Source organism: Pollicipes pollicipes, unplaced genomic scaffold (genome assembly GCF_011947565.3).
Source record: "Pollicipes pollicipes isolate AB1234 unplaced genomic scaffold, Ppol_2.1 Scaffold_4881;HRSCAF=5763_pilon_pilon_pilon, whole genome shotgun sequence".
Lineage (NCBI taxonomy): Eukaryota > Metazoa > Arthropoda > Thecostraca > Pollicipedomorpha > Pollicipedidae > Pollicipes > Pollicipes pollicipes.
In genome coordinates, this window is record NW_023596576.1 from 8,542,855 (window position 1) to 8,603,802 (window position 60,948).

The 60,948-nt window shown below is 55.6% G+C and overlaps 1 protein-coding gene and 2 long non-coding RNA genes across 3 annotated transcripts in view; all 3 read right to left on the minus strand.

Moving 5' to 3' along the window:
- Positions 1–3,856, minus strand: part of LOC119099879 (uncharacterized) — a 5,567-nt gene extending 1,711 nt beyond the window's left edge. Inside the window, exons 1-2 of the long non-coding RNA XR_005094429.1 lie at positions 3,623–3,856; positions 2,651–2,786 (exon numbers count right to left, since the gene is read on the minus strand). This is a non-coding gene — a long non-coding RNA (uncharacterized LOC119099879). The remainder of the gene's footprint in view (positions 1–2,650; positions 2,787–3,622) is intronic.
- Positions 3,857–27,796: 23,940 nt separating this feature from the next.
- Positions 27,797–36,437, minus strand: LOC119099743 (uncharacterized). Its single transcript, XM_037222805.1, has 5 exons — positions 35,077–36,437; positions 34,327–34,952; positions 33,913–34,048; positions 28,434–28,540; positions 27,797–28,108 (listed from the first exon to the last, which is right to left on the minus strand). The coding sequence occupies exons 1-4, from the start codon at positions 36,435–36,437 to the stop codon at positions 28,492–28,494; spliced, it is 2,172 nt and encodes a 723-aa protein (XP_037078700.1). The 3' UTR covers positions 27,797–28,108; positions 28,434–28,491.
- A 326-nt stretch (positions 36,438–36,763) lies between these two features.
- On the minus strand, positions 36,764–53,927 carry LOC119100992 (uncharacterized). Its single transcript, XR_005094490.1, has 3 exons — positions 53,826–53,927; positions 41,521–41,688; positions 36,764–36,868 (listed from the first exon to the last, which is right to left on the minus strand). It is a non-coding gene; the product is annotated as an uncharacterized LOC119100992 (long non-coding RNA).
- Positions 53,928–60,948: the final 7,021 nt, after the last annotated feature.

The window sequence follows — 60,948 nt, forward strand, 5'->3', positions numbered from 1 at the left end:
TCCTGTTACGGGGAAACAAGACGACACAAAGGTGTATGATGTTTTTTATGAACAAATTCACAATTCTTTGCTTATGCTTCCAGATACCTACCGCTATCGTTTTTTGCTTCTATGGGATCGCAATTGCCTTATGAGATGCACTGCAAGCTCCTCACATCTTGGTGATCAACGGGAGGGCCAAAATTGGCGACGTGCTTGAACATCTTGCACGTGGTTGGATAACAGCCGTTTGCGTATTGTCACAACTTATGCTGGGGCTTAGCGATGTGCCTGAACATCTTGTATGTAGTTCGTATAGCTGCCGTTTGCGTGTTCTCACGATTTGTGTTGAAGCTCGTTGTGGATTTACATAAATGGTTACTGCCTGAATGAACACATTTTTTCATTCTATAGAAACACTTGAAGCTTCTGTTTTTGCCATATTTTGGGCTGAGATATGCATAAGAATAAAGAGCATATCAAGCTTCAAATGATTTGACAACCAGCACTAGCGTGCGTGACAACATCCCCTGGTGGAGGGCACATTTTCATACAAAACGTGGCACTCCGTGTGCAATAATGCTCAAGCAATTCGAAAGTTGTTGGCAAGACTGAATTCTCACTCAGTTACACGGGTATCGACTCAAAAAAGCAAATAGAATGACTCAGATTATAAAAAGTCATTAGAAGTGGCCGAGTAAAAAGTGAGAAGGCCGGCCTCAGCATCCGCTCATCTGGAAGGGAGCATATTAGAAGGTATTTACTATAACAGATGTGACAGAGCAAAGTAGGAGAGAAATTTAGCAAAGGGAGGAGAGCAGGAAAGTTGATGTTGTTATCGTAGCTATTTGCCTACCGCAGGGCTTCCTTCGCTACAACAGACGGGAAGCACTGGCGCTCTAAAGAGTGAGCTGCACTTCAACAGTGCTGCCGCCTCGTGTGACGCTTAATCAAAGCCCAGTACACGACCAAGTAATAGATGGCGCTGCGGTCGGAACCGCGTGCCTGGCGTTCTTCCGCCTGATACACATCGGTTCGACGGCCAGCAGCAGCGGTTTGCGGGAGACTTGCGCCACTGAGGGCTCGGCTGAACTGGCAAACACAAGCAGGTGGGTGACGCGTAGTTTACACTGTCAGACTGTATCTAAATTAACGGCGGCACAGCTGGTCCATTACGAAGTGACCTTGACGCGGTAAGTGAGCGATAATAACGCCGAGGCATTCGCATCCAGCGGCAGTGAACCGTTAGCCGAGGGTTGCTTGAACTGAATACCACTCAGGGAACATAGGAGGCGGTATGGATGATAAGTACATACATGTTTTAAAGTACAAGAACCAGCCTAGTGGACGCGACTCCGCCGACGCGCTGATTGACTGATTAGACTGATTGACTGATTGACTGATTAGACTGACTGACACAATAACAAGCACGGCGAGAAGTGGCGCCCTTCGAGGTCGGTTGCATCTCTGAACGAGCTCCCGAAACGAAGCAAAGTTCATTGTTCTGGCCCTGGTCGCACATTCGTTCAAATCTCTCTCGAGAATGTCATAAGAGTCGTCACAAAAACTGACACGGGTAACATTGAAGACGTGTGAGCCATCATTAAAGCCGTGATACTTTTGGCTGTGGCAAGCGTTGCCCACGACCTGTGGGAAGCACCAAAACTGTGCATGAGATTATCAGGTTTAGTTTTTGTAATAGACGTTATCTGCCACCTCCCACCGCGTGAAAGCTTGCACTGGCGACCATGGAATTCACACACCTCGCGCGATGTTCTGAAGCAATGTATGTTTCATTAACCTCCGGTTTGAGTGATTAGCAGAGGCCTCACCGCAAGCTGAGACAAGCGATCGTTAGCGTCTGGCGTTAAGTCACAACCAGCCGCCACAATACGGGTGTCATCCGTCACAAACGTCCAGACTGGGTGAGGTCAGCAGCGCTTGAAGTGTTACCAGGCGTTGATGCACTCCAGACACCGTGACTGGGAAATTCTGCCGCCACAAATACTGTTGGGAGCTGATTGTGTCAGACGCTGATATGCTGCCCATCACCCTGCGTCATGGGGTGGTACGTCCCATATTTTGAGATGTGCGTCCCTAGAACTCTGTGGTCGGCTTGCATGTGCTTGACATGATCACGAGAATGGTAGAATGCCCGGATGACTGGCAGATTCTCCAATTTGGGGACTCAGCGTCCACATCCGTCCTCGCGGGTGTCAGCATTGCTATGTTGTAACTGAAGAACTCAAAGAGTGCTGTATCTCGTACAGCATGATAACTTTTTCAGAACTGTTACAAAGTTTTTTTTAAACATTTCAAGTAGCCTTATTTGTTTTGCAACAGTATGGGTCCCATGTTGAGGTCCAAGGACAGTTGCTCTGGTTTTCAAGTTCCCCTGGCTATAACAAAGTGTGTTCAATGACACACGCAAGTAATTGATAAATCAAAAACTAGTAACCCATAGCCGGCTGGTATAAACAAGGATCCGAATTTGCTCGTGAACCAGCGATGCACACAGCGCTTGCAAAGTTTTGCTCGTGAGGCAGAGGTGACGGGAGCAAGTGTCTTTCCGCCTTTGGCCGGCGGGCGCGGATGACAGTGGGGAGGCCAGATAACCTGCATAACGCTCACATGTTGTGTTCGCGCCATCGTCATTGTCGGTGCGACCTACCTGGAACTTGCCGTGCCTTCTCTGCGAGCCACCTCGAGCGTGACCTGACCCGACCGGACCGACTTGAACAGGGTCACAGCCTCGCTGTGAAGGAGTCCCTGCATGCTCTCTCCGTTGAGAGTCAGCACTTCATCGCCTGCAGAGCACACAGAGTCAGCACTTCATCACCTGCAGAGCACACAGAGTCAGCACCTCATCACCTGCAGAGCACACAGAGTCAGCACTTCATCACCTGCAGAGCACACAGAGTCAGCACTTCATCACCTGCAGAGCACACAGAGCCAGCACCTCATCACCTGCAGAGCACACAGAGTCAGCACTTCATCACCTGCAGAGCACACGAGATGGTAAGGTGCTCGGGTTACAAGAAAGGGAGAAACGCATGTTTGACAGAGAAGACTCAGGTAAGATCTTGTTTCAAGAAGCGCGGTAACGGTGCGCCTCGCCCAGACGTTTACAAATGCTCCATGCCCACATTGTTTCCACATACAAGCGCTGTAAAGCAGCCACGCTGAAATGTGTTGTAAGCATTGCATTACGAAGTTACTTTAACATAATGACTCTGCTGAACCGATCCATCACCAGAGATAAACAGAAGTTAACAAAGGGAGCATAAGCTTAACGACGTGAGGTACCCCAGGAATGATAATACCGACGCCAAGGAGCGCCCTTTATGAGGAGCTAGTTATTTGTTCCCAGGTATCTGTGGCCTTTCAGAGGAGTGATATGATGCCAAGAGGAAATCGAGGTAATACGACGGTAACCGATTGAGAAGTAATCGGAAAACTTGTCGGATTAGTGCTTGCTCTGGTATAAGCCGGCTCTCAAAGTGTAACAATCTTTTTCAAGAGCTAATGTATGCAGGAGAGTAGACATGAAACTCACCGGATGCCACCGGCAAGCCCAATATCCCTACGAACCACTCATTGAACCGAAACACCACAACAAACCAATACAGCAAGCTAGACTCACCTTCTATGAGTTTACCAGCTGCTTGACCATTCTGAAACACCGTCTTGACAAATATTCCTATGCTGCCTTTTGGAGAATCTCGTCCGCCCACGATGCTGAAGCCAAGGCTCTTCTTTCCAGCTCCTTTTTCAAAAGTCAGCGTCAGCAGGGAAGTGGCCAGCGACTTGGGCCGGCGCAGGGTTCCTAACCCGGATGACTTGGTGCCCGACTTCGGATCATGGCGCCTGCGCAGTAGCCCTCTCACCGGGGAGGACGGCTGAGCACTGGAGACACCGGAGAGCACCGACTCTGGCCGCTGGTGCTCCTCTGTTTCGGAGGCGTCACACAACTCGGAGCCAATTGCCGGGTAGTCGAGCGAGTCGTCCGGGTCATCGGCGTCGTCTCGTGCCGTCGCCGCTCCGCTGCTGTCCGGCACAGAGATGACCACCACGTGCTGGCCGGCCTGCTGCTGGCTCAGCCGGTCCGGGTTGAAGTCCCGGGCTATGACGATGTCCAGCTCGGGCGAAGGGTCGCGCAGGATGTCCAGCACCGTCTCGAGGGCACAGCCGCGCAGCCGGCGGCCGTTCACGTTCACTATCTCGTCGCCCACCTTGAAGCGCCCGTCCCTGAGAACAAATATAAAAAATGCATCGGGTGATACTCGGAAATAAAGCGCATGAATATATCGTTCCTTAAAAAGCGAACATAAGATCAAGTAGCCCAATGCACACGTAACGTAATACTGTGGTTTTAGGAGCTTGTTCAACTCAGTGTGAGCTATATATTTGATGACCAAACGGATCGAGATCATGCAACAAACGTATGCTGAGATCTGCTGCTGCAAACAAGCGAGTAACCGAACGCATGTCTTTCTTTTTGTGTACGAACACCGCTCCTTGAAGCCGATCTCCCTCAAGCTTGTCAATCAACTTCCGTTGAGTACCTGTGCAACGCTCCACGGTTCTCCATCTCGGCGATGAAATAATCTCGGTCGGCGTTGATTGCAATGGAGATGCCAAGGGAGTCTGCTCTTGTCTTTCTAATCCTAAGCAGCTTGAACTGTTTGTTGCTGATATCAGACTGCGCTGGCGACAGTTTGGGCTGCCGGCTGCTATCAATCAACCTCTTGGTCGACAGCTTGTTCTGTTTGCCAGCAACTCCGTGAGGTTGAGGTGAAAGCCTGCTGTGCTTGCTTCCGAGGTCATGTTGCGCAGACAACAGTCTTCCCTCTCCGACGTCATCGCCAGGCTGCATGGACGACGCCTTACTCTGTTTGCCAGCGTCATGCGGCAGAGAAAGCCGGCTCCCCTGTCTGCTGCCGACGCCGTGTGGCAGCGACGACAGCTTGCTGCGACGGATGCCGAAGTCGTGCTTCAATGTGGTCAGCTTGTCTTGCCTGTGGCCAACGTCGGGCTGTGGCGATGCCACCTTGCCCCGCCTGGCTCCGGTCTCCTGCAGCCGAGACGGCGGCTTGTCCCGCCTGCGGTGGCCGTCGCTCGCTGACGTGGGGGTGGGCGAGCGACTGCTGCCGCTCCGCTCCTCGGCGCAGGCAGAGCGCGGTCCGCTGAGCGCCTGGCGCGGCTCCTCTCGCTCCCACGCTCTCCTCGGGGCCCGGGACACCGCCTGCCTCAGCGCGCCAACCGCAGCCCCGGCCGGGGGATCCGGAGTGGAACCTGAAGAGGAGTCGCTGACTGTCGCTCCCGCTCGGCGGCCGGTGTGCTGGCCGGCGTTGGCGTCCTTGTGAGGCGGACCGCGAACCTTGGTGTTATCCTGATTGTATGGACTGTGTCCTCGGCCGGCTTCAGCATACTGGGGGCTGCATCCTCTGTTGGAATCTTGGTTGTAGGGACTGTGGCCTCGCAGGTTGTCCGAATGAAAAGGATTGTGACTTCTGGCTGCATCGGATAAATGAGGAATGCGTCCCCGGCCTGCGTCTTGATGATGCACACTGTGTCTTCTCGTGGTTTCTGAGAAGTACGGACTGTGGCCCCTGTTGGTGTCTGTGTGATGAGGACTGCGGCCCCTGTTGGTGTCTGTGTGATGAGGACTGCGGCCCTTGGTGTCGTCCCTGTAGTGAGGACTGCGACCTCGGGGCAGTCCCATGGTGGTATGGGCTGTGACCCCTGCGTAGTATGCCACCTTTCCGACCCTCCCATGGTTTTACCAGCATTCGGCTCCAGACTCAGACATTCTCTGTCTGGAGAAGCTTCGTCAAACACGTTGGCATCCCACGGCAGAGAAGTCTGTGTCGACATTTCGTTCCCTTCCTTTGGAATGAGGGACGTTCGTTGTGGCTTCGTCGGCTGCTGTCGGTGCAGATCTTGCCTGCTTCTGGTGGCCTTCTGGTGATCTGTTTTGGTTGGATGTGCGAGATCACGTGCAGCCATTTCCTTCGTCGCCTTGGGCTGCCGGAGAATAGTATCATTGTTTTGAGAGGCAAAGGGTAGCTCAGAGGCGTCTGATTCGTCGCCTTCCGACCCATGGGTTACGCCGCCTCTTCCCAATCGAGGGAAGATGGCAGGTGGGCGGTAAGGATCACCAACAGAAGCTGGATCACGTCGTTTAGCAGAGGCGGTGCCGACGAGTGGGCGGAGGCCGTTCCCAGAAGAGGAGCTTGTAGAACGCGGCTTCCATGCGCCAGCTGAACTGCCTCCGGCCGGGGAATCCTCCATAGGCCTCGCTCCATCACTGTCGTAGCCACTCTCGTTTGAGCAGCCGTGGCTTAGCGGGGGTTTCCAGGTACATTGAGATGGATCGTCGTCCTCGTGTGCGAGGGTCGCTGCAGTGGGACGATAGTTTTTCGTCTCAAGAGGCGTTTGGCGGGTCGTTTTAGCACTGGACCTGCTGTCATTATCTAACGAGTTCTTGTTTGTTTTGATCTTGTGGGCCTGAGGAAGACGGCTTAGAGTTTTCGAATCTTTCAGAACAGCCTCGTTGTTTTTTGGCCGTGGCTCCCTAACTGGCACCTTGCGCTTCCTTCTCACGTCGCCTTCACTTTCCTCAGGCAATGAAGGCAAACGCTGCTTGGTTGCTCTGGTCTCCTCGCGAACAACTTTGCTCCCGGTTGTGTTTCTGACTTCTGAGCAGCTCCCTGCACTGTCAAGTTGAGTTGCGGGACTCCAAACACTGAATTCTCCGAATGAGGCCGGTGACGAGCTCTCCAAGGAGTCCAACTGTGGCACGTGCAGCTGACTGGCCGAAGCGCTCCTGTACAGACTGACACTGCGCTTGACGGCACTGGCGGGCCTCGCGCCGGTGTGGGTCGCTCCCCTGGCTGTGCACAGGCCGGCCGTGGCACAGGTTGGTCGGTCTTCCGTGCGTCGCGGCGGGGCGCGCCCGGCGCCACCGCGCTCGACGGTGGCGCCTCTGTCGGCGGGCGTGGACAGCTCGTCGGAGTCTTCGGAGAGCACCCAGCGGCGGCGGCCGGCAGGGGGCGCGCTGATCTGCTCCGTGCTGAGCGAGCGTGTCAGCCGGGAGAGACGGTGACCCACGCGGCGACTCCATGTCGGCGGGTCTGAAAACGGGGAGGGGGGGTGTCAGCCGGGAGAGACGGTGACCCACGCGGCGAGTCTATGTCGGCGGGTCTAGAAACGGGGTGTGTGTCAGAGTGGGTGTCAGTTGGAACGAGTTCTTTGGCGGCAAATTCGCCGATCAAATTATGCTCTAACAGAAATTAATGTCTTTTCAAAAGTGTTCGTGCATATAAGGGTATCAGAAGGCACATATGCTGTATTATCGATATTCGTAATGCGATTTTCCTCGCACCTGGTATGTCCAGTGTCAGCCGGGTGACAAGACTGAGCATATCGGACATGAACATTTCTATAATAAGCTAGCTCTTCTCCAATGTGCCAATGAACACACCTTCATGCATACCTTTTCATTAAGCTTTACCTGAACCGTACATGACTGGTCACCGGGCATGCACAACACTGCCATCTGACAAGCCCTTTGACATAATTATTCATCTAGCACGGTTGTCATGCTCGGTACACGTTCATCGATTGTGGTCCATCAAACTATAAGCGGTCGGGTCCAAAGAAACCCACCTAAGCAAGCGAGGCGTGGGAAATCGAAACCATCTCGAAAAAATTATAATGGTGTGAGGAAAAGCCATCGAATGAGTGCAGTTCTCCTCATATGTAAGGAAGGTATGGAAAGTGGGAATTTGTTCTGTTAGGCGAGATGCGTAACTTAATGATTGGTGTGTGTGTGACATTTTTTTCCTTCATATCTTTGGTTTAGATATTGGTGGCCCATGGAATACAATCACGCATAGAATCATGAGTAAAACAGCTGTGCCATGGAAGTACAAGTGTACGTCAATATCAATACAAATGACTTTGGCACATATATTTTCATGAGTTGCCAGCAAGTCGTTTGTTCTGTACAATTTGCTCACAATTGCCTTCAAAAATGTTATGTTAACAGTCATCACCTCACCCCGCAATTACAACCGCAACAGCTGTAGCCTCACGCCTGCATCCAATCATGATCTGTTGTCAAGGTCGGTTCGATAACGAATGCGATCACGCTACGTGGGATGGCTTTGGTTTAATTAATTCACTCATGTCTGTAAATTAGACCTTCACTTCCTACTCACTTTGGAATCGCATCCATGGCACCTACGACGCTATAGGAATGAGGTTACTTGGTCAACAGAGCAAACGCATTGGCAGTGCGTCATGTGACGATCGGCACAGAAAACGGCGACTGCAACTTCCGGATAGGGAGCAGCTCACCACCGCAGACTGCAGCGGGGAACAAGAAGACATGCGAAGCCCCAGTTTGTATCCACCGTGCTCCATATGAATTAATGTTGTGCACTCCGACACGTACAATTCTCCAACAATATATTATTATGTTGCTTAAATTACTTGCAGGTGCATTCTTATAAAATACAAAGCAGTCTAATCAAGCAAAAGGGAAGTGACAGTATAGTTCGCTTTCCACTACTGTTCTTTGCTGAGAAGAGAAGGCCATTAATTCGCGAGCCCCTGGCGTCATTAGGACTGACATTTCAACGCACAGAGCTTCTGGCGTCTTGGAGCTCCAGTCATCCGCCTCAACTATGCGAATGGATGATGTTCCCAATAAGTCTGGCTATCAATGTGTTTAATTGGCCGCCCAAAATCGCGATATTCATATGTTAAAATTTCTACAATTTATGACGCTGCAGAGAGACAAGCCATCTTCTAGGGTGCTCAACGGGCGGTTTCGTGTTCAAGCGGAGCACACTGGTGAGGAGAACGACTCGCATCCGAGCACATTTTGTTCACGGGCTTGCTCGTGTTTTACGAGCGGCTCGGCTGGCTGTGCAAGCAGACCGGTTTCAGATGTCATGTCCAAGGCCAACAAAGCACTAGAGCGAAAAATTGAGTGAACAAGTAACTCACATCCATTTGGTGTTGAGACAAACAAACTAGTTTTAGAGATCACCTTTTCATTTCACCTGTTTATCAACTCTCAATATCGCCTGACATTCCTTTGTCCAATTGTGGCATCAGCAGCCGTATCAGACCGGTAGCCCTTCCCTCCCATCACCAGCGGTTCTCGGAAAGCATGCACTCCGGCTAAAGGCGGATCCAGCGTCAAATCTCGGAGGAACCAAGGTCAACAGTCAGCAGCAATTTCACAGAAGCCGAGCCCTAACACAAAAAGGAGTGTTCTTTAACCGTGTTGGGGATACAGCACGCGCAACTGTTTTCGCTGGATCCGCCCCTGTGACGGATTCTTGCCCCGCCGGTGGGAGGCGGAATTTGCCGAGCGTCGGTCGACGGTTCGTCATGAGCTTTGATGGAATTGAGACCAATTTCACATTGAGGCACGTAGCTAAAGCCTAGGCTTACTGTCACTCAACAGGAAAAATGTGCAACATGTTGGCTAAAAGACATATCGGTAACGCTACGCATGTCTCACGAAAAAATGATCTTCCTTAACGAACCGCGATCCTCGTAAGGCTTGGTTTTCACGTAATCGCTGCACATGCGTAAGTTTCAAGGTTGAAGGAAAGGAGCGCAGTTTCCTTTTTCAAAACATCGAGATGCTGTTGATATGTTTTTTATGCGATTTAGTTACATCGCTACATGCGTCTGGATTTGTAGGACCAGGCTGTTGCTCACGACATGCAAACAGCACCACTGAGCCGTAAGGTTCACAAGCCTAAAATACTGCGCTGCTGAAGCCTGGACTAGTGTGAATGATTCCTTTTCACTTGTTGCACCTGTGACTGCTAACTTTTACCCAAAACATCAAATGATTAGTCAATTAAAATTGGAATTTTTGTGCACTGTTATCCCTGGCGTGCGAATAAGTATGAAAATGAGTTAAGGCGCTGGTTATGCGAACAATAGGCATTCACTCACATATCACAGACATCAAGGACATTTCATAAATTTTGTGTTGATGTAGCTTCCTTGGAGCGCGTATAAAACATCAAGGAATTTACTTGAACACGTCAGCAAATCGTTAGACATATTCACATCTTACACATTTTAAGAAATGCCTGTCTTCTACCGTGATTTAATACATAGGTTGACTTTTAATAGATTGACGGCACGCACAGAACGCCTCCTCTCTCCTTATATCCAACTACATACTCATGGTTGATTCGGAGACCAGCCGGCAATAAACGTATGGACGAAAATCTACACCCGGTTGCCGTCTTCGGATGCCCAATTAGCACCACCTGAGCCACATTTCCTCCGAGTTTGCACGTTAGCTGACAGGTCCAGGTGGCAATAAAAGGATTCTCTACTCGGGGGTACATGCTGGATTTACCCGTGCTGATTTTGCCCGTCGCGCGGCAGCCTACGTGATCGGCACGAACCTTTGCGCCGTTGGTCGCCCGCTGGAAGGCGGGCGGCGGTCGCCTTGGCGAAGGTGGGCGGGGCGGTAGCGTTGGCGAGCACACCCCCGTCCCGCTCGAGCGGCGCCAGGCTGACCAGCTGGGGAGCCGAGTCTGGGCCCCCGCCGGCCGAACAGGCGCATCGCCGTCCCTGCAGGCAGCCAGCGCAGCGTCACCGGTGGACGATGGTCGAATGGCATAGCAGACGTTTGTGCCAGGAGAATGCGAGAGGAAGCCTTTAGACACGCATAGACGGCTGTGGAGCCTCATAGAATCATAGAATAGAATCCTCATATAATTTTGATCTTTTGTGCGGCAATGAACTGATTTCGAAAACAAAGACTTCTGTTTTCAGTGATGAAGAACTTCGGGCCTTATATGGGGCTTCAAAAGGGAGGGGCGTGAAGGTGCAGAATGCCATACAAGTAGAAAACCAGCGACGCCGGTGATGCTGGCCGCAGAGATGATGACACTTGCGAAAGATGAGTGGTCCACCTAAGAGAGGAATTAAGGGGCCTGGGAAGGTGATGCAAGCTCACGGGCAAACAAAAATCATGAAATAGCGCTCCATAATTGGCCTGATTCTTGGTTCAGATTTGCATGTTGCAGACAACTTTTCTTGTTCTGCCAACTTGCTCTTGCTAATAAGATGTTTTAATTTTCCAAGTGCTGGTAAAATTACCGTGTAAGACTTTTTAAGGTGATTGCAGTAATAAAAAAGAAATGAGCAAACGGTTCTGGGCTAACGGACGAGAAAAAAACAGTCGTTTACTTTTCGGGGTTGAGCATATTTGGCCGCCCGCAAGCTTGCTGCTAATATCGCGTATTCAACTGTCTGTCAAGTGCAGTGTTGAAAACTGCAAGAGGGGTCACGAAAACGTGACATCATGGCTTGCTAGTGATTGCATACGCCCGTTATAAAAGGTCAGCTGTCTGTCCGGTGCTTGCCCGCATCGGACCCGCAAATTGGAGACACTCGGGCACCGACTCAGTCACGTGTGATCTTATCAACCAAGAGCAAACCAGGCCATTGCATCATTAGTATTGTGGTTGGTTTTTACCTCTACTGAAGTGCAGTTGTACAGCACATCAGGCACTGACAGATAGAACAACCTCATCCACAGGAAAGCCCTTCAGCGCTTAACTCACCTCACCTTGATTCTGCCGGTCATATACCAAATCACCCCTGTCAGCTGTGGAGTCTTGCAAGTTTAATCACGTCAAAGGATGCTATTTTTGTCATTGTTCACATTCCTCGCCCCCCCCCCCCAAACTGTCACAGAAAAAGTAACATGGCGTGCCCTGTCACCACGCCATTCCGCACAACCCCTCTCCTAAGCCGCCAAATGCCAGTAGAGAACTGTCGACATTAACATGTAATGACATAGCGGCATTGCCACTAAGAACGTTTTATAAGTTTCATGCATCTTTTCCGTGGCCCTTCATCTTCAGATATGCATTTCACATGACGGACCTTGAGACATTAACTGTCTTCACAGGAATGTCGCTGTGCCGTTGGGCTGGTGTCTTGTCTAACGCACTGCGGTGGGTACCAGCTAATTCAAAAATATGCTGAGCTCCTGGTGTCCCTGGGTTTATCGCCGCGAGTGTCCTCTTGTGAAATCAAGACCTATGTTACCATGTTCGTATTTTGAAACAGGCCTATTTGGCTTTATTCTCTCCAATATGATTTAAAACAATCTGAACGACAGTGGCAAAGAAAACGCCACCTCCTATCGCGACCATACATCTGCGTTATGGCATCATCGCACACTAAGAGCGGCCCCTCGCGGTTCTGTCGTGTCCGATCGGCCTTCTGTCGGTTCCTCCACCTGTCGGTGGCGGAAGGGGAACACGGGGAGTGCGGCCGGTCGGCCGGGCAGCGGGGGCGGCGGCTGTCAGAGGCCACGGCTCCCTGACCCCAGCGCATCCGTCAGCAAGGTCGCGCGACTAATACGGACGGTGGGCGGAGGTGATGGGGCGTAAGCGGCAGCTAGCGCAGCTTTAAATGCCAAGCGACAGCCTTTCCTGGCGACCGCGAAGGATGAGATTCTATGAGCAATGGGCTCCAATCGAGAGCGCATCTTCTCTGAGGAACAAAGCCGAGGCGTCCCTGATTTTAACTGGTGCGGGGAGAAAACGCATGGCGTTAGGACCAAGGACGTTCGTCACTTTAGACGCCGATTACTATGCTGATCTCTGCGATTTACGTTCACCGGAGGTGAGCCCTCTGCCTGCCCGCTTTGGACGCAGCCGCGTGCTCCAGATGCGCCGCGTGGACCTCGTTCGCGTTTCAGGAGAAGCTCAATCAGTGCAGCGATCAGGCCGTCCGCCCGACCACCACAGACCGGCCGTCCCTGCTCAGCACGACACCCTGCGTCGGGCAAACGATGTGCTGACGCTCCGGCCGGCGGGAGTCGGCGGCGCGGGGGCGGACCGCCGCCTGATGTCCCGCGGGGTTCGCGGCACCTCCCGGCGCGGCAATGCCGCACCGGGCGCCCCCTGCCGACAGGTGCGGCTCCCGGCGCGACCCATCGGCGGCCAGGGCCGGCCGATCTTTCCGGGACGGCACGGCGCGCGACTTTCCCCGGCTGTGTTTGGCGTGATGTGATCACGGCGGCGGGAGGTGGGAGCGCACGGAGCGGACCCCATGCCGGCAGCCGGCGCGCTGGACCCAGCGCATCGGCAGCAGGAAATCGCCGTGGTTTGGTCGCACGAGGTCGAACATTGTGGTGTACAGCATACTGCGAATCCACAGTGCTGATCGGCATGCAGACTGATGCTCTGCTCTAATCCCACCCGACTGGCGCTTGTGGGCTAGAGCGAGCACGTTTGCATGACGTGACCGGTTGGCGCCGGTTCGTGAACAGCTGATCAGCTCATCGGGAGCGGGACCGTGGGCTCGGGCGGCACCTCTTTTCGGTTTTGTTGCCATCCGCTGGGCCGGCATGCGTACTTTTAGGAGCAGTGTACAGGCAAATGGATTTGGGATTACTGGTGGGATGGATGTCCGCGATAAGCATAATGGAAGATTTAAGTAGAGGTATCATTATGTAGCCTTTGCTCATGACACGTGTGCTCAAAAGAAAGCGACAAATATCTGAACAGCAATCTAAACCATTACATGTACTTTTTTATTTTTGGTATCATGAGCAAAAATATTAAACCAGACCTTTAATTGATTTTAAATCACATTAAAACCTTGGTCGATGTTAGCGTCTCCTGCTACATGACGGTCACTGAGCGACATTACACCAAAAGGACTGAACAACACCTCTGGCCGCATTCATCTCAGGTGGCACTGCCAAAGAGTGTCATAAGCTGATAATGTCGTCGGTTGCCGCGACAATGTACACACGCCGTTGCCTGTGTACCGCCGGCCTTGGTCATGCGGTGCGTTCTGCTCCGCGTGTCGGACCGACTTCCGGCAGCATGCCGGGCATCACCTAGCAGTTCGGGCACCTAGCGGAACACTGAACAAAGGAAAGGACCACACTCAAGAAGGTCATGTGCCTCGCAACAAGTGACGGGGCCAATATATTTTACTACCCGTTTCTGCTGGCGGACAAATTAGCTAGAACATCTGGCCCGGGCTATGCTTACCACACTGGTTCCTGCAATGTGACGTGCGTTTGCAATCTAAGATCACTCCCCCTCGTATCCTGCTCTGTTGTTCTCTCTCTCTGTCTTTCCCGCTCATACGTCGTGACTTTGTTTTTCGCAATGCATCGACACCTATCGGTTATACCACGGCTTTTCATGCACTAAATCAATGTCCTAATGTCGACTCTGGACAGGAGCGTGACGTCGGTTGCGTCCCCTGGCGGCGTGGTGCGGCGATCTGGCGGGCGTGGTCACCTCACGATCCCCCCCCCCCCCCCCCCCCAGCCGGCCCTGCCGCCGGCGGTCACGAGGGAGCCGACTGGTGCAAGGCCGGCGCTGGGGCCGACCCGCCGGGCCACAGCGCTCGCGTCATCATACACTCGCGGAAAACACCGGCCGGGACGGCATAAAACGCTGCAGCCAGCAGCAGCCAACAGCACTTCGATGAACTGGTCGTGACATCGGCAAAATGATTTCCATGTCATCCAATCCCCTTAGCATAAGCCCTTCATCTCCATGTAATAACACACAATGCATCTCCTAGCTCATGCTTCTCATTTGTCGATAGAAAAGTGCAAAGCTGTTCGAGCAGCCAGTGTATTCCGCTTTGATGCATAGAACGACACCTCAACAAAAGAGTTCATTGAAATAACAGCCATCAGTTATCAGTCCCTTTCAACGTATGTGTGCATAGTCTGTATATCGTCATCCGGCAAGTCAGCCAAGAACACACGACGCTATGTTGTACGTTGACAGCATGCATAAGTGACTCATGCAATGACTAATGGGAAAACCATCAACACGGTGGTAATACGAGTACCGTCACAGCTGGTCAGGAAATCGAACTGACGCTGGCGGCCCAATAATACGTAGAGCAGCTGCAGTAACCGTGTTCGTGAATACCTGCCGGTGCCTTGATTTTGTGCATGCGGCAGGCCCGCTGACAGGTTTGGAACCCCCCAGTCTGTGGTTTATTCCAGATTCATGGACGACACGCTCCCAGGAAGTCAGCCATTCTCACCCTCTCCATGTTGAACATCTAACTCCGTTCATCTAGATAAGTGTGCACGTCTTACTGCGGCTAAGATTCATGCGCACATGGAAACCATGTGTTGTTAGGGGCAGTGCCACACGCCCAAGCCGCTGCACGCGAAGACAAAGAGTGTATGCGGTATTTTTCGCATTGTTTCGCGCCTTGTGCCGCACTCGGTGTCGTCTTTATGCCCGCGTTATTTTGTTGCCACGCGTCGCACTCACGGGGTCGCTGTTCACACCGAGTCCCAACCTGGGCTGACACGTCTGTGGCTGGGTAAGATAAAGCCCAATACAATAGGACTAAGTCTCATCGCACAGTTCTAAGATGAAGCGGTCTTAGCACTCAATAACCGGTTTCTGTAAGATCGCAGTCGGTTCTATGTACATCTAGCGATGTTAAATGAGATTCGTTGTTGAAAGCGCGAGCATCTAAAAACCACAAACCGATAGCACACCTGGTCTGGGTAACTTTCACTTTTATCGGTTTTTCATTTAAGATGCAATCTTCTTGACATAAAACAGACAAGATCTCCAAATCTGCAGACATTGGTGTGTTAATGACCAAGCAACGTTGCAGGACTGTGAAAAAGTGACAAGACATTTCGAACACAGAGGCTGTAGTCGTCGATGAAGCTGGCATCGGCTTAGGCTGAACTTCCTTGCCCCGAGCTTCTTGAAAAGGACGTCTATTTGTCCTCGACTGCATGTAAACGTGACAAAGTGGGGAAACAGGGAATGACGCAGTCGGAAAGTAAGAGTCAATTTCACCACCGTCTTCCCGCGTATACAAAGCAGGACCGTTTCACAGCAGGGCACCACTCGCACAGTGAATCACCTGGCGCCCCGCCGCCGGTCCCGCGCGCCGGCCGGCAACCGTCATGTTCCCCTCGGCCGACTCTAGTCCGCCAGGAAGGTCAACAAACTGCGCCGCCGCCGCCCGGCGGGCCCGGCTTCATCCGCCGCTACGCGGGGCGTGCGGCGCAGGTCGGGCCGCGTCGGGCGGTCTCTTGGCTCGCCGGGCCGTCCATCGCGTCAGGTCGGCGCCGCCCGCCCGGCCCCGCCCAAGGTTAATCCCCTGCCGAGCGGCACGAAACGCTGTCAGCACGGCGCTGGACCGTCCGCTGAGCCGCGTCCTGATCCCGCGCCGGCCAAGTTCACGCGCACGCCGTCTGCGCCGATCGTGCCGCGATCCTCTCCGTGCAGACAGATGGGTGGTTCGTCAGGCTGGCCTGACGGGTCGAGTGCAGATGGGTGGCGCCCCAGCATCGCGTCCCGGCACCGTTATAACACCGCCTCGGGTCTTGGCCTGGCAGGGAGCCAGCCCGCATTTTGTCGTGTTCGCTTCCGCGGGCCCGGCAGCAAGGCTGCGGGTGGCCGCCACGTGTGGGTCGACCCGTCACGTGCCTTTGTCCCGCCGCATCCCGCGTCACGCCCAAGCGTCCACCAACGACCCGGACAACAACACGGGCTGCGACCCGACACTGGCGCATGGCACGCGCTCTTTTACCCGCACAAGGACACCGGACGGCGCCACAATGGAGTGAAAGTGTTTCAGTTCTCAACAGAGATGAGCGATGACTGCCTACGAGAATGGAGCCAATTTTACGTTGGGTCGTCGGGTCGCAGGCTTTGCAAGCGCATTTGGCTCGCACAAATCCGGCGGCCTGCGCGAAATTAGTTGACATAATTTCCTAGGCGTGATGAAATTGTTAATGTGCTGTATATGGGTCGTGTAAGGCACCCGCTTGGTACAGCATAACGGAAGTTCATCCGCTTAACAAGGCCAAAGCTTCATAAAATGTGCCGAAAATAGGCAAATGACATGCTTTTAAAGATAGTGTATTTGTATGTGCTGTCAATCTCTTGCACAATTTTTGTTTGCTTTGGCTCCGCATCGCAGGACCCAAATCTAGAACTGAGAGGAGCAGCGGGGCGGGGCCCTCCGAAGAGACAAAGATGCACCAGAAAACACTGGAGCGTGCAGTGTTACTTTCTGCTCACTTTTCAAACCTCCACTGACATTTCTGACCAAGTGATGGCCAACATTCAGCAACCGCAGTGCTGGCTGTGGTAGCCGGTCGATCTGCCAGTTGCAATGACAGCGTGCCAGCTTTTTCGGCGTCAGCTGTCACCGTGTGTGATAGTAACCGCCAGCTTCAGCCACAACCCTACTTGCTCACTCACTGAAAGTTAAACCGCCCAACACGGTCGATCACATTGCCCAATTAAAGTCACGTCCCACACGCGCATTTTCAGACTCTCTGATTGGCTGCCTGCGTGACGTCAGCTGTCCAGTTCATCGGCTGATTGGGCGCAGTTGACGCCGGCGTTTCGCTGCCGTCAGATGTCGATCACGTCCGTGGGATGAATATACATGAACCCGCTCAGAGCTTCGGTGAGGTCACATCCTGTGCCGCGGCTGAGGGCTCAAGGGCACAGCCTCATCCGGCTCCTCCCTGTCCTCGGCTCCGTGTTGTTGGGAGCAGGAGGGCGCGTGAGCGCTGCGCCCCCGCCAATCAACACTCGGGTCACCGAACACCACTGGGAATCGCTGGGAACGACTGATAATGGCAGGCGGACGGGGACAGTGCGGTTCAGAGATACTGCAATAGACTTGGCGCTGCTGAAGATCCTTTACATTGTCACGGTCGTAACACGGGAATATTATACGGTTGTTTGGGGTCAGATTACCAGGCACAACGCGTGAGCAGTCGCCAGTCGTGGCAAGTAGCTCTTCTGCACATGGTACGCCCCCTGATTGAGATGTATGGGCGTTTGAGCGCATTCCAACCTTATAAACAATAATTGCAAGCACGGTTTACAAGGAAATGATGGCGACGTGGTTGAGCAATTTCGTTGGGAGCCCCTCTTCAGTGAAGCATCTAATGCACAGAACGGAGCCAACAGGATGTCAAAACCAGTGTAATTTGTCTGAAGTGCCACATCATCAAGCCGACTTAGGCAACAAAGAGAAAAGCTCTAGATCATAAAGACGGCCTAATTTCGGCGATCGACCGTCGCAGGGTTCACTGCGTGCACACCCGGACTTCTGGAGGATCGCCTGGTATACACTGCCTACACCGACCGGCAAACAAAGCCGGACTTCACGCACCTTGCGGTCACCGCGGAGGCGGCCGCTGGGAGGCAGCCCCGAGCCGGCTCTTCGGCTGTTGATCTGCGGCCCCACCGCGGAGGCGGCCGCTGAGAGACAGCACCTGAGCCGGCTCTTCGGCTGTTGATCTGCGGCCCTTCCGCGGAGGCGACCGCTGGGAGACAGCCCCCGAGTCGGCTTTTCGGGTGTTGATCTGCGGCCCCACCAGCCGAGCAGCGGTCTGTGGCGACCATGCCGCCGACTCTCGGCCCGCGCAGTTACCGTAGTCGGGCCTCTGGCTTTGGACGTCATCCGCGAGGCAGTGGGCTATGGCGACCATTCGGGCCTCTGGCTTTGGACGTCATCCGCGAGGCAGCGGGCTATGGCGACCATTCGGGCCTCTGGCTTTGGACGTCATCCGCGAGGCAGCGGGCCATGGCGACCATGCCGCTGACTCTCGGCCCGCGCAGTTACCGTAGTCGGGCCTCTGGCTTTGGACGTCATCCGCGAGGCAGCGGTCCTTACGTGCTCCGATATTGCTCGAATGCAGCACAACCAGCAGCATGCCGAGACGAGCAACTAATTCGCTTGAACCGGGAGTTGCGCCGACCAGCGGCGTGGTTTGTGGAACACCTTGAACTTTGAATGCACCCATCAGCAACGGCAGAACAATCAGTTCCCAGCCAAAACCCACGCTGAGAGGGTCTTGATGACATTGCACTGTTCAGCGCCGTCCAGGCACGTTAAAACTTTCGCAACCATCCCCATTCCCAAGCGACACTCGGCGGGGTGGCTCTCGCGCACACGTGCCCCAGATGCCGGCCGGCTCTGTAGCTGAGCCTGAGAGCCGGCTGTGGGAGTCTTCACATAACCGAGGTCAAACGGGTAATGGCCCCCGAATCGGCGCCGCCGCCTCGGAGCTTCGAGCCAGTCCATGCAGCCGGCCTCTTGCTCCCTTCCTCCCTTCCTCCCTTCCCTCCCGTTTTTCTCTTCCTTCATTCTCCCTCTCTCTCTCCTCTCTCTCTCTCCTCTCTCTCTCTCTCTCTCTCTCTCGATCTCTCTCTCCTCCTCTCTCTCTCTCTCTCTCTCTCTCTCTCTCTCTCTCTCTCTCTCTCCTCTCTTTATATTTATCACTCCCCTATCTCTGCTCATTTCTCGCTCACGGTCTCTCTCTGCGAACTCCCTATATGCCTTTTCTATACACGGATTGTCTTTGTCCAGGGGTACATCTGATTTTTTTCACTGATGCATGGGTTTTTCAGTGTGGCCCATTAGGTAGGAAATAGGAAATAGGAAATAGGTTTGCTCGTTCACTTTTCAGCACGCGAGTAAATGTTTCTCCAGCCATGCCGGAAGCTATAATCTAGCTGTAACAACGCTTCGGGCTTCAGCAATAGTTTCCCTGACTCCGAGTGTCATGCATACGATTTTCCTGCAGAGATTAGACGTCGGGGGGTGTTGTAGTTCGGCGAGAGGGCGGCGCTCGCATAAGCCCCAGTTGAGTAAAACGTGGGAATATCCTTCCCTCAGCAGTGTCAGCTGTGCAACCAGCATATTCCAGACAACTCTGTAATGAGCGTCATGACCATGCACAAAGCAATTAGCACTCTAACACAAGCAGCCTTCATCTGTCTTATCACATTTGCAAGTTGATATGTGGTGGCTAATGACCGCCGCTGTGCAGACCTTTTTGCCTCCGTCACGTTGGATGAATCGCAGGAACGCTGGCAAACATTACCAGGGTATCAAAATATTTGCAAGCCATTTTTGCGGAGCCCAATTAATTGTCAGATTTCTACCAGGATGGAGCGAGCTGACGTGGGCTTCCGATTTCACGAGCGCACACCTGCCGTTGTTAAGTTCCGTCTGCGTCCTCCTGGCCGAGTTAAGGCCGCATGACTCCGACGGCGCTCGTCCCGTCTCTACGCCGCGGTTCGCGTGACAAGCCTGCCCTGAACGCTGACCTGAACTCCCTTGACCTGACCTGATCCACCCCTGCCCGACCCGGAGCCCAGGTGTGAGGTTCGAGCCGGTCACTCCCAGCGTGACAGTGAGCGTGCGAGTGTCGACTCTCTCCCCGGTCCGGTCCGCTGACCAGCCGGCCGGCCGTGTCAACACTCCGGCTCCCCGGCCGTGAAGGTCGGCGGTCAACCCGGCCGGAGGTGCGCCGCCGCCGCCGCCGCCGCCGCCGCCGCCGCCACCGCCGCCGCCAGCGTGCGCCCGGGTGTTTGTACGCGACGTCTCGACGGAGTGAGGCCCCGCACTCGCAGGTGACGGCCGTGGCCGCCGCAGCGGGCGCGCCCTCAAGACGAGGACGCCGCCTGCGGCTTCCTGAGGCTTCTTAAAGCCGATACGCAACTCTGGAAATCTGTGCTGTGAAGAGCACGCAATGTTTCCTGAATCCGACACACTACTGAGGTGTATTTTTGCAAGACCAAAGTGCTAAAAAATCCTTGGAAAATGTAGCTATTTTCCTGCTCTATTGATCCACGTCACCTCTTTGTATGAAGCTGCGCTCCGTATTGCACCTGATGACGTGGTGCTTCAAACAATCCAGGCGTCCGCTAGAGCAGCCGGAACGGGTGAGGTCCCTCGCCCACCCGTCGGCGGACCCGCCTTCACACCCTGGTGAAAACTTGGCCGGGACAGGCAAGGTCAAACACTCACCTGTCGGTGGACCCATCTTCGCAGCTCAGCGGAGACGGGGCGGGACAGGTCAGGTCAAGGAACAACCCGACGGACGAGCGGTCTCTATACCCCAGCAGAGACAGGGGCGGGACAGGTTATGTCAAACGCGCATTCGCCACGATCCAGCTCACTGTCACGCCCCATCGGGGAAGAGGCCGTGACGCGTTACCCAAAGCTGCCAGTGCTTTCGTCCCAGCAATGCGAAACGGGAAGCTCCCGCCACCCAACTTAGACTGGGAAGGTCCGCGGTCTGAAACGCTCTCTCTCCCTCCCTCTCTCTCCCTCTCTCCCTCCCTCTCTCCCTCCCTCTCTCTCACTCTCTCCCCCTCTCTCTTTGACACCGGTGGCGCGGTTCGTCGGTATGACTAATTGCGTAGGCTGAGTGATACCGCATATCAGGAAAACTGGTCGGTCCTGACACAAAATTGACAGGTCGGTGGACTGACACAAAGCGGCGTTCAGGACGGCCGTGCCCCCGCGCTCTGTCTTACCGTTGGAGCTGCCCCCCCCCCCCCCCTCCGCAGCACCAGCTCATCTCTAGAGCGAAGTTCACCTTTTATAGCCCCGTCCGGCTCACATAGCAACTCAGCCGTCTTAGTCCATTAGCTCAGGAGCCTACAGTCCTTCCCTCTTTCTCCGCCATCGTCCCTCGGTCGGAGCGCAGCGTACCTACTCTCCCGTGACGCACAATCGCTCGTACCGGAGAGTCATGACCCCCGCCCGATGATCGGTTCCGCGTACACGGTCGGCGGGTCTCGAGGCACGGTCGGAGGCTGACCTCCGCCGGCCGGGCTGGGCCGCTCACGCCGGCACCACGGGCCTTGCCCGCACCTCCGAGATGCTTTCGGCGCAAAACTGGCTTCGAGTGACGGCCGGCGGCGGATTTAGCCGCGAGTCGATCACGACTGGAGGAGCGGCCCGGATTTAATCCAGCTGGCCTATCCCGGCGATGCCTTTATATGGCTGAGGACTTTTTGACGGCTGGTACTCGGAAGTCCCTCAAGTGCTCCTCGGGTCAGCCGCTGTGAAGCACGCGAAGCAATAGGGGAAAGCCGGCGGTCGGGGCGACAGAGCTCGGTCCCGTTTTCCTGCACGGTTCACCTGACGCCTGCCTCGACGGGCGATGTTCCTGCCAATCTCAGCCCGATCGCCGGAGCCCTGACAGCTGTCGGTCACGCCGGCCGTGTCCCCCCAGCGACGTCACTCGGGCGCCGGCGGGGCGCGCGGGCGTCCTGCCGGTCGCGGAGGCCGCTGATGACCGTCACCGGGGCAGGTCGGCTGTTTTCCCCGTCACGACAGGCCGGCCGGCGGCCCGACATCAGAGGCGGCGCCGGCCGCGCTCGCGCGCCGCTCACCCGCGCTCGCAGCGGCGGAAGTGAGCGTCAAGTGACGTCACGGCGTCAGCCCTGACCGCCGACGTCCGGCACGTGCAACAAAGGTGTTTGGCACCAGGCTCCGACGTCTTATCTCAAACAGGGCCCGGCAGTGCCTGCCACCTCCAGCCGAGTTTGGCGCGGGCATGAGTTGAGCCGGGGTGCATAGCTGAGCGGATCAGCAGGCCGTCGCCGCTGAACTTTCACGCGGGGCCTGCCGACTAGCACGGTATTGATGCGTGGTGCAGACATGAGCAGATCCTTTTTGCAAATTCTTGCTAGGCTTCGCATGCCATAGGAGCTGCTAATTTGTGGAAAACCCGCTGGTAAGTCCATCAGGCGCAGTTGCACCATGCGTCAACGGAGCATGTTTCGCAAATTTCATACTGATCTTGCGGGTCAATTTCAATACAGGCTTGCCCAATGCTCGGCGCAGAAGTTACAGATATATCGCACACAGGAGTAGCGCATAGGCTGGCTGTGACTGTGACTGAGTTTGACGGTGTGGCTCTGTTTACACACATGGCGCGGGACGTATGACAGTACACAACCATGGACGGCTCCCGTGTGACTACAGACCAGCCAGAGTGTGCGTCAGCAGTATCGAAACCATAGCGACCGCAAAGTCCGTGGCATTGTTCAGTTACCAGCAGATTGATAGACAGACGGTAAGATGATAGCCATTGCTTGTTAATCGACCTGCGTGCGGATACCTTCATTGGTGTGCATCATGTGCGAGCAAACATTTTCTAGAAAACAATATTGCTGTCTTGAGATCATGCACCTAGTGGTGCAGAATGTGGCTTTTGTATGCAAAAGTGTACTCTCAGCTGTCACATATTATGACACATGACAAACTTTCCCACATGCGCATGCACCATTCCCAAATCTCAACACCTCCACAATCCCTCGATCCAACACACCCTCACAAGTCCCTCGACTACGCTCGTCTCGTCGGGCGGCGCTCACCTGATCAGTGACCTTCCCAGGTGTTGGGCTGGTCGCTGGCGGGGTCAGCCGGGTCGGCCAGGCGGGGGCGGCCGGCGCCCGGGCCCGTGACTGGCGCGCGTCCGCGCCGCGCCCGCTGCCAGCGGCTGCCGGCGCTGCCTGCCGCCGAACGGGGCCACCGCCGACCGATCACTGCACGCCACTGCAGGCCGACCGGTCCGGCCGGCCGGCGGCCGCCGCACGGCACGGACCGGGCAGCGGGGGCTGGACACTGCAGGGCGGTCAGGGCAGCCGGCCGCCACACGACACGGACCGGGCAGCGGGGGCTGGACACTGCAGGGCGGTCAGGGCAGCCGGCCGCCACAAGGCACGGACCGGGCAGCAGGGGCTGGACACTGCAGGGCGGTCAGGGCAGCCGGCGGCCACACGGCACGGACCGGGCAGCGGGGGCTGGACACTGCAGGGCGGTCAGGGCAGCCGGCCGCCACAAGGCACGGACCGGACAACAGGAGCTGGACACTACAGGGCGGTCAGAACAGCCGGCGGCCACACGGCACGGACCGGGCAGCAGGGGCTGGACACTACAGACCAGTCAGGGCATCCAGCTGACAGGCTCCATAGGCTGGTCACACCGTAAGGGGGACTGGTTACTTCAGACCGGGAAAACCGGCCGGCCGTCGCGCGGCACAGACCGGGCAGAGTAGTCGGGACACTAAGAACCGGAAAGGTGTTCTCTGCACTACAGTCCAGAGACGGAAGCAGGACACTGGATGAGTCAAGACAGACTGTGAGCTTTCTGCAGGCCGGTCAAGAATATCATGATTTTGCTCATCGGCCCATGTGACTGCTTTGATCATTACTGGCGCATCTTATGCAGCCTGTAGACAACGGGCACTGAAATATTAATGGAATCTGTGGGGTTTCAAACTAGAGTTCGGAAGCGAAGACCATTCCACCGTTATGCCATTTGTGACGCAAATCAAAGCCAGAGGGCCGACACTATACGACCATCCCGCTGACTCCATGAGCTGGTAGCGTCGCCACGTCATCAATGGAGTAGAGCCAGTGGCAGTTATTCGTGACAGGAATAAAACCCGTCGTTCTTCATATGGGTGCCCGAGTAGTCATAATCCTAGGACGCTCATGCCCCCACTTGAAGTAAATATTGAGCACACAACCATCAGCTCTCTAAATCACATGCTCGCTGGCGCTGCTCCTGCGTACCAATGCCGCAGTTTGGTATTTGGAAACATTCAAATGTAATATAACTCAGCAATAACATTCTTTTTCTTTTCGTTTTTGCACTGACTTGAAGCATGATGTCGACAAGGGCAGGTCAATTTCGAATCAACTTTTTTATTTCGTTGACAACAGTGATGTGTGCGGAAATGTAAATTATGAACACTGCGCCAGAATGCGGGTAGATTGTGGAGTTCGCTGGACAAAGAACGCAGTGTCCGTCTTTTATTGTTGGCTTAGCGTTGAGCCAAACTCGGCTGTGCCTTTGGGTCGCTGGTCTTTCGCTGCTCATATTATGACCGGATCCGTCTTGAAAAATGCTCGGCAACAATGGCATCGTTGAAAAAATCGAGCACAACACGCAATTTGCTTTCATGACAACCCTGAATCGCCTCGTGCAGACCGTATGCCAATCATCCGCACCAGCAACTGCTGTGCCGCTTCGCGTGTGAGAAGCTGCAGATGTGAACCCAAAGCACAAAGCATGTCAGCTGGTGACGTCACGCAAGTCAGCGTTGGGAAAATTTCCCCCAGACAGCACACCGAGCACCTCCCCTTATGATTGATTCCGGGGGTCTGGCGGGAGTTGGCTCCTTCTCAGAAATCTGGTAACCAGCAGGAGGCCTTATGGTCACTCATGGGATTGTCAACCCATGCCAATGTCAGACGGAAAATTTGCTGCGGCGGTATCAAAGTTATCTGCATCAAGGCTCCAGATAAAGTGCTTTCGAAAGCAGGATTCCCCATGGTGTGCAGTCGTCACCATATTACACTTGCAACGAAATTAACAGGCGTCTGCGGCTTGAATTTCATAGCACTAATATTCTTGCTTACGCTGCCGCAGTGCACTCCTAAAAATGTTTTGCATCGGGTTCTCCGGCTTTGTTCCTCAGTTATGCGATGCAACGGACCTTAAGACCTTAAGCTATTCCTTCCTTGAGAGGATGTCACACGGGATATCCGTTAACATCCATTTCGAGAGCCGCGTTAGCAGTCTAAGTGTTATTATGTGAGAGTTTATTCGCTAATTTTTGGGCGGATCCGCTTCGTTACTGAGAAGCAAAGCGAGCAGCTGTGAACCAGCCATGGCCAACTCGCGCTAGCAAAGCTAACACTGATTACATGTGGGAACTCGGCATCATAAAAATTACGGAACTTAGCCGGCGTCCGCCTCCCGAGTGCCCAGTCGGCGCCCGGAGCCTCGCACCCGGTCGGGCCCGCCGGCGGCGGCAGCCGCTGCGAACTCGAGCAGCGGGTCGCTGGGCGTCGGCAGCTGGAACGGCCCCGAGTCACGCCACCGGCCCGCCGCCGCGTGCCGGGCGCCGGCCGGCGAGCCGCGACCGACGGCCTGCCTCCACGAACGCGGCCCGCACACTCGGCACGACGGCGCGCAGCGGGCCCTGACGCCACTCTCGCCGCCGGCACGCGCCCGGGAGGAGCTCAACCATCGCTGTTCGCGCTCACCCGGACCGTGTGTCGTCCATGGGCGCCTGCTACCGGATCGTAAGGTCCGGTCCGTCACGCGAGGTCGCTTCCCCTCCCGGCGGCACCAGATGGTGTTCGGTGGAGTCTCGCCCGCCCCCTCCATTACCTTCTGCGGTCACCTCCTCCGGGACGACCTCGAGCGGCGATCGAGCGGGGACCCTCGAGCGGCGGTCCGATGGCCAATGGCAAACCAGTCTCACGCTGCCCCCTCCCCCTACCTCACAAGAGAGGAATAGGTGTGCCACTGCCGAGTCAACATCGAGTGGTTCATTATCGAGAGAGAGAGAGAGAGGGAGAAAGAAAGAGAGGGAGAGAGAGAGAGGGGGGAGGGAGGGCGAGAGAGAGAGAGGGAGAGAGGAGGGAGAGGGAGAGAGGAAGGGAAAGAGGGGTGAGAACAACAACAGAGCCCGCTCTCTTTGCCCGGGCGAGAGACCGTTGACGCCGTATTACCCCAGCAGCTGAGTGCGCCGTAAAGCCCAAATGACGACATCGAGAGGGAGAGTCGACGGTGACTCGCCTCCTATTTGTCGCACGGACTCATCCGGATTTTGGACGTGGACGTGGAGAGGCGGACGGAGGATTCGCGGCGGGCATCACATCGAGCTATGTTTGGCAACTGGCTGTAAACCCGACGCTCGCAGCCATGTCTGAATGAAGCGTCACTAAACAGCCAACAAATAAACTCAGATTGTCACAGATAACATCAGTCGGAGGCGCAAGTGACAAGTTGCTTCAAATTGATAACGCCGACGCCTGTCAATTGCGTGTGCTCAGATTTGTCCGTAAGCTGAGTTGTTGGCATGCCGGGTGGGCCCAAATCCTTATGTTAATAATTCGACATTCCGGTCATTACAGTCCATTACGTGGAATCAGATAAGGCATTTATTTGACTGCTAGTCCGACTGCTAGCCTGTGCAGTAGTCTAAATGCAGCGTTTTTACAATTCTACGTCAAATATTAAGTACTTACGTGAAACTCAAGGCACTATGTGGCTTGCGGCACTTTTTGGCGAATGTTCAGGCGTATCGAAGGCTTCCGTTGCATGCATCACTTGCGAAAGCTGTGCTTGGAGGCAAACCCTGATCAGCACGGGAGTATACACATGTAGTATGTAGCGTACCGTGGGAATTACTGCGAGCGACGACACGAGACATGGAGAACAATGAGCTGAAAGGCCCGGAATCTGAGACTTCATCAGCTGTCAGCAATCTGATCTCGGACGTCGGCAGCCCAGGCGTGACGACGACGCCTCTCAATCCCGGCTTTATTCTCTGTGTGATGGCACGGCCATCCATCTGAGTCTTCCATAGATCTATCATCCTTTTTCCCGATTGATGATACGCAATCTTGCATCTGACTGTGCTCATTTTTTAACTACATATGAGATGCTGAACAATTGAAACGCAGCCCAACTTAAGAGGCACTGATATGCATTTTAGCTGCAGCTACGACAAATGGTTGATTAACCATGCATGCATAATCATATGCTAAGTTATGCACTGCCTGCCTGCCTGTGTATTTCCCGCAGAAAAGTGCTACTTCCAAACCAGCACGACACAACTCGGCTTTATCCACTCACTCCCATGCTAAGATGAATTGTCATGAAATGTGAACGGGACCTCTCGGTCGGCCCGTTTTAAACCACGCGCTGGTGGCATGGCGCCTCACGCACCCAAATCCTCGGGCCACGTGACCAGCGTGCCATTCGCTACATTGCAAAGCTACTCCGCTGCCGGTGTGCTGATGTCGAAAGCACCGACCGCAAGCATTTGCGGCAGCGGGTCAGCGTGCCCGGCCACCGCGGCCGGTCCACATTGCCACACCCAGCGGGCGCCCAATGGAGCGGGCGTGCTCCCGGCGCGGCGGAACGTGAGACACACACGAGCCGCGTTCCCATCGTCTGTATATTCACCAGCACTGCCCTGCAGCACACGGCTTTGGCCAGCGGCACGCACAGCTATGTACACACATGCACAGCGGCTCAGGTCCGTTGTCGGGGACCGCACGCCTCGGACCCGACGGACCAGCGGGGACGCTCTGGTCCGGCGGGCTGGCAGCTCGGCGGAGAGCGGTGGCCAGGCGGCTCGCTGGGGCCCGGCTCCCGTTCCTCTGCGGCTGTCGGGTCGAGAGGAGGCGGCGCGCCCGCATAGGGGTCACCTCTGTGGACCCCGTGCGACGACCGGCCGAGAGACACACGTCTGGAAGCGAGCGCCGACGGGATGAGTACGGCCGTGGGGGCGTTGGAAAGGTTACCTCACGATTAAGCGCCAATGCAATTGTAGGACGTCCACTCTACGAAAGCAGATGTCTGAGATGCAGCTAGAGAACTGTAGACATCACATTTGCCATGAAAGATTGGGTAGAGTACATTGGTCTGACATTGCATGGTGAAAATTTGCAATGGGTGTTCGTGATTGTGATGCCTCATCGCCGTGTCGTAAATTGGCATCACATAAAATCGCGGGGCATTTAAACTTTGCGACGATGTGCAGTGAGAAACATCACGAGCACTGGAAAACTCACCTTCTGGTCAGGTGCCTCTAATGCTGAAGTCATCTCCTCCGGTTCCGGTCGCGCCAGTTCAGTTCTCAACACAGTCCAGGTCATCGCACGACATGGACTTCGTTGACCTGGAACAAGGCAGAGCCGTGAGCTTCGATGTCTACATGTGTAGCATGACAGGACACCACCAGTAACATCGTAATTATGCACGAAAACAGCCGCGCCTTTACATCTCGTGAGTGGCCGTACAAGAACATGTGGGATGAAGGAAATGGCCCCTACTCGGTGTAGCTTTCCACGATTAACATGATAATTAGCGCTCCCCTTCGAGAGAACTGCACAGTGTAATGACGTCATCGCGTCATCATCGCCAGGTTGCTCCGTCCAGCACGGCGAGAGTCGGACCGCGACTGCCGCATGACGTTAGCAACGCGGGATTGGGGCCCGGGTGTCAACACGCGTCTAAGCACTCTACTAGACCGTCGTCCGGGGAAAGCAACATGAATGGGTAGGGCAGAGCAGAGCACGTGCCAGACTGCTCGCTAGCCCGCCGCCAGCGGCATCGGACGCCCGCCGACAGAGCGGCAGCGGACCGCTTCCGGACAGCGGACCGCTTCCGAACGGCAGCCGCAAACCGCGACGGACGCGTGCGGCAGGCTAGTTTGTTTTGCCGAGGCCGGCTTCCTCAGCGCGGCACCGACAACCTGCAGCATTGAGCCATTAGCCAACGCCAAATCGAGCTGGGGTACTCCGGCCAGTGCCACAGGCACGTGGAGGGTGGAGAGCTCTCCACCGCGTCGAGACCAGTGTCTGACGTAAAATGAATTTTTCGGGCAACGCACAGAAAGCGCGGGAACAGACGAATGGCCTGCATTGACTACGTGCTTGGCTAACAAAAGACCTAAGCATATTTGCAGCGGATACAGAGTTATGTCTCGACTGACCATTGTGGGCAAATAAGATCCCAACCCTGTGCAAGCCTCAACAATGGCCAATAATGTTTTAATGAGCACTGTTAAAAGATCCATTGATTTTTAGGGATCATCAAAATGCCCCACCGTTAAAACTGATTGCAGGCATGTTCAGTGCAAATGGATTTCAGGTTCCATATTAGCCCTTAAGCTGATCCACCAGCCTGATCACCTTCATCTCTCAAGGAAGGAGAAATGACGACAAATGAAAGATCTTCGCGCGCAATTGATGCTGTCAAGAGACGTATTTCACTCGCCTGAACAATGCATTTCTAAGCTGTACCCTCTACACACTGGCATCCTATGCCCAATGTAAGGCGACCGATCCCCGGCAAGCATGATTCAGGAACCCGTCTTTCGGCTCTGTTTCGACATTATGTCAAAATAAATGTGGCGGATGGCGGCGTGATTCATTATCGCAGCCACATGTTCCTTCCGTCCCGTGTCTTTTATCAGCATAATCAGGGCGTTCTGGGGCGCAATCTCAGTGCTCATCGCCGCCGTAGCTCCGCCGCGGGCCGCGACGGGTGGGCAGCTCCGCCGCGGGCCGCGACGGGCGGGCATAATCCGGTCCGCGGAGGCCCGGCTTCAGGGGCGACAGCTGCGCCCGGTGGGTCTTACGGCCGGGAGTGATGCCCGCTGCCCGCCGCCAGCTGGCCGCGCGCGCGCGCGCGCGCGTGGGAGAACCCACCACTAAATTGGGGGAAACAGACCGGTGTAATTAGATGATCGCGTGGACGCGGCTGGGCCTTAATTTGAATATGCGAGGGAAAGCCTGCTTTGGAAACAGTGGGCAGACGTACACTCAGGAATGGCATGACCTCTCCCCCCCCCCCCCCTCCTCCCTCCTCCCCACGAATAGATCGGCGTTTCTGTTCAGTTCATTTCGGACGAGTGCATAATGAAATTTGCATGTTTACCGCCTTCGATGCATAACCTGTGGAAGATTCGATTGCTCCTTATTGGCGCTTCTCTTGTTCAGAATAACTGTATTTTTCCAGGCTTGTTATGGGTGTTGATACGAGGCCTGGCATGTATTCAGGCCAGATTCATGAATCTAAATTCGCTAGCCTGACTCCATTGTTTGGAAATGTTCAGAGAGCGAACTCACGAGTCCAACGTTTCCCAGATGCTTCTGTTTCACGAACACCTTCCAGCCATGCATCAAGCCTTTACCGGCATGATAATGAGCTACGTGACTAACACACCATTCTATAATGGCCAGCTATTTAGTTTGATTCAAGTCATCATATGTTACCAAGTCCTGAAGCAAAGGCAAAGCTGCCAAACCCCCTCCGTAAAGTACCATGCTAATCAGGTACGGTAGTGTTAATGTGCCTCCTTCCCGTGGGGACAGGACACATGTCTGCTTAGCTTTAAGTCTTGCCGATTGTAATGCTGGTGAGCGCAGGAATGCTAAAACAAATAATAAAATAATACGCTAAAGATACACTTGCCGAAATCGCACTAACCCAACCAACCTTACCAATAGGTGCATTATTGGGAATGCACTAAACTTCGGAGTGAAACGAAACCTTGCTCTGAATGCTTTTGCTGACTCTGAAATTAGCTACTTGGAAAAGATTGGAGCAAACTTCCAGTGTTCTTTTCCTCCCACTCGCAGTTCTGACCATTCATACAGGTGTGCAAGCACACCACCCAGTCACGCGCCGCGGAGCGGGACAGGGCAAAGTCCACATCGGTTCCGTCTCTCGGTGGCGCTGACTGGGCCCCGGCGCGACCGCGGGCTCAGAGTGAGTTTCGGGACAGGCGCGGCCGCAGGCTCAGAACACGTCCCGGGACCGGCACCGCCTCGAAGTGGGGCGACTCGTGACCGTCGGATGGGCAGGCCAGCGAGGACGCCGTGGACGGCTGCTCCACGGAGCCGCTCGGCCACGGCTCCTCGCGAAGCCGGCGCCGGCACGGCAGCGGCGCCGCGATCGGGGGGGGGGGGGGGGCCTGTTTTGACAGCCCGCTGGAAGGGCTCAGGGAGACCGGCTTGCCCCGCTGACTGCGCCGCCAGTCAGCTGACTGCGCCGCCAGTCAGCGGACGTCTCATCAGCTGAGCATCGCCGGGCTCCGGCGATAACGCTGAAGGCGCTTCAAGTAACGTCAGCAGTGGTGTTGCAGATTATCACGCAAGCTATAAAAACAGCAGCAGTGCTACTCTGTACCTAAGAGCTCAACAATGGATTGAACATTTTGCAAAGTATCCCATAGCAGCCGTCCGGTGCTGCGTAGATGTCTTGCGATAGTGTTTTACGCAAATCACCTGCAACTTTTTGCCTGCTAAATAAGTGCTGAGACTGGATGATTGCGGAATATAGCACAAAAAGCAGACGTCGTAGTAAGTGTGCTACATGAGTCTTACTTAACCCAATAACAGAGTGCAAGAATGACATTTGATGCATCACGCTATCCGAGGGCAGAACAGCACGCCTGTTTCACTCCGCGTCCTTCACGTGCTCGTCGGCCGAGGACGCGGCGCGAGCGCGGAGGCGACGCCGCAATCGACGCCTGCCGTCTGAGGACGTGCGTGGCCGGGTCAGTGACCCTCGTGACGCGTCCCCGCCCCAGTCACGAGCGGCGCGCCGGTGCGGTCTGTCGGCGCAGAGACGTGCGGAGCGCGCCGCCGGCCCGGCCGGCCGAGCCCGCACGGCTGCGGCTGCCGACCGCCGCCGAACGGTCCCGTGCCGCCCACCGCCGAGCACAGCCTGCACCTCGCAGCGCCGCCGCGAACCAGGAGCAAGCCTCTGGATGCCGTGATCTATGTGCGGTCGGATACTGATCGGTATCTGGCCATCTTGCCATGTACTGATCCCATTCGTTGATTGATTGCCATCGATTTGATCTGCTCGGTGATAGCAAAGCCCATAAACGGGTAATCTTAGCTGTCTTGGTCATTGACCGTTCAATTCCTCTCATGCCGTGAACTCTGATCTCGCAACACCTGACGCCGTGACCTGGACCCCTGGCGTGATCACCCGTGAACTTGGCCGTGCCGCACCTGGCAGTGCCCTTAGCGGGCAACGTTATCGCAGGTCCAATCAGCAAACGCACAGCCTCATTGGAGATATGAACGAGCTAGCAAGGTAAAACACATAGCAATAAATCAAGCCAACACGCCCTTTTGGCACGATTTAAACATACTCTGAGCTCTACGGAACAAACGGGTCGTTTCCCACCGGAGACAAATTTACGGCCCATTCCGTTTCTGTGTAATCAGCTGACTGCCCACGGACGGGTCATCGCGCTTGACCCGGGAAAAGCAGCCAGCATACTGATTGCTGCGCAACATACCGCGGCGCCCACTGCTGCGGGCAGGGAAAGCTGTTGTTGAACTTTGCGTTAACTTCCTCCGAGTACGACGTCACGTAGGCTGTAAGGTGTCTTCGGGGCTTCTGGCAGCTATTATAGACCGCACAAAAAGTTCCCTCAGACGATTAAGAGCGGTGGAAAACACCAATCAATAGACCACAATCGATCCAACAATCTGCCATCGGCGCACGAAAGAGACGTCCCTTCTGATCGCTCCTCAAACCAGTCTACCCACTACTTGAGCTTACAGTCGCTGGACTGTAAGCTGACAGCGCAGCGCCCCATCTCCCACGCTCCGACACCCTGCCCGCACCATGAGCCCCACCACCCGGCGCCGCCCGTGCCATGAGCTACCTCAGCCCGTCACCCCGCGCGCCGCGTGCCGTGCGAATCCCACCCGCAGTACGTCCATGTCGCAACGGCGTGGGCCGAACGCAGCGAGCGCGCGCGCGTGCCCAGGCCGACGTGTCTGAACAATGGCTGCTGATGAGCCCGGGCCGGGGGCCGCGCCGGTGGCCCTGACGGCCGAACAGACGCCCCGAAGCCACGGTCTGGCGATAAACGGCGGCTGGCCGAGACGCCGGCTTTCAGAGAAGCATCGCCCACCGCCGCAGCCGCCTTTGCCTGCCTGTGTGCGGCGTGGCGACACAGAACCACCGATTTGGATGTGTTCTCGAAGCGGTGCCTGGCCTCGGACAACAAGCACCTTTGTCTTCCAAGGCCGTAAAGGTTGCCCAAGGAGTGGAATTTACAGAGCGGGCACTCAGGGCATCGTTTACACGTTGAGGTAGCTTGTTCGCGCTGGTGTAGTTAAGAATTAGCATGTAGAACGAATCTACTGGGGCAACGGGAGCCCGTCTTATGCAAGAACTGTAGCGGGTCACGAAAGATGGGTGTCATTATTTCCAACATATCGCAGAAATCGCACATTTCTGATAATGGTATGGGCACTCCAAGGCTACTGTGAGCAAATATCGTTATTCATATGCGTTACTTGTTCCACCAGACCACATCACTGATTTGTAGAGGCACATTCGTGTATGTGAACGCTATATTCGTGAACGTAAACGTTGGCCAAATGATAACTTGCGGGAAATTCGCTGGTCTCCTTAATAATGCACGACGAGCCGGATGACTGCCACCCATTTTTTGGCATGCAAGAACGCGTGATACCGGTTGCCACCCAGCTGGGGCGCACGGCATCCTCTCACCTTCGGCGTCCGGCCTGTTCCCTGCGGGCCACGTAGAGCAGCACCTGCCCCGACCTGACCGACTTGAACACGACCACGGCCTCCGCGTGCGACAGTCCCTGCATACTCTCTCCGTTCACCGCCAGGATCTCGTCCCCTGGAAACGAGGGCGACACTTTATCTCAGCGGACGACGTCTCAGCCTCACAAGAACGCCATCAAACCGGCTGCTCCCACAGTTAAAACACCGGAGTGGTCGCAGCGTTGCCCTGGAAAGCGTGAGACGAAGATCGAGACGTTGCGGTCAATGCGTTACGGACTGAGGGAGCCGGCTCGAAATGAGAAGAAAGGCGGGATCGTGGGAAGATAACGACGCGGCGGGGAAGTGGACCCATGCAGCCTCGGTGATTCGTAGATCTTAGCTGTGTAGCCTTACCTTCAATCAATTTGCCGTCCTCTGCCGCTTGGCCATTGGGGAACACCGTCTTGACGTAGATGCCCATGTTGCCCTTGGGGGAATCTCTGCCGCCCACGATGCTGAAGCCCAGGCTCTTCTTCCCAGCTCCCTTCTCGAAGGTAATCGTCAGCAGGGAGGTGATCAAGGACTTGGGTCTCCGGGACGCTCCCGATCCGGATGACCTGGCACCTGACCTCTGGTCATGGCGCCTGCGCAGTAACTCGCGCACTGACGATACCGACTGGATGCTGGAGACGGAGTACCCCGAAACGCCGGAGAGCACCGACTCTGGCCGCTGATGCTCTTCCGTCTCGGAGGCGTCACACAGCTCGGAGCCAGTGGCCGGGTACTCGAGCGAGTCATCCGGGTCATCGGCGTCGTCTCGTGCCGCCGCCGCTCCGCTGCTGTCCGGCACAGAGATGACCACCACGTGCTGGCCGGCCTGCTGCTGGCTCAGTCGGTCCGGGTTGAAGTCCCGGGCTATGACGATGTCCAGTTCGGGCGAGGGGTCGCGCAGGATGTCCAGCACCGTCTCGAGGGTACAGCCGCGCAGCCGGCGACCGTTCACGTTCACTATCTCGTCGCCCACCTTGAAGCGCCCGTCCCTGGGAACAGAACAGATCAAATGACGCAGGCATAACTAATCGACATGGTTCTATAGCACCGTTCGAGGCCGTTATTTGATTCGTAACTTTTCAAGAATAACGAGTGAATCCAGGTTGACTTTACCTTGCAATGGCGCCGTTGGTCTCCATCTCAGCGATAAGGTAGCCGTGATGGACGTTCCTAGCAATGAAGATGCCCAGCGAGTCGCCGTCCGCCTTCAGGACGCGCAGCATCTTGAACTGTTTGCTGGTGAAGTCGGCCGGCAGCGAGGGCAGCGACGGCTGACTGGCCAGGCCGCCGTTCGTCTGTCCGATGTGACCTGTGGAGCGGGGCCGGGCCGGAGGGCGGCCCGTCTCCCGCGGCTCGCGCGTGCCCATCCGGATCCGACCGCGCGTCGGGCCGCCGCCGTCGGCCGGGTAGCCACCGGACGGCGTGCGGTAGCCCTCCTCCGACCGGAGGTGTTGATAACTTTCCGAGTGGGCACGCAGATCGGCCGTGGGCGTTCGTCTGGCGTAGAACAGGCCCGAGTCGCCATCGGCAGAGTTGGCCAGGCGCTCGTGCAGACCCAGGTCGGCGTGCTGCCTCCGTACTGTGTCACTGCGGCGCACCGGAGACAGAGTTTCGCTGTCGGACAGTACCTCATCGTAGTGCGCCCGGTCCCAGGGCAGCGACGTCTGCGTGGAAATCTCGGCCATCTGGTCCCGCAGCAGCGACTTGCGCGGAGGCTTGGTGGGCCGACTCTTGTGCGGCGTGAACTTCCTCTGCGGCGCTGGCGGCTCGGCGACCAGACAGGTCTCGTCGTCGGCTCCGTCCCGGAGCAGCCTCATCTCTTTCGGCTGCCTCAGGATGGTACCGTTGCCCTGACTGGCGAACGGGGAGTCGTCACCGTCCTGCACCTCAGGCCCGGGAGAGCCGGTGGTGATCTGGACGGCGCCCGCCGAGCCGGCTCTCTCGCACGCGCCGGGACGCGGCCCCCTCTGCCGCAGCTCCTGACTCGACACCTTGGCGCTGTCGTCACTGGACGCGCTGTGGACGCTGATTCTGCGAGTGCTGCCGGGAGGCGAGTCCTCGCTCCGTCGCGTGCCATCGCTGTCGTAGCCACTCTCGGTCGAGCAGACGTGGTTCACCGGCCGCTTGTCCACCGACGGCACGGCCTCCGACACACTGATGACAATGTTCCCGACGCTCCTGGCGCCGCACTGGGCGCCCGGGTGGATCGCCCGCTGATCCACCTCCTGTCCACCCAGGTGGTGGACCAGAGGAAGCTTCCGCTTGGCCGGCTCGTAGCTCTGCTGGGCCCGCCTGGTGCGCCCCTCCGCCAGGTGGCCCTCGTGACTCCGGGAGCGCACGTCTCCGATGGTGACTTTCCGCCTCAGCGTGACCACCCCAGGCTCCTCCGGAAGCACGGACAGGTGGAAGCGAGGCCCGTCCGGGACGGCGATGCTGCCCTTGACTCCCATCTCTATGATGTTCTCGCAGCTCATCGTCTTGGTCGGAAGGTAGGTCGACTGGCTCCAGGCGGCCGGCGCCTTGCAGTGCTTCCTCAGCTCCTTGAGGCTGGGCAGGATGGTGTGCAGCTGGCTGGTGGAGGCGCTCTTGTAGAGGCTGATGCTGCGCTTGACGGGCCGCGCCGGCCGCGGCGCCTCCTCCGCCTCCTCCAGCGCGGTCTCGGAGCCGCGCCGCTCGCGCTGCTCCGCGCGCCGCGCCACCGCCGGCCGCCGCAGCAGGTTACGGATGCTCTCCACGCGGTCCACCTTGGTGCGCCGCTCCGACCGGAGACTGTTCGTCTCGGAGTCAGGATCGGAGACACGCCACCGCCGCCGGCCCGAGCTGGGGCCGCTGATCTGCTCGCTGCTGCCTGACCGGGTCAGACGCGACAGACGGCGACCCACGCGGCGACCCCAGGTCGACCCATCTGAAACGGGGGCACCAGTCACCAGCGAACTTAGTCTGCGGTGTGGACGGATGGAACACGTCTGGCGTGGTGCGTGTGCGCACACACCGGCGGCTGTTACATAGGGCTAAATGAGGATTGCAGGGGTCGTGTTGTGCGACTCGGTAAGGGCTCTGATCTGAGGTACGTTTTGTTTCTGCTGCGTTACCTCGTAAGCTGGAGATAGAATAAGAAATTAAAACCACGATACCGTCATGCCATGGTTTGCTGCTGATCCGATGATACTATTTGTACCGCTTGTTTCTGCTTGGGGAAGGCAAACAGCCGTCTATGATGCATGTTTGCTTTAAGCATGTCCAACAACATGCAGCGCAGCTCAGCAAGCGAGACATATTAGGCAATAATTTGTGAAAGTCGAGCTGCACTGAGGACAGGCTCTCACATGAACATAATCTAGTGCGGGATATAATTCCCATGCAACAATAAAACTCGACCACAGCTGACGATAGCAGCGGTAAGCCGTGGGCACGCTGGCTTCCCTTCACGTACGGATGTGCCCTGCGGCCGCGCAGCTCTCAGAGCTCGGACGGACTCGATGAGTTTGATCGGCTTGAGCGCCCAGTGACCCAGTGCGGTGCGGTCAGCGGCTGGGAAAACACGCCCGCGGCGTGGGTAGGGCTCACGGTACGCAGCCCATAGGAGTCCGGTAGTAAACGAACGCGCTCCGACTTCACGCGGCCGTCTTCCCAGCCTGGTCGGCTGTTGAAGCCGCCGAGAGGGGAGACGCTGACGGCCGCCAAGGTCCGTCCGACGATCCGTCACTCCCGTGAAGATGGCATTCGCCGCGCGTCGCCGCTCGCGCCGGCCGAGCGTTCCCGCCGCGGCCGTCGGTCTGGTTCAATGGACCGCCACGCGCCCCACGCCGGTAATTACTTAGCATACGGCTGGCCATGGCACCAGACGCCGCTCAGAGCAGTGAACCCATCAATCAGAGCGGGCTGGGCCCGGCTGGCCGCGGGACGCGTCGCCGCGGGGGGTCTCCCTGCTGACCGGCGCCGACGGAGCGGGGGCGGTGCTGAGGAGAGCGCCGCGGCCCCTCGTGGGCGGCCGCCACGCTCGGTATAGAGGGCGCTGCAGATGTGCTCTTTGCAGTCGCCGCTCTGCAAACGGACAACACGCGGACATGCTGGCATTCGGCATATTGGTGTACGTGGTTCGCTGTTTGGTCGTTTATTTTTGCTGGGAGCTATTTTTCCTGGTAACTTAACATTCCGCTGTACAAAATGTGAGTACGCCATTCTGATTCTCAGTTCATTTAATTTGCACGTGTGCGAATCGACAGGAACAAAAATCATCGCATCCTATCTTGGTCTTCGTTGCAACGCCACAATGTAAATTTGGGGCCTCGATTGGTATCCCGCAGTGCACAACTTGTCTTCTGTGGAGCCATCGTGGATGTGTCAACGGATCGATGCCGGCTAATTCATTCTACCACAGCGTAGCTACCCAAACTGCTTCTAAACGCATCACACAATGGACTAGCGCCGCTCAGCCGGCGAGAGTCGGCCGATCCCGCCGGCCGGGGCGGAAGCTGTGGCGGAAGCGAGTGGTTTCCGGTCGTCAGCCGGCGGGCGGGCGGGCGGGCCCGCGACCCTGCCGCGGCCGCCAGACGGCCCGTCCTCGCACCACCGCCGGAGCGGGCACAACGAGCTGGCCGTGCCGACAAAAAGCGCCCGCGTGAGCACACCCGGCGGCTCCCGGGATGACACGGGACGACAGGCTCTGGCGACCGCTCGACGGACCGGCACGGGCCAGGCCACACGAAAGCGGTCACATTTCCCAAAATGCCTATGTCGACCGAGTTTTGTCCTTTTTTGTCAGAAGTAATGTGGCGCGGGATTCTCTACGGTTCAGTCTGTCGGTATCACTACGACATCAATGTCGCAGCCGAACCTTTTGTCACGTCCTTGTTGGAAGGCAATCGTTGAAGTTTTGGCCCGATAGGGTTGAGTTTGATAAACAAGACACAATAAAGCCTGTCACGATTTCTGTAAAGGGTGTTTTCGCTCCTAATCGAACTACACATGAATATGTTCTCCATGGACGGTAGCATGTTCTCCATGGACGGTAATATGTTCTCCATGGGCTGTAATGTGTTCTCAATGGACGGCAATTTTTTCGCCACGGACGGCAATGCGATATTTCGACCTGATTGGGACAGAGCCTATACTGGTGCACAGTCTGGCGTCACAAGGCGCCTTGCCATCGATCAGGTGCCTGCAGGGTGATCTGAATGGCCCGACTCACGGCCTGGAATGTCTAGGCAGCAGCCAGAGCTAAGCCCCGCCAGCGCTGGGCTACACCCGGCTCAACCTGACAACATTGCATTGGTGTATATGGAGGAAAGGTTGATATGCTGTCTGTTTTTGTCTGCTTGCTCTTTTTACCATTTTATGCCATGCCTTGTGTACGTGACCAAATGCTGACAGTCCAAAATTTTGGGCAGACACGATGGACACGATAGACAAAACTTAACATAAACGTAAAGATAAGAAGACCGGAAGCACGCAAAAGCTGTTTACCGACACGTAGCATACCGCACGCGCCTGCGGTGTGCTAAAATCGGTTTTCAGTGCAAGGTTTTGAGCAGGGCCCCCTCCCCGCCTTCTACCGTGAAATCCTATGTACGCCCCTGCCCGGAACAACCATAGCCCGCCGAAGAAACGAGCCTTGCCGCTCAAAGCGGCACGAAAACGCAACGAGCGTGGCGAGCACGACAACGCCGGCTTCACAGACGGCCGCCGTCTCGTTCGCCCCGTCACAGCGCTGCAATCCATCAGCTCTTACCGAAGACGCTCTGCGGGCGTGGGACTCGGCCGCGCCGGTCTCACCGTCCGGCAGTCAATCAGCGCCGCGCGCCGCCCGCCCCATGCCCCGGATGAGATGAGCGTGAGACATTCGAACGCCGGCCGTGATTTACTCGCGGCCCGCGGTCGTCTCTCTCTCGTTCAGTGCACCCATCGGCCGGCGGAAGAGGCGCGCGCTCAGCTGCTGAGCTGTGAATGCCGCTCTGCAGCAGCGGGCCGCGCTGCGACCCGCCGACCCGGCCGGCTTTCAATGCATATTTATGTGCGCTGCAGAATTAACTGGTCATGGTTGTGCAGTTTCGCCGGCCGCTATTAGTCGCGCGGATGTGCGCGCCATGAGCGGCGGTCTCTCGGGCGTTCTCCTTGGGCTGGCTCGGAGCCGACCGCACAGTTAGACGGCTGAGAACGTGACAGTGGCGTGAGTGACGGGTGACGCCTCGCCACGACAGCTAGGCGTATAAACCAGCGTGCCAGCTCGGGGAGGAAGCAGCTCTATCCTGAATGAACATTGTCTCGAGCCGTACAGAAGCTTTCAATATCTGCATTACGAAATACAAACAAATACGCAATCGCTTTGGATAGGGAGACGGCGCGTTGCGAAAGTACGAAGGATGTTAACGTTACGCTAAAATGGGATTAAACAGACCAATAGCCAACATTCTCGAGAGCTTTCGCACGTACCCAAAAGAATCGGGTGCTTCTGACACACGATCGGCATGACCGAGTGACGCACTCCCACGGACGCCTGGCGCGTGCGGCATCGCGCGCCGGGCGCGGTGGGACCGCGGGACATGTCACGACCCAGCGTTGTGACAACACGCGGGCGTCGGGAGCGCCGCAGCCACGGCCGGCGCGTGCCGGGGGCCGCACCTGTGCGCGTCCCGCGGCCGATGCCCGGCGATAGGGCGGCTTTCTCGGCCCCGCAGCCGCGCGGCGGCGGCGCACGGACGCCAGGTCAGCCGGCGCCCAGCCGCCGAACTCGGCCTCCGTGGTCCACCCGGCATGTCGGACTGGAGCACGGAGGTCGAGCGAAATACGGACGGGAGAGAGGGTGGGTGGAGGAGAGGAGCGAAATACGGACGGGAAAGAGAGGGAAGGTGGCGGAGAGGAGCGAGATAGGGACGGGGGGGGGAGAAAGAGGATGGAGGAGAGGAGCGAAATACGGATGGGAGAGAGGATGGAGGAGAGGAGCGAAATACGGATGGGAGAGAGGGTGGAGGAGAGGAGGATATGAAGTTATATCCTCACGGTAGTCAGTTATTGTGCTCAAGAGCGAAAACAGTGCGGCTCTCTTTTTTGCGCTCTAACAACATGTGAGCTGCATGAAAAATAAAATTGCATGAATAAGCATGGGCGTGAATGGAGAAAGAGGTGGGGAGAATGGATTTCACGATGTGGGTGAGAGAAAACGAAAACTATGTCTTTTATGTCACGGACGATTCCTTTCTATTTGCTGGTGTACAAACCTAAATATTAGTGGGCAAACTCTCAGTGGAAGCATGATCACGTTGTTGGACGAGCTATTTTACACTGATGCGACACTGTTTCCCCAATATGGTGGTACTACTTTGAATACAATATCAGCAAACTGTGTCGTCTGAGCTGAAGCACGGTGCTGACACTGTTCGCCGATAGCGCGGCCGGCTTCTTCAGTAACATTGTGGTTAGCGTTTTTCACCCCGTCATTGATATCCCACACTTCTTTATCGGTGTAATTACACAGTATGATCACCATAAACGGTGCTATGCGATCGCAGACGAGTCAAGCATGACACGTAACGGACTATTTGTAGGGTGTGGCCTTACCTTTGCGATGCTGCTCGTCGGCCGATATGTAGATGATGGAGGGTTTGATGAGGGGCGGCGCTGTGGGGTCCTCCGGGTCACCACCCTCCTCCCGCCGGAGGGGCGACAGGCTGACCAGCTGGGGGGCCGAGTCGGACCCCCGACGCCGAAACAGGCGCATCGCCACACCTGCAGCCAGAGCAGAAGGAGAAGGTTACGGCCAGCTGGGTTGAGCAGACGGCATATTTCGAGGCCACATCACCCGTTTGCCTGATCTGTTAGCGACGAATCCACGGTAAAACATATCGCAAAAAAACCTTTCCGCTCAAGCTGTTACTCTTAACGCTGAATAACCGGCCATGATCGCTTTGTCCAGAATCAATGTATTCTGTGCTTTTGTAAAGCGCAAGTTGGAAAAGAGAAAACAAAAGTCAGGTTACTCTCAACTGCTCGATCATCATGAGCAGGTCAACGTTGCACGATTTATCAAGAAAAATGTTATAGATAGTTATCATACATAGTCACACAGTTAGATGTCATCATACGTTACGGCGTTTAGTGACGCGATGCCCTCCACCGATATATTTAGCGTCGCACCGTCCTTTACCGACAAGAACGAAGACAAAATGTCGACTGTTAACCAGTTTCAAGCACAACGGTTAAGCGCCACAAGCTAGGCAGAACCAACTGTGGGGCATATCCCCACGAATACTCTCCGCCAACTGAGGCTATGACATCTAAAATCGCGCGCTCGTAAAAGGATTAAAGAATTGGTGTTTAAGGCGTCTCCTAATTGCACTGGCAGCTTGAGCGAGAAGGCTCTGACACCGAAATGCACTTGTTCAATCTGAGCAAAATTCGAATACCCGAAATGCTGCCAAACTGCTAGCCTACCCATTGCATTCTGCTGTAACGATATGACCTAAGCCGCTGTCATAACACAGCTGCATCATGTGGTAATTCGTACTTCGGCCAAAACTTCCGAGATTTTTTAGAAAGGCGTAAAGAGAAACTCACGGCGACAAAAATTTTCTGACGAATAAGGGACTCATGCCGGAGCTTTTAAATATTTAACTCCAAAGAATATTTTGGCGGCCCACTAAAGGCTTTTAGTGGGACTGAAACCGCCGAACACAGTTAGATATGCAAAAATGCTTGCACGTACACTGTACCAATCCATGCGGTGTCTCTGTTGTTTGTGCCAAGAGATTTACCATTGTGCTGCAACAATCCAGAAAAGTGTATGCCTTGACACGGGCCGCATGGAAAGTCTGTATCGCCTGGTGTTGCTATCGTCATGGCAAAGCTTTGCTCTGTGGCTAAACGACCAAAGATGAGCCGTGGGGGATGCAATATTAAGGAGCTTGAGACTTAGCGGAGTTCGAGAACTTCCTTTTTGGAAAAAAAACTTGGCCCTTTTTGGAAAGGCCACTACCTTCAACCCATCCATTAACAGAACAATGCTAGAACATCAATGTTGGACCTGATGCTATACTTCTCGCTTGTAAACGGCATTCCGTTCCGTTACATCTCTTTCAGACAGCAGCTCTCCAGCACAATCGTGTGATGCATCGACATCGGTTCAATAGCTTCGGTTCTTAGTTCATGCTTGAGACTGTGGGGTGATGGTAATAGTCAATTCGAATTCCTCCGCAGAAGCGTAAATAACAGGCGGCTGTCCATCAGACATCAGAAGGGCGTTATTAGCCAACCGTAAGTGCCTCTCAGCCTCACACGTCACCGCCCACCGCCGGCCGAAGAGCTCCCGGTCCTGCGCCTGTCGTCATGGCACGTGGAGCCCAGGACCCGCCGCAGTATCGGCCGCCCTAGCACCGGCCACTGCTGACCTGACCCCTGCCTTCTGCACCGTCTACTGTCGCTGGACAGGCCTCGATCCAAGCCTGGCCGGACTCAACAGTGAAGCAACACGAGAGGTGACAGCGGTGGGACTGCAACAAGACCGCGGGAGTGTGCCTGCGCGTGGATTGTTTGGAAGCAACATACCTGTAATGAGAAATTATGAATGTAAAGCGGGATTTTAGTGGTATTCCAGTGCGCAATTAAGCCACTCCGCGGCATGACATGAGACTTTGCAGAAGGCCCTGTGAGGGAACGCCGTCAGCGGCTGCCACTGATCCGCCTGGAGGCATTGTGCAATGTGCACCCGTCAGCGCAGATTGCAAACAAAAGCGACCAAAGTGGTGACGTCATCAGCCGGCAGCCACGAACTCGCTGCTTCCGGCAGCAGGTGGTGGTCCGTGCGGCTGGCGGCACTTCTCCACCGCCTTCTCCGCGTCTGGCACGCCACGCCAGCCGCAGCCGCCGACCACTGCCGGCCCGTCGCCGCAGAACGGGTGGCGGTGAGCCAACCCCTCCCGCTTCCCGAGGCGCCAGGTTCGCACGCGCGCAGGCGGGGTGGGTCGGAGGTCAAGGCCCAGGGCGGCGGTGGCGCGCGCGCGAGGCCGCTGACGGATAAGGGCGGGGAGGTGTCGGTCGGCCGGACCGGTCCTGGGCGGAGTTGACACCTGACGGACGGACCGGGGGAGGCCGATGAATAACGACACGTGCCCGCGACGGCAGCCGGCAGTAAAATACCATATTGGACTTCTGTTTCAGCCTCCATGAGTAGGGGCTCGCCAGAGTAAACAATCACAAAGGACGGGCGACGGCGAAATGGATGACCGACCATCTCGCGTCAAACACAAAAGAAAATAGATTTGTTACCGGGAGTGAAAAATTGGAATGTGAGCTCGCATGGATTCCTCGTTCAGCTGTTCAAGTTTTGAATGCATTTATGGAGTGTGGCGTGATAGAACACACGACCTTTCGCTTTTGTTCTTCCCGAAGGGCAGTGAGGAAAAGAAGCGAAGAGGCGTGCCAAATGTTCGAACGAAATAGTCGGAATGTTTTGACGCGTGTTTCGAACAAGGCTCACCGTAAGCACGCAATCATTGTGGAATGGTGGTTGTGGCAATAGCAAAGAAACTTCCCTTAAAGCCGACATTTTACAGTATACCGTCCACGGAGCTTTGTTCCAGCAGCCTTGCCACAAGAGAGTTTCTTAACATTGGCCATTGACGCCATTGTATCTCAGTGAACTGATCCTTTCTTGGCAGCATCTTACCTCCCGTTTAAAGCCCCATTGGCCACAAACATGCATGAGATTTGCCTTGTAAAAAGGCCGTCAGGTTAAGACTGGAAAAAGACGGGCTATCGCAGTCATCATGGAGTCTGAACAACAGCGGACCAAAGGAGATCTTGATAAACAAAACATTACCCATGGCACGGAACGGAACATCCAAACAACGGAAAGCCAGAACAGTGCTGACGGTTTCGAAAGAGCTTGTGTGGCAACACTCAGCGGTGGTGCCAAAAACACACATCGCGCTCGTGCCGGGTCCGAAACGGTGTCGAATTACCGTTCAGGGGCAGGGGAGGTGCCCATCTCGACGGGCCGGGTCAACCGGGCACAATGGGGGGGTCAATCGGGCCCCGGGCGTGTTTCGGCGCAGCGTGCCGCATCCGCCACCGCGCCACGGGTGCGGCCTGCGGCGTCCGTGGCGCACCTGCCACACGCTCGGTCCCGTGACGGAGACAAAAACGGCGCGGTCGGTTCATCAGCCGGCGGCGACTGACGCAGAGCGGCGGCCGGTGGCCAGCTCGTCAGCGGTGCGGTGCCGAGTGGAGCGAGCCGGCGCCGAGGCGGAGCGAGCGGAACGCCGGTGACAGTCGCTGAATGCTGTCTGGGTCTGTGAGCCGATGACTCGACTGCCTTGCAGAACGGCGCACCACCATGACGACTGTCTGAAGCGTACTTACTAAAGCTCTGCGAAACAGTGAACGTCTGCAGGTTAGAGTATGCATGTAATGCAATTAAGATTATTTTTCGATTAATGGGTCTGACATCATGTTTCACTTCAATGTATATCGTTGAATCTATGCCTGAGTCATTCACCATTCCATGACTTGACGATAAGCATCGAAATGTCTGTGTTTACTTTCCGATGATCCGTGTTCGCATCTCGGCAGTCGGAGGCCTAACCCTGCAGTTAGTGGATCAGGTGAGTACAGCAGGAATGCAGCGCATTGTGTGTTATCGCGCTGGAATCAGAAGCAGCACAACGCCGGACAATGACGGTGGGACGCTCTGTTGTGGCAAAGGCGGATACGGCGAGCCTGAATTAAATGCCCGGCCTTGGCGGACCCTGAAAAACCTGGCCGTGATGGACCTATTTGCGCCACCAGCGGTCTGATAACACGCCGGGGTTTCGCCGCCGCAGCCACGGCCTCGCTTCCCACTCTGTTGTTGATGTTCCCCTCCGCCAAGCCGTGCACGCTCGGCCACGGCGGCGTCGAGAGGCGAGAGCATCACACACACACACACACACACTTGGACAGTTAGCTCCGGCAGAGCGGCGGCCGGCGGCGCCATAAATCGGCTCTCGATCGACCGTAGAAAGAATCATAAAGGCGGAGATTGCGGCGTGGCCAGGCCGCCGTTTCCGTTAATGCTGTATTTCACGCCCGGCATGTGTCCACCGGCCAGTAATGACCGGTGGTGAGCAGACACCGGCTCCAGACCGCACGCGGACAGGACGCCGACGTTGGCATGGCGACGCCGCGGACGGCCGGAGTCGCGGCGTTTCGGGCGCGGCCCGAACCCCCAGCTGGCGGGCGGGGTGCACGAAACGGACGGGCGGAAGCCAGCTTGGAGCGCAGGACGGGTGGGTTGAGATGGCTGGAAATCATAAGTCTCAGTGGCACGCTTAGAGGATGGACGAATCCATGGAACCGAGCGGACGTAAAATGAGACGAAGCCCTTCGAAACGGATACGAAATATGCATACAAATTGAGAGGACAAGACAGAGAGGGAGACAGACGGAGACGTACACGTACACACCGCTTCAGTGATCAAAAGGGGGACCTAGCCGGACAGCACGACCCCAGTCAACGCGGGACGAGGCGGAGCGGTCCGCCACCACCGGGGGAGATTCTGCCCAGTCAGCACGTCACCGTGAACTTCTGCCGCGCTCGGCACCGTGAACTTCTGCCGCGCTCGGCACCGTGACGCCCCGTCCGATAGGCAATCCCCGACGCCGACGCCTCCCGTAAGCTGAGTTGCGTAATGACGTCGGCGTCGTGACATTTAATGTCCCCGGTAAACATGGGCCTACACCACAGACTAAGCTGACCCCGGGGACGGCCCGACCAGCGCGTGTCAGGGACGGAACGCGCTCAAAATGCTGACTCCTCGGTTTCTGGACGGTGTGGCAGAGATAAGAGCCTAATCTCCTTATGTTGGCTATTGTTTGCGGCAGACAAGCGTGATGGGTTTTGTAATTAGATATGACTCAACCTCACAGCTTTCTAGTGGTGAACGATGCTTGGAGCCAACGAGAAAAGAGCCAGCGAGTCTCTGCCCGTCGTCCTCCGACTCCACACGGTTTTTGCCGCGTCCTACATCATACAAACCTCCCAAGCTGCGTGTTGTCTGTCAGCTTCGGAAATTGACGCATCAGTCACATGATCAACAGCGCCTACCATGCCTACTATACTATACTGGTTAACTGGTTAACTATCAGTTGTATCCAGTAGCAGGACGGTGACACACGTCAACTCAGTGTATGTGGTGCATGCCATATAATTGTTTCTTACTTGGCGGCAACCAGAGCGCAGTCCGATCCAACCCGAAGAAAACATGGCGCATTACTGACAATTCTAAAACTAGACCACTAAGTTTCCAGCCCCCAGTCTGCGCTGCAGAAGCCCGCACAAGCCACACCCATATCCTCTGAAGTAGTACCCCCGACTGCGCACAAACGCTGCTCTTTGTCACACGGTTAGCCGTCCTTTTGACGGAGGTCGAGGCGGCACCCGGCACCGAGGCACGAGCCCGCGGCGAAACAATGCCAGTGAAAGTGTCCTCTCTGGCACCCCAAACAGTGGCCGTGGAGACCGCTGGGGCTCACCTCCGGACGTGTGACGGACGGTGACGCCCCTGGTGCCGGCGGCTCCGTGACCGGCGCGCGCGGGTCGGTGACGGCGAGCCCCGCTCCGATGGCGCCCCGAGCCGGGCCTGACATGACCCGCTGCGCTGAGGTCGGACCGATCCTCGCTGACCCCGGCGGCCGACAGTGACGGTGCCAATCGTGCGCGTGCGCTGAGGGGCCTCGAACGCCATGACGGAGCATGGACGGCCGCCGTCGCCGCCGCCGCCGCCGGTGGTCCCTCCGCTCGGAGCTCATCACGCGTGTTGCACAACGCTGCAGGGGGCGCCGCCCAGGCCCGGGAGCCCCCTGGCCGCCGCCGACGTCACGTGCCGCCCGCCCGGTCACGAGCGCCGTCGTCACGGCCGCTTGAGGTGCCCGGAGAAAAAGATGAAAAACGCTGGCCCGGAAAACGGGTCGGGAGCGCGACCGATCGGTGATAGCGGTCTGTGATAACCTGCATTCGCTCGACCGGCCGCGGCTGTCTGCCTGTGACGAGTAGCGGTTGCCCGATGGGGCATTGTCGTCGCGAGCTCTCCCGCCCGGCCTCCCCGGCAATCCTTGGAACAATGCGATCAGCTCGCGACCTGCGAACAGCCCCGATTCGCTCCAATTCATTTCGCTGCAAGACAAAAGAACTCATAACTACTTCCGCAAAAGAATACGGGGCAAGCGTAGATGTGTGGCAAAAAATGTCCGCGGCGTTAGGCGGGGTGTTCAGCAGCGTGTGCGAACAGGGAGGTGTTAGTCCTCCAAGTGAGGGCACGTGGTCCAGTCAATAAAGTGACTACATGTGTGACGCCGATAGTAAGCGCATGATTCGCTATTTTTCTCACACCTAGGACTAGTATTGATGGCATTTTGGCGCATGCCTATCAGCTGTCCACCCAATGTTGTAATGAATGCCACGCGATGGCCACTTCGTATGAGTCAGGTTGGCCTAAGCTCGAGCGGTGATGTGGGGATTCACGCACGTGCACCAGCGGGACGTCACTCCCCTAATTACTAAGTCCAAAATAAACACTCAGATATGCCGGATTACACTGGCGGTGGTTCGAAACCTCTGATTGGAGGCGGTTCTTGAATTAACTGTGTTCATCGTATTATCTATCACAACCAAAACAAGCAGTACTCATGCGCCGAGTTGGGGGCGGAGTCTGGAGCTTTAATTAGAGAGGCAGACCAATAATCAATCAAGGTCATCCTTGATGCAGACGAGAAGTCAATGTGGCGGCATTCAATGTGGTCTGAAATAGAACTTGCTCTATCTCCCATTTTTATTGGTCATTTTAATTAATTTCATCTCCCAAATTTCTACGCTTCAGTATGTGCGTTCACTATGTTCTAGGCCATACCACATGTGAGCCATGATGGCTATGACATCATGATGTATGCATCGGGAGAGTTGCAGTGAGCAGCGTGATGTACTTGCAATCTTTTTTTGACACTGATAAAGTTACAACAAAACACCGTGGGAATGCAACACTTCCTTGGCTCAAATTAAACTTCAGGAATCGCATAAACATTTACGACATAGCATACCAAATACACGGCATGCCTCAAAGTTAACCATTTCTGTTCCCCGTCTTTGTTTGTTTTGAGTTCAACGACCTTCTACACCCCCATGCCATTCAGGCGATGAATATCGCCGGCGCTTCATAGTTTTTTTGTACAGATTTATCCGGCGCATTGGTTGAATAGCTTGTTGTGACCAGCGCTTGCGCCAAGCAGTGTTTGTTTCTAAATGCTGACTCCACCATCCGTTCGCGAAAGTCCATTTTAGCGGGAGAATTTTGTAACGAAAGTATAACGTGCCGCAATGGTTGGCACGCTCCGCCCGCCCTCTGGCTTTGAGCGCTGCACGTTCCTTGGATCCCACCAGTCATTGACCCCCGACCTATGGGAGTTTCTCGTGTGTACAGGCTTAAGGTCGGGCTAATGTTGGTGCTATCATCTTCCAAGCTCGTCAAAGCCTCTTCTCCGATAGTCTACTGAGTCTGAGCCTTTGTGGCGAGTGATGAGGTATCGAACGGTCAAGGAAATATCACGAGGTGGTATTGTCTACGGCGACTGTATAAAGCCCGACAACGTAAATAACGAGGCTTATGGGTCATACCAGACCAAAAGTTACACCTTGAAAATTCGATCAGCCTGCAATGGTTGTAATCGTCTCGTACTAGCATTCAAACAGCATGATAGTACCGTAGCTTTGTTTCGCGTGACGTTGAACGGGGCAAGCGAGCGTCAATTGCGATGTATTGCAACCGCAATCTATTATGAGCTCAGGGTTCTTATGTTGACAATTATCGACCTTCAATGTACCAGAAGGTACTGGCGAATGACGCTATCAAGCAAACAATGGTTGCATTGTCAAAACCCGACTTTCAAGCCGTGCTCATAGTCACGAATGTCCACGACCACGAATGATGCAGTCATGATCATGTCGAATAAAGTTGTTCTTGGACATTATTGGCGCTGTCGTCAATGCAAATCACCAACACCGGTCCATTAATACGTGTATGTTTGTCTTTGGCGCACTAGCTGCACAGGCAGAGAAACGCACTCAGATGTATTGAGAACATCTTCAAAGAACTGCTTCTGAGTCGACGGAGCTACATGAGTTTGGACCACATCAGCCACATCAGCCACATGAGCCGAAATGCTTGTTGTTTTTTTTTTTAAAAATAAACAGATGGTAGTCCATGTCGATACAAGCGTGGGTGACGCACTAGAGGGAAACTTTGCCTGGCCGGTTGGAGTGTAGCGGGTAATTTGGCGAAGTGCAGTTCACACGTCTCATCCTTTCGTCACGGCCTCCACTTAGATCCTCAGAGTCCGTCATTTGGCGAACCGAAACGTGGAAAGATAGTTCCTTGACAGTCCCCGATAAAAAAACTCCCACTGGCCCCGTAGCTAGCAGTCTCCGGCGTTTGCACGTGCATGCACACCGAAGGCTGGTTTCTAAGTCACGCCTCTCATGTCCTCCATGTAATGCACTGATCCGGGCCGCAGGTAGTCTTTGTTCCACGCCGACCCTTCAGGCCCACCTATCTGAAATACCGTGAGGTTCTCCGACACAATGTGACTGGCCGTTCATTTGCTGGACCGTGAGTAGAAGTGAATTCAGATCGCATGGTCGGAATAAAATATTTTCTTCTGTACGTTAACAACAGCCGTCCAGATATTTTTGGCGCATATTTGGCATGGAACCTTTAAAAATAACAAGCGGTCTGTAAGGCGTTATCGCAGTCTGCAAGGCGTTGAAATCGACCGGATTAACACCAGTGTTTGGAGAGCCTTCATCACGAATACTTTCCATCATCCTGGGCGTAACTCAGTTTGAGCACGTCTAGTGACACTTCCTAACGTCCTTGTCACCCTAAGAAACATGCATGATACGCGTGTGAATAAACATTAACACCTACGTACCATAACAAAGACGAAACATTGATAACCAACAAAAGCGCAGTGTAACTAACCACCAATGGACAGCGAGTGAACGCGCGTAGTCCGACCTCAAGCCAAGAAAACCTTGAGCACATTCCACGGTGCCATGACAGCCCAGAGTCCATGGAGCGCACCACGAGGACTCTGAGGGGCGTCTCCAAGGCATTTGTATTCACCGCCGCCGCGGTAACGTTGCGTCACGATTTCGCGCAAAGCAAACGGTCAGTCACGCCGGTGCGGGATGACCTCCGCCGTGACCGGCGCCCACCGTCGGAGAAAGCGTTACACATCTGCGTCCGGCCGCCGGAACGACGCACACCCGGCGCATTCTGAATCAGCAGGCCACGTTGGCGGCACCCGCGCTTCAAACGAGGCCGCGCGCGACAAAAGTAAGAGTATGAATACGGCGAGGAAGTCGCGCGGGCCGTCGGCGCCAGCGGGGCGTGCAAGGGGCGGTGGGGGAGACCCTCGGCGCCGCCAGGCACCAGCGCCGGCCTCGCCCGCCGCGGGGCCGGGGGAGGCGGGGATCGGGGGTCATTAGCAGCGGAACACTGACACGCCCTGTCGGCTGGACATGCGTCACGACCGGACTGTCGGCTGGACATATGTCACGACCGGACTGTCGGCTGGACATGTGTCACGACCGGACTGTCGGCTGGACATGTGTCACGACCGGACTGTCGGCTGGACATATGTCACGACCGGACTGTCGGCTGGACATATGTCACGACCGGACTGTCGGCTGGACATATGTCACGACCGGACTGTCGGCTGGACATGTGTCACGACCGGACTGTCGGCTGGACATATGTCACGACCGGACTGTCGGCTGGACATATGTCACGACCGGACTGTCGGCTGGACATATGTCACGACCGGACTGTCGGCTGGACATATGTCACGACCGGACTGTCGGCTGGACATGTCACGACCGGACTGTCGGCTGGACATATGTCACGACCGGACTGTCGGCTGGACATATGTCACGACCGGACTGTCGGCTGGACATGTGTCACGACCGGACTGTCGGCTGGACATGTGTCACGACCGGACTGTCGGCTGGACATATGTCACGACCGGACTGTCGGCTGGACATATGTCACGACCGGACTGTCGGCTGGACATATGTCACGACCGGACTGTCGGCTGGACATGTGTCACGACCGGACTGTCGGCTGGACATGCGTCACGACCGGACTGCGGGACGCGGGGAACAGGGGAACCGGCCCCGCAACCGAACCGGCCTCAGAACTGGGCGCGGAACTGATGAACCGGACGAGGACCCGCCGACAGACAGGCGTAGAACTGGTTGGGGATACAGTGGCTGATTTCTCTGAGCCGGTACTTGTTCTGGCTTGTATGTGATCTTATGTGACATAGAACAACAGATCCCATCCGTTGCCAATGTCGATTTTCCATCCGTGTTGGTAAGTAAGCCTTTGCCTTTGCATGAACCTCTTTGTGTCGACGGCTTTGTTGGAAAAGATAAACATTGGGAAGTATTTTTAGCAATCCAATATTGTGCACTGTATTGTAACATCATTAGGCTGAGGTAAGATAAAAGCTGGGAACAAGGACGCTCAACAGAGCTTGGGAGCCAATAAGCCAATGGGGTAAAGGCCAGGAGGGTGGAGAAGAGAACCATGAGCAACACGATGCACACGATGCACACGATGCGTAAAGATACGCAAGGTGGGGACTATATCTGATGCGATCATATCATACCTAACCATATCCGACACCACATAACCTTACGAGGGACGACAGTAAGTGCACGGAGGCACAAGATAATCCCACATGTTATGCTTTCGTTCAGATACCACGTCTACCTGTGGTGCTGTGGGAAGAATGACGTAAATGATAAATGCAGCGACAAAGTGGTCGTGTTGACAAATGCGCCATCTCGACACAAGTAAAAACAATAGCGAAAAACGAATACATGAATAAGCGCACTAATATGCAAGTTTATAGTTTTACCCATCTGCAGACCGAAGGTCGTGTCCAGTGACTCGAGCTGTTTTGATTCGTTTCATAAAGTCTTCTCATTTTTCATGACAAAACATATCGTAAGAAGTTACCACACTTGGATAACGTTTTCAGTCACTTTAATCGGACATAATCGTTTTCCATGTAAATGCTTTTGCATACAGATCCGTCCAATTGACAAGCAGATCCAGTAAACAACACACGTTGTACTGATGCAACGGCTTATGATTTATGATTTAGAACATCCTAAGAAATTGTGGAAGATCTCCGGGAATCATTCATCGCTCCAGAACACAAATATTTGCATTGTTTACAGGCAACACATTCGTCAACGCATTCGTCGGGTAAGCGGCGGAACGCTGGCTTCTGTCATCCAATGTAATTGTTCACGACAAAAAATATCCGTCAACAATGCGTAACATATTCATGGGAAACAAATGTTGCGCGAAGCGCAGCTTTCTAAAATACCTAGCTTTTGCGATTAACGTAATGCACACACACGCAGTTGGATGACACTGACAAATCAGCACAAATCAAACGTGGCTCACACCGGTAGGGAAAAGCCTGACGTATCCTGCTCCTGCCTTGTGGACGGGACAGCAGTCAGCCTGTGGTCCGTGAATGCGCGACCCAGGCTAGCCAAGCTGGTGTGCAGTGAGGCAGCCCGGCCGTTACAATCCATAAGTCGGAGCGAGATTGTGTTCGGTCGAGATGACGAATGGAGAATAGCTTGGAAATTGCTGGGGAGCAGGTGGCTGCCTCGATATCGGACCATGATAAAAGGTGCAGGAAACACACCCGTGCCACTCAGTATACAGGTGTACGTTTCAGCTCACAGCCCAACATTTGGCCGAACCTATTTCCAGCGCGTCCCCTCCGGATGTCGTATCTTCGACAGTCGTTACCTGTAATGTAGACGGGCGACGGTCACACGTCTGGCAGCGGCGGCCGCGGCCCTCCGCCTCCCACCCTACGTGCACACGACTCCGGCTCGGCCGCGCGGCCGACCTCGCGCACACGCCCCGGCGCACGCCAGACGACTGGCGGCACGGCAGAAACGCCAGCAGAAGCCGGCCGCGGCGTCAGCAGAGCCGCCGGCGGCGCGGCAGCCGCCCGGCGGCGGCCGGGGCCGACAGCAGAAGGCGGCCGGCACCGGCGCCGTCGGCTCTGATTGGTGATTGGTCACCCGCTGCCACGGCCGAGCGACAGGCGGTGATGAAGGGCCGCCGACGAGCTGGCGGGGCGACGAACCTGCCATCGGCGCGCGGCATTCATGCGTAGGATGTAACCGTGGCAGAGCAGTCGAGGCCTGGTTTGTGCCACTTGTTTTGTTGTGGGCCGTGGCAGGTCCTGATATGCACGCGTGCTTATACTGGGGTAGATTCTTCACTTATTAAGTGTTTCGCATATATATATATATATATATATATATATATATATATATATATGCATGTATATACTTATTATATATATATATATATATATATATATATATATATATATATATATATATAACAAGGAGTATGAAGAATAACAAGTTACGCATGTATCTCTAAGAAGAGGTAGAATACATGCTTATAGAGTCGACGGCACATGCATTACTTGAAGGATGCAGTGAGGCATTTGCCGGCGACTTAACAAATATGAATTCTGTCTTTATACATATGTATATATTTACAGGAATATATCACCGACACATGCCTTACTAGAAGGATGTGGTGAGGGGAGCTCACAAACCAGCAGCTCACAGTGATGTCCTCCTATTGGAGACACAACAAAACCATCACCATTTTATGATATTGCCTCGTTCTCATTATTTTATGTCGCTACTTCACAGCGTTCACGCGCAAAAACAAAGCTTGGTTGGCACACTTGAAGGGCCTAATCTCCCTCCCAATAAATGTTTGGAATGTTATCAAAAATAAAACTTTATTTTTTTAGAAATTTGGTTTTGGTGGTCGCACTCTTCTCTTCTCCTCTCTCCCTTTCATTGGGCCCTTTAAGCCTTGCGCATCATTACACATACATCTAGCAACCAATTATCTTCATTTCCTCGTAGTTCCACCAGAGAGCAATTTTGCTCTCCCTTTTCTTTATGGCACCTTCAAAGCATCTTTGTTCCTTGTCTGATCAGATGGCTAATTAACCTGGCCAGTCGGGCTTCCACCGGTAATAACTGTGTTTTATTTTTATCCGATCAGAGAGGTCAATATGCTCGTGTAGATGATACACAATACACCGGTAAAACATTTGTCCTAATGACTTTTTGATAAGGGAAGCTTTAATCGAAGTTGCGTTAAAAACCCCAGGGCTAATGATGAAATTCCACCGGGCGTTGCGTGCCTGTGGACTATTGAAGTGGGTTTACCCGTGGAGCCGTGTGGCAATCCCGAAGTATCCGTGTGAGTCGCCTAATAACCGAGCCGTTACCGTAATGCGCGCGTGCCTGCGCATCCAGAGGATTCTGGAATCCAAGTCAGCCGCGATGGTCGCGTGGGTCACACATCGCAAGTGTGCCGCCCACGCGTCTGGTGCGGTGGGGTCGACGGTGACCACCAGAACACTTCATTGATATCCGGTGCACGTGTGAAAGCTCATGACCAGCGAACTGTGCATCGACAGCGTGAGGTCCACTTCTTGCGGAGCCGACGTTGCGCGGTTCTTCGCAGGCAGCTGCACGCTCGGTCGGACCGAGTGAAATCGGAGTCATAAACTGGGACATTTACACCCTTCATTTTACATTCACCGTGATATGAATTCAGCGTAAAAACCGGCGTGCTTTTTGCCACCGGCTTCCTCAGTGTCGTCGGCCCGGCCAGGCTATTATTAACTGCCTGACCGTATCACGCGTCACGCGCTGCATGACCCACTGGCTCAGACGTCCACCCTGCACTGGCTCAGACGTCCACACATCGTTCCACCGCGCACGGTCGGTCCTGAAGCGTGGGCGACAGGCTCGCCACGAATTCCCCACGTCATCACCGGCCTCAACCGAGGGAAGCGCCAATGCATTTGCATTCGCATTGACCGAAGTGGCTTCTTTAGCACTTTAAAAGTCCGTGCTATTGACGGCCGTCGTTCCACGGGCGCAGCCGGTCGCCGAGACCATCCCGGCATTGTAAAACGCGCTCTGCCTACGTAATGCGCTTCTTTTTCAGGCGAAAAACAGATTGGCCGAGTCTGCAGCAGCTTGGGTCGCCAAGCCTCGGGCCCAGGTCTTCGGTCGTGGCCACATCGCCGCGGCTCGTGAGCTGGTCGGGCGGGCGCTTCCGCTACGCTGCGGCCGGTGGTCGGCGCTGTCGGAGGCCGGCCTCCGAGCCACCTGTTGGGCGCCGGACGCCGGTAACTCGCCCGGACCGGGCCCTGATGCGTGGGACCGGCACGCCGCCAGCGTCAGTCGTGGGAGCAGTCTGCGGGCCAGCTGCTGCGGCGCTGCCCGAGTTGGGACCGCGGCGGCTGGCTGGTGCAGGTGCTGCAGTCATCCCCGCATGTCCGGTGCTCGGGACTGAAGGTGCGCTTGCCAGTCGTCCAGGCTTCGTGTAGTTGGGTGGAGAGCTTGCTCACAAGAGTTCCGCCGGATTGAAGCTGTCTGTTCATGTAACCTCTTCCGTACTGAGGTAGATCTGATGCTGACGGGGTCTGTTTCCGATAATATATGTGCCATGTAGTCCAGCCGAGAAAAGTTCCATGATCCAAAGATCAGGCAGACAGAATACCCCATTAAAAAACGTGATCTGCTTCATGCACGGATATTCATACCCACTCAAGTACAGCCAGATCAAGCCGCGTCCGATCAGGTGACCGAGGTCGCCGCTCGTCGCAAGGGCGGAACAGAGCCTGGGTCCCTGCGGGCCACGCGGACTGACACCCGGCTCACGCCACCCGAGTAGACATGGTGTGACCCGGCACGGCACGTGACACGATCATGGGAGGGGTGGCGGGGACGGCGGGCGGACGGCGAGCCGTGGCAGTGTCAGGAGTCGTGACCCAGTTGGGCCGGGGGCGGCCTTGGGCCAGCGTCGCCGCGGCAGGGAGCACAATGTCTGATGACAGAGCAGCTGCAGCGATGACGACGAGCCGGAACCGGTGGCGTCCGGGCGAGTCGACAGGGACCTTCCAGTCGGCTCTAACGGGCTCACTTACCCGCCAGCCAATGCCACCCGTGTGCAGAATTGCCTGCTGTTCGGCGCAACGCTCCTAATGACAGGGTTACATCACGTGTTTGTGTGCATGTCAGCTTTGACAGTTACGAGGACATCTTCAAACGGAGAAATGACCTTTTCAGTTTCAAATAATATACGACTTGATTTCACAAAGTTTAATTCGCAAGTATGGCACACAATGACCATCTGTCTCGGAAGCGAGACAAGTGACTTTTATTTTTAGGTTTGGTAGAGCTCGCATTGGAAACATCAGGCTGGCAATTCTATGCCCAGTAGTTATCCAGCTTAGTCCGCGACATGTTCCAGGAAGTAGAGCTGAAAACATATTCAAATTACATTAGAATGAACAGCGAGAGAACATCGTATTTCTGGCGCGACCTTTATTGTACCTACCATTCCGAAAACGCTCAGACGCAAATGGCACCACGAAACTCGGGTAGCACGACAGTATTTGCCGCTACACTAGCGTCGAGGAGCGGATCGTCACAGGTGAGGTGACACCCTCACGTGACAGCTGTGACGCTGTCGGTAACGCCGCTCGTAGCGGGTCACGAAGACGCCGGGTCAGGCGGAAACTGTACACTTCCGGCTGGTCGATAGCTGACAGCAATGCTTGCACTTGGTATGTTGGTATTGCCTCTTCCTTCTTATCATGAATATAGAAGTAACAAGCACCGCGTGCTGTTGAAGAGGACATATCACTGAGCCAAACGGACGGATGCAATGGCTCTCTCCGCGCAGTAATACGCATGTCTGACAACTGCTCCATTTAATCAAAAGGCCCCGCTCTTGGCTATTCCTAGTTGTCTAGTAAACGATCGCATCTTGGTCTACGCGTCGCAGCTACGCATCGCACCGATGCCAGGCCAGCCGGCGTGCTTATAGCGCAGCGGCGCCGGTCCCGGCGGGGATCCACTTCAGAGCTCGGCGGGGTCCGTCTGTTGACCGCTGGATCCGGACGGCGGCGATCCCAGTGGGGATCCTCTTCAGAGCTCGGCGGTGTCCGTCTGTTGACCGCTGGACCCGGACAACCCCAGTCCCGGCGGGATCCACTTCAGAGCTCGGTGGGGTCCATCTGTTGACCGCTGGATCCGGACGGCGGCGATCCCAGTGGGGATCCCCTTCAGAGCTCGGCGGTGTCCGTTTGTTGACCGCTGGACCCGGACAACCCCGGTCCCGGCGGGGATCCACTTCAGAGCTCGGCGGGGCCCGTCCACCGACCGCTGGATCCGGACGACGGCGATCCTGGCAAGGATCCACTTCAGAGCTCGGCGGTGTCCGTCCACTGACCGCTGGATCCGGACGACGGCGATCCCGGTGGGGATCCACTTCAGAGCTCGGCGGTGTCCGTCCACTGACCGCTGGATCCGGACGGCGCCGGTCTCCAACTGCCGAGGTCATGTTTACGGCGAGGGCTGAGCGGGGAGATCGGTGGGTCTCGTTACAGATCACCTTTCACTAGGCCGGGCCTCCTCCGCCCTCCCTGAGGCGCCGGACTTTTCACAGGAGGAAACAGAAGCTATGCTATGCATAGCTACTGTTTACCTTGCGCAGCTCCGGCTATGCATGGTCCCAAGGTTTTTCAGGACACCTGTTTTTGCATTCACTGATCTAGGTCTGCCGTTGTCTGACAGACTTTCCTATTGTGACATCATGTTTACACCCTTTTTGTAACTGATTCATCACAGCCGGTTTTTGACAGTTATCCGTCTATCAACTGCATGCCGGAGAGGTTTGCATTTTCCTAGGTTACTTTAATGTTACCGGCGTGGTTTTCAAAGGTCAGGTGGTAGATTGGCTGCCCGCGATCTACCCGCAAGGTCCTGTCCTGTTCCATACTAACCCCGCTGAAACATGCCCGGTCGTGGGGACTTAACTGTTATCTCAACCACTCCGGAGGGATGGCCGTCCCGTACTTCCCGAGCGGCAGGAGCGACCCTCCTCGGTGGCAGGAGCGACCCTTCCCGGTGGCAGGATCGACCCTCCCCGGTGACAGGAGCGACCCTTCCCGGTGACAGGAGTGACCCTTCCCGGTGGCAGGAGCGACCCTTCCCGGTAACAGGAGCGACCCTCCCCGGTGTTAGGAGCGACCCTCCCCGGTGGCAGCAGCGACCCTTCCCGGTGACAGGAGCGACACTCCCCGGCGACAGGAGCGACACTTCCCGGTGGGGCGGTGACGGGAGCGCACCTCCGAGTTCATAGGCCGCCCCTGCCCACTCTCCCGGCCGTTATTACCGCGACCCGGGCCCAGGTCGAGGCCCGGAGATGGCGTAACGTAGAGTCAGCTGCTGCAAATGGCTTCCTATTGCCGCGCGAGGTGGAGTCACACCAAGCGTGACGTATGGTATCCGGCAGCGCTCCATCCTTTCCGGGGTCACCGCCATTCACATCCGATTCCCAAGACAGAGCCACAATATTGTGAACACCTACCCGGAGGAGACAATAACGATTCACTAAAAAACCCTAAGACTGTTATCGGTGAGTTGCAAAAAGCAAAACAAGTGCGTCTTGCTTTAGCCATCTTGTACACCGGCGCCATCTTATTTCACTGCGGTGCCTACAATAAGTAAACTGCACTCGTGGCTATAAAGACTGCTACAAACGTCGAAATTCACATCAGGTATATCAATGATTAATTGTTACCTCATTTCTTCCAGCACCTCATAGTGTTTTGAAACTTTGCTATGCCCACCATAAGAGCTCATAATGTCCCAAAACCAGAAGCGAAATGCCTGCCCTTGCCGATGTCCAGTAAAATGGATCAATGGCTGATTGATTGCATGCATGAATGAACATTTCGCAAACCAACAGGAAAGTGTTCCGATGCATCCACAAATAGCTTCATCGCACGGTGCTCTAATTACCAGAGCGCTGTTAGAATTGCATCGACACCTGCGCGGTTGCATAATTGCAATCACCATTCTTCAGTGACCTGACCGGTTGCGTGGCTGAATGGGAGCGCCCGGCCGTGTTCGTGCGCGCGATACTGCCTGATCCCAGCTCGGTCGTGATCCTCGCGGCATGACGACACCGCAGCCAGACACCTAAATGGAAACATCACTCGTCTGGCAGGAATATGTTCCAATCAGTAGTGGTCTGGAGCGTTCACCTTAAGACCACCCAGAGCCCAGACCCATAATTGAAAAGGCTCGGTGTGAAGCTATACGACGGCGGTATCATCAGCATTGCCCATACTGCGAATAACTTCGACGGCTTCGTTAATTATCGGGAGCTAATGAAAAAACGCAGTGCCTTTGTCTCCTCGGCGACGGCAACACGCAATAGATTTCGTCAAGCTCGCCTACCGGAAAAAGTATACTGAAGGCCCTCAGTGACCATGCTTCCGAAGAGGGCAGTCTATGGCATCCAAACTGGCGGCTCAATCAGCGTGGACGCCAGGACAACGGCTCCCCGGCAGAGCACCAGCTGCTCGCGGTCAGCCTGTGGTCCGAGCCGACGGCGCCCGCCGCCAGTGACCGCACCACCACAGCACACAGTCGCCGGTGGCCGGACTGACGCGACTCCTCCAGCCGCTCCCGGGCGGTCCGGAAGCGGTGCGTCGTCGGGCGGCGGCACGGCCCGGCCCAGACACGCCGGCTTAGTGCCGGTGCCGGGTGTGACGCGGCCGTGCCGCTCCGTCGCGCCGGCCGCGCCGCTCCAGGGCACAGGGGTCAGACTCGCGCGGTCGAGGGGACCGAAAGAGAGCAAAAACTGAACCGCCACTGCAATGTATGTCTGTCTGTGTCTATTTGTCTGTCTGTCTGTCTGTCTGTCTGTCCGTTTGTTTGTCTGACTGCCTGTCTGCCTGCTTGTCTGATTGTCTGTCTGTTTGTCTGTCTATCTGTCTGTCTGTCTGTCCTACTGT

What these genes read in the sequence shown, in the direction of transcription:
- LOC119099743 (XM_037222805.1), bottom strand. Translation starts at nt 36,437, where the DNA reads ATGAGCTGCGAGAACATCATAGAGATGGGAGTCAAGGGCAGCATCGCC. An exon ending in GGACGGCAAATTGATTGAAG is followed by an intron (nt 34,049 to 34,326) that starts GTAAGGCTACAC and finishes CCTCGTTTCCAG; the next exon opens with GGGACGAGATCCTGGCGGTG. An exon ending in GAACAGGCCGGACGCCGAAG is followed by an intron (nt 28,541 to 33,912) that starts GTGAGAGGATGC and finishes GCCTTGTTCCAG; the next exon opens with GTCAACGAAGTCCATGTCGT.